Here is a 72089-nt window from a genome sequence, read left to right as displayed (position 1 = left end):
CCTTCTGTAATGGCCTAAATTCAAAGTTATCAGAACAGTGGTTTCGTAACCACAAATCCGATTTAAAGAGAAATTTATTTCAATATTTTTGCATGAAAATTGATATGATAGGAAAATCGTATGAAAATATTGATAGAAAAATTTTACCGATTTAGTGGTTAGTTAGAAAAAGAAATTATTGAAGAAATTGGGTAAAAATAAGGTATCGAGACCTCTATCTCGTAAAACTGAGTCAAAAATAATTTTATAAATATTTATGAAATGTTAGTAATGTGGTATTAAAATTTTGTTAGGAAATTTTAATGTTTGGGTAGTCAATTAAATGAAAAGGACTAAATTGTAATAGGTGTAAAAGTTGCTAGAAGGATTAAATAGCTTAAAAGTCTAATGAGAAAGGATTTAAAAGGCAATTAGACCCAAAATTTATTCGGGATGGACGGAAAGGGTATGAAATCAGCAGAAAAATTGATAATTAAGGGTAAAATTGGAATATTGCAAAATTAACTAAATAAAACTAGGACTAAATAGGAAATATCTATATTTCTCTTCATTTCTCTTCAATTCCAGCAGCTAAAAATGCCATAGGAGGGTTCTCTAAGCTGGTATTTCATAATTTTTGCACCAAGTGAGTTAATCCTTGCCTTTTTCTTGTAATTTTTGTGTTTCTAAGACTTTTACAACTAGGTCCTACTATTAAATTCATTAGTTTTTGATTTCATGGATGAAATGGAAAGTCATCATGGTTGATTTCTGTAATTTTATGATGAAATAGAATGAAATTAAAGCTTTAATTTGTTTATGAGATGATTTTATTAGGTAATTTCAATAGAAATTGATTTTTAGGACCTAATTGTAAAAATGCTTGGAATTAAAGTCTATTGCTGAAATTCTGATTCCTAAATGTTGTAAAATAGTTTAAGGTGATAGAATAAAATGTTAATTGAGAAAAATCAGCTCAATTTAGAAGCTAATTGAGTAGGGACGAAATTATCATTTATTAAAACTTAGAGGAAAAATGGTAATAAACAGCTTGCACAAAAACAGTTTGGACAGCAGCAATAGACTAACTTTGAAAAATCACCATAAATTGTATAAATCGAATTAGAAGATGAAGAAAATATGGAATTAAAGCTTATTGAGTCTAGTTTCTCATAGAAGAAAGAGTGTAAGTAATGGATTTGTAAATTTTGAGATATAATGAATTTTGTAAGACAAGGTCAGAATGATTCGGGTTCCCCTGTTCTGACTTTGAAAAATCATAAAAAATTGAATAAAAATAATTAGGAGCTTAAATTTATATTTATACAATCCTGGATGAGTCCACTTTCAAGAGAAACAAATGAAAACATCATCCAAATTCTGTATGAAGAGATAATTAATTTTTAGTGAAGAAGGGTCAGAACTGTTGGACAGCAGAATAGGGGTGACTTTAAAGAATAAACTGTACTTATTGGCTAAACTAAAAATTCTGAAAATTTTATGGTAATAAGATATATGAGTCTAGTTTCAAGAAAAATTATCGTATCCTAATTTGGAGTTCTGTATCTCAAGATAAAAATAATTTAGTGAATATGACTCAAGTAGACAGCTTTGAATGAACTATAAATAATAGTTGAACTATAGAGAATGTTGCATATGAACATGAAATGTATTAAATTGATAATTAAATTTATTTATTTAGATCCAGAATATTCAAATACGAAGCTAGATCGAGGAAAGGAAAAAGTTCAAGATTAGTAGATTTTTGTACACGAACAAGTATCAAGGTAAGTTCGTGTAACTTGAATTATATTCTTAAATGCTTGAGATTGTATGTTATTTATGTGAATATGATTTGAATGTTCATTATATGGAAATTTATGAAACATTGATATATTTGATAAAAAGGGGAAGAAATCCCGGTTGAATGAAAGGAAAATTCGATGGATCTCTGAAAAGGAATTGACGGTAAAAAGGATCTAGCCCGGACGGGTAATCCTATCCTGATATAGCCCTCCCGAAGAATATATGTAAAATGGATTTAGCCCGAACGGGTAATCCGAATTAGGGTCTGGATTTAGCTTGGATTGGTAATTCAGATCCAAGCTCATTAGAGTAATTGTCGTTGCAGGGGATTTAGCCTGGACTGGTAATCTCGACAATACTCTATGAGTTTATATTGCAGGGGATTTAGCCTGGACTAGTAATCCCTCTGCAAGGTTGAGGTTCGCGGGAGTGTGCTCTCTGAAATGGAAATGTGCGCACATGAATATGAATTGACAGACCCGGGATTGTACACTAAAAGTGTACCTCTGAAAATCCATCGAAATTCCGATAAATTCAACGGGATAAATATGAAAAAATAACAAGGAAATGGAAATCATGGTGTTGATGAGCTCATCAATCATCATATATATTATTGACACATGGAAATTATTGTACTAACTTGAATGTTGAGTTTGTGTATATTAGGGTAATAAATGCATTGAATGGATAGGATATAGGAATGTTTATTGTATTGTATTGAAAATATTAGGTAAGTATAATTCTTGTTACATGAGCTTACTAAGCACAAAGTGCTTACCCTGTTTCCTTTTCCCCTGTTTTGTAGTGTTAAGAGCTCGGAGGTCGAAATTGGTCGGAGACACATCACACTATCAACCTCAGGATTTTGGTATATAAAGAAACTTTATTTTGGAAATCAATGGCATGTATAAGCTAATAAAGTAAATGATTCTGTGAAATGAATGTAAAGTTAGCCATTGGTATGGTTAACAAACTTGGTTTTGGGTATGTGGTGACGTTATTTTATAAATATGCATGAATTTATCTTGAAAATATGTTAAATTGGATTGGTTGATGTTGATTGTTTTTGGTTTAAAATTTCAGGGAAGGTTAGATATCTATAAAGGGGTTATATTGAGTTAAAAAAAATTAATTCGTAAACTTCGGTAATACTTCGTACCCTATTCCGGCAATGAGTACGAGTAGGGGTATTACACCTTCTGCCTGCAGGTAAGGGCATAAGGTCCCAAGTGTGGTTTGAAAGTAAAGCCTTGTATTCAGCTTGTGCAGCTACTGTCCATTCAGGGCTCTGGAATGCTTCTGTTATGGAAGCTGGCTCCCTCTCAATCAAGATAGAAGAGAATAGTTTAGGTTTATAGATACCATTCTTATATCTAGTCTGCATAGGATGACCATTGATAGTGGACTTGATAGGAGGATCAAACTGAGTGGGAGAAGAAGGCACACCAGTTCCAGCAGGAGATCCGAATGGCTGAGGTGCAGAAAAAGGGTGACCAATAGGAGAATTGTTGTTAGGGTGATCCGAGTTGGAGCTGTCCTCAGAAGATGAGCTGGCAAAGCTTGATGAGAGAGCAAAGGAAGAATTCAAGGGAAGTGGTGCTGCAATGAGAGGAATGTGAGACTGCTGATGAGTTTGGCTTGTCAAAGAGAGCTCTAGAATGAAAGCCTTGCTAAAACGGGAATTGAGTCTCATTGAAAACAACATGTCGAGACACAAAAACTCGACCAGTGTTATTGAGACATTTATAGCCTTTGTGATTTGGCCTAAGGCCAAGAAAAATGCACCTCTTGGACCTAAATTGAAGTTTTTGTTGATGGAATGGCCGCAAGTAAGAAAAGCAAGCACAGCCAAAAACTCACAAACGAGAATAGTCAGGTTTGACTTTATACAGTATCTCATAGGGACTGTTGTCTTGGAGAGCAGGTGTAGGTAGCCTATTGATCACATGAACAACATGAGAGAATGTAGAAAGTCGTGAGTGTGAATTGCAATAGTGAAAGGAGGAATTCTGTCCATTGAAGTTGTAACACCCCTTACCCGAGTCCGAGGTCGGGACTAGGCACGAGGTATTACCATAGTTAACCACATGCATACAATCATTTCTAAGTCACCAAGACTTGAATTAAATTTAGAACTCTTTCTAACCTTATTTAAACTCCTTAATATGGGCCTACGAGGCCTCAAACTCTCATTGGAAACTATTCAGAACCAACTCGGGTCCTTAAACTGACTTAATAAAAATGACCCTTGAAACAGGGCACGCGCCCGTGTGTTCATTATAACACGGCCGTGCTGATGGCCCATGTGACACACACGTCCTAAGTATCTAGAGACACGCCCGTGTAAATTAAATTCTAAATTTGAACATATAGGGGTTTTCACATGGCCTAACACACGCCCGTGTCCCTCATATGGCCTAACACACGCCCGTGTCCTAGCCCGTGTCTAAAAATCTTGACATTCTGTTTCTGACGTTAGCAATCCTTAGGGGTCACATGGTCAAGGCATACACCTGTATGCTAGGCCGTGTCCTTCACACGGCTAAGATACACGGTCATGTCTCTACCCGTGTGTCTACTACCATGCATTCTGACTTACAAGTTTTACATGCAAGGGACACATGGCTGAACCACACGCCCATGGGGCTGACCATGTGTCATACATGGCCTAGACACATGCCCGTGTGTCTACCCGTGTGGACAACATTGGACTATTTACCAAGCCCTTTGTCACCCTGAAACACAAAATAATAACATCCATCATGCTAAAGATCATCATAATATGATTCCTCATTCCAACAACCACATCTAATGCCTTTACGCATTTCATATTTACTAAAACAACTAACAAATTACCCATTCATGAAATAACTTCTTGTATTCGTATAACAACTTTCAACTTTAGCCATTTTCGTGGCCTTATACAAAATGAATCAAAATGCTAAAGTAAGCCAACACATTTGGCCAATTAACAATGACACAAAATTCTAAAGTCAAGGTCCTATACATGCCATAATGAAAATAAATAGATCTAACTATACCAAGTGCTCCTATTGATAGTGTGATCGAAGCCTTCGACGTCCGTTGATCCACGAGCTAATTAGGCGGCACTATAAGAAAATGGAAAGAACTAGGGTAAGCATAAAGCTTAGTAAGTTGCATGAAAATAAATATAATGACAACTTTACCATTCATCATCATGCTCATAACACTAAAATAGGTATAAGCACAACTTACTCGTCACTATCCAACACAATTCACATAGCATATACTAGGCTCACATCTCATGCATTTCATTTAGGTACCTGTATCACTCACAACATGGGTATACTTTTCTCGTTTATCTTAAACTATAACTCTCACTGTTGAACCATTTGGAATACTATTGGATAGTCACTAAACCTCAACATAGGGTATAATGCCGATGCCATGTCCTAGACCTGGTCTGACACTAGCTTATCCATCAAGTCGATGCATGTCCCAAACATGGTCTTACACTGACTATCGAAATCAACCCATTCCTCAAGGAAAACAATTTAATACTTTCACTAATGTTTCCTACATAGGCAACTTGGGTTTATACCGGCTGCCATTATCAAGCAGATGTGATAATGATGAGAAAATTCCAGCCAAATTTGATGGAGATGATGATGAGCTGAATTGGAGATTTTCTATACTGATGGGATACGGATGTGGGTTGGTGCTGGGAGTAAGCTTGGGATACATTGTACTCACAACTGGAAAACCATGGTGGTTGATTAGAATAACCAAGAGAGTTCAGCAAAGAATTGCAAAAAGGTAGAGAAGCAAACTCTTTGGCGGCTTACCACATATAATTAAACAATATATTTTAAAATATTTTAATAATTAAACGATATTAGCGACGTTGGAGGTGCATCCATGTGTGGTGGTGGCGACTCTTCATCATCAAATATTATTTGTTGTCCTTGCCCCGCCCACGCTTACCACTGATGTTGAAGTGGTGGTAGTGGTAGCCTATAAATCTTATATAATTCGTAGGATTCGTATACTTTTTACTTTTTTATTTTTTCTAAAATCTGTATGTATTATATAAAGAATCCCATCTTTGAATTCAATTCGGGCTTTGGAGAAATAATAATAATTCGATAGGACCCAAAAATTTTATAATTTACATATACTAAAGCCGTAGTATCCGACTCAAAAGTTTTTTATACAACCCATGAAAACATGACTCAATTAATTGCCCAACACTCAAATATGCCCTTTCTTAATTTCTTTTTTTTTTTAATGACAAAAATACGGCCGATTGGGTCTGCCTTTTGGGTATTTTCGTTCGTTCGGCCTAGCAAATATTCGGCCATTTTGTTGCTCATTGTCCATTGTTGTGTAAATTTAAGCTATTTGTTTCATATATTAAAAGCATTTAATCATTAAATATGTATTGATATATGTTATTATCAATAGACATCTTTTATCAATTTGAATATTATGTATATCTAACGCGGGACCGTAATACTCATATCAGAAAAACATGGCTCACTTGTATGAATTTTTGTAGTGATTTGTGCATTATATGTAGCAGTTGGCCTCATACTTGGAAGCTTCAGCAATGGTGCTTCAAAATTAAGAACCTGAATTGTTTGCCTTATCGACGGTCTTAAATGCTGGTCTGGATGGACGCACCACAGTCCAACCATTAGCAAGCATTTCATTTGTTTAGCATCGAAGTTCATACATAGTTTTGGGTCAGCTACATCAGGCAACCGTTGGCTTCCATATGCATTCCACACCCAGGCAACCAACGATGCTTGAGATTCTTCATATTTGGGCTCTATTGATCTTCTGCCACATGCAATCTCCAATGCCACAACTCCAAAACTGTAGACATCCGATTCCTTGCTAGCCTTTCCCGATGAAACGCATTCAGGTGCCAAATAGCCCATAGTCCCAGCTAAATGGGTGGTTTGTGACGCTTTTCCATGATCCACTAGCCTAGCAAGCCCGAAATCCCCAAGTTTAGCATTGAAACTACAATCTAACATAATGTTGCTCGCTTTGATATCTCTGTGTAGTACGCAATGGTCACCTTCTTCATGAAGATAGAATAGTGCTGATGCCAGGTCCTGCACAATTTTAAATCTCACTTCCCAGGTCAATAAGGTCTTACCTTTAAAAAGATGGGAATCTAGGCTGCCATTAGCCATTAACTCATAAACAAGTATAAGTTCTCCTTTTTCATGACACTGGCCAATAAACTTCAAAAGATTCTTGTGCCTTGATTGACTAATAATCTTCACTTCAGATGCATATTTTATTATATATTTTTGTTATTTAAAAATCTTTCACATTTTATATATTATTTAGATTATTTTTTATTGCATGTATATTGTCAATCTCAAATAGATGTATCATCTTTTAAAATATTTTGCACATTATTTGATTCAAATTTCTTCTTTTATAACATTTATTTTAATTATTTATTTTTTATATACATACAAATTATTTTAAATTCTAACATGTGTTATTCATTTGTAAATTTTTCATATAGTTTTGTATTATTTTGTATTGACTTCTAGTTTCCCTATTGTTTAGTATATTATGTGTGGTTTTTGGTTTTCATATTGTTTCATATGTTATTATTTCATATTGCCAATTAGTCTTTGGGTGTTATTTTCTTAATTTTATTTATCTATGTCTAAAGCTTGCTGTAGTTATATTTTGATATGTTTCTTTAATTAGCTATATTTCTAGTTTTCACTATTTTGATTATTAATGTTTGGATGTGATGAGCTCATTGTTATTGTATGTTTATAAATTTGTTCCTTTTTATTTTTATGTTTATACTACTTTCACTCATTAGTAGGATACATTATTCGTGTATATTGGCCCATGTTTATAATTTCACCTTTTGTTCACAAGTGTTGCATTATAATTTTCAACTTTTTGTTCTAAAATTAATTATTCCATTTTATTTCAAGTTAAACCAATGCGTTTTGAGCTAGCTTTACAATTGTTTATTTGAAAATTCCCTAAAAAAAGGCCATATTTGATGTTTGGAAATTCGGGAAATCGTGCCCTAACGTACTGGGTTTCGATTCTCTGTTTGTCCAAAATAATCAAATATTCCTTTAAAATTTCATCCGTGTTTTCTAAATTTTAAAACAAGGCAATGTTCTATGTTTGGAAATCCGAGAAATCGTGCCTTAATGTGTTGGGTTTCGGTTTTTCGTTGGACCAAATAATCGAACATCCTTTTGTAATTTTCAAATGTATGAGCTTTTGGAAGTCAAGAATTGATCATGGTTTCGAGGGTTTAAAGGATCGTGTCCTAACGTGCTGGATATGATACTGTATTCCTTCGAAACAAGAGAATTTTGACGTCCAATTTGAGCCGTTCAAATGTTTTAAAAGAAATCGTATTTCAAAATATTTTTTAAATCTTAGACATAAGGACATTATTTAATCAATTTGGTACCAATTTTAGGCGTAGCGAGGGTGCTAATCCTTCCTCGCACGTAACCGGCTCCCAAACCCGTTTTCTCAAATTTCGTAGGCCAAAATTGATTTAAATAGAATAAGATGTTTTATTAGGTGATCCAATCACACCTAAACAAAAAAGATTGGTGGAGACTCCACACCTCATTTTAAAGTCGATCCCCCTTTTTTTAAAATAAAAAAAATGGTTTCGACATTTACGAATAGGGTCAAATTTTAATTTGAGAAATAATTACATACTCATATTCAATTTGAGTTGAATATTTTTAATATTTGATATAATATTAGAAAAATTAATTTTATAAGAAAGGTTGAAATACTATCTCGTATATAAACAAATTTTCTTTAAAGTATTTTTAAATTGATTTTAAATTGGAGCTTGTTGTTACTTCATGTTGTTTATTTGCTGAAATACAAAACTATAATGAAAGTATTTGATTGTAGTAGTCACTAGGGTTTGGTACTGAGAAAAATTGTGCAAATAAAATAAAAATAACACGGAGGTTTATTTACACAGTTCGGTTTCCCTATGTTTGCGAAGTCTAGTTTAGTGAGTAATTTCGCTATCTTTGAACAGGAATACAACAAATGATTCACACTCCACCACTCTCCAAGTATAGAGATCTCATATTTGTACCCAAAAACTAGAATAATAACCTCCAAATCCCCCTTGAGAACTTGGGCATCAAACACCCTCAATAATGTTTACAATATAATTTGCTCTCTCTCATAAAACTGTTATTTAATGAATAGATTCGAATGCACTCAATAAACTTTCATATAAAATCTATATAAGTCTCTCATCATATATTCAATTCGGCTTGCTAACATTAAATTTTAGTGAATATGAAGTAATTTCTTAAAAATAGCTAATACAATCATAATAATCAAAATACAATCAATCGAAGATACGACTTCTAAAACAACTGCATAATCTTAATCGATTCTCCATATTTTAAGAGTTGATTGGATTCACTTGAATCCAATCCAATTTCTAAAACCCAAAGATTTGTTTCCATAGAGGAATTAGAAAACAAGTATCATGATTAGAAAAATACAACAAACAAGAAGAGTAAGCTGAAATGTGGTTTAACCGGTCTGCCTTCACTACAGGAAAATAGGGCTTTAGCGGCGTTTTTAGTGGCGTTTTATCAAAAAACGCCGCAAAAATTGTAAAACACAGAGCAATAGCGACGTTTTTTGTTAAAATGCTGCTAAAAACAGAGCAATAGCGGCGCTTTTGGTAAAACGCCGCTAAAAACCGGAGCAATAGCGGCGCTTTCGGTAAAACGCCGCTAAAAACCGGAGAAATAGCGGCGCTTTCGGTAAAACGCCGCTAAAAACCGGAGAAATAGCGGCGCTTTCGGTAAAACGCCGCTAAAAACCGGAGCAATAGCGGCGCTTTCGGTAAAACGCCGTTAAAAACCGGAGCAATAGCGGCGCTTTCGATAAAACGCCGCTAAAAGCTGGAGAAATAGCGGCGCTTTCGGTAAAACGCCGCGAAAAACCGGAGCATTAGCGGCGCTTTCGATAAAACGCCGCTAAAAGTCATATAACCCCTAAAACCCTAAACCTTAAAAAAACATAAATACTAATCTATAACCCTTAAAATACTAAACCCCTAAACACTAAAATATAACCTCTAAAACTTTAAACCCCAAAAAACATCACGTAGATGTTGTATGTTAAATATTTTCTTATATAATTGTAAAAGAGATGGTATTAATTTTAAAATATTGAATTAATTATCATTATAGTTTAGGATTTTATGATTTAGGGCATATGGTTAAGGGTTTAAGGTTTATGAGTTACTATTTTAAGTTTTATGAATTATTGGGTTTAGGGATTATGGTTTAAGGGTTGGGGGTTGGGGTTAGGGGTCTAAGATTAAGAGTTTATATTTTAAGATTTAGGGTTTATGGGTTAGGGGTTAAGGGTTAGGAGTTTAGGGTTTAGTTAATTAGTGTTTTAATTTATATGATAAATATTTTCTTATATAATTGTAAAAGAGATAATATTAATTTAAAATATTGAATCAATTAATCATTATAGTTTAGGGTTTACGATTTAAGGTATATGGTTAAGGGTTTAAGGTTTATGAACTACTATTTTAAGGTTTATGTATTATGGTTTAAGGGTTGGGGCTTAAGGTTAAGGGTTATGGGTTATGGGTTTAGGGTTAATGATTTATATTTGAAGATTTTAGGGTTTAGAGTTTAGGGATTAAAGGTTTAGATTAATTAGTGTTTTTAATTTATATATTAAATAATTTCTTATATAATTGTAAAGAGATCATTTTAATTTTAATATCTTAAAATTATGATTATAGTTTAAATTATTTAAGAGATAATAGATATACTTTATATATATTAAATGGTTTAGGATTTAAGGTTTACTTGATATTTGTTAAATGATATATGAAATTTTATACAACCAATTAATGCTTTTATTTTAAAAATATTTAATCTAAACCATTTGATATATTTAAATATTAGATTTAAAAAACATTGATAAATAAATAAAACATTGATAATAAATAAAAACATTGATAACAAATAAAATGAAATACAAAAATAAAAATAAAATATGGGTTTATGGATTATGGGTTTAGGGATTATGATTTATGGTTTAAGGGTTGGGTTTAAGGCTTAGGGTAGGGGTTAAGTGTTAGGTTTTTAGGGTTTATAGATTATGCTTATGATTTAGGGTTTAGATTAATTAGTGTTTTTAATTTATATATTAAATAATTTTTATATAATTGTAAAGATATAATATTAATTTTAATATATTAAAATTATGACTATCGCTTAAATTATTTAAGAGATAATAGATAAATTTTATAAATATTAAATGATTTAGGATTTAAGGTTTACTTAAGATTGATTTGTTAAATGATGAAATTTTAAACAATCAATTAATGCTTTTATATTTTAAAATATTTAATCTAAACCATTTCATATATTGGGTATATGATTGATTATTTTGAATTTTAAAAATATTTAATCAATTAAAATACTATTATTTAAAATAATTATAAAGTTTTTATTATTTAAAATTTAAAATTTTATCTAATTCTTTTAAATATTACTTAAATTTTTAAAAAATATTTATTTAAAATTGAAATGAAAGAGATAATAATTTAATATAAAAATTATAAAAAAGTCAAATATTAGTGGCGTTTATGGTAAAAACGCCGCAAAAAGTAAGCAATAGCGGCGTTTATTATAAAAACGCCACAAAAAAATCAATTTATTATAAAGAAAACGGCGTCGTTTTGATATAAATGCCACTCATTTTTTGTTTTGATTGAAAAGACGCTGTTTTATTTCTCTCTCTCCCCCCTCCCCAATTTTCTCTTCTTTCTCGATTCCCTTTTCTTTCTCAGCCATTCTCAGTTCCTCTATTTCTCTCCCCCGATTCCCTTTTCTTTCCCAATTTCCTTTTTTTTCTCAGTCTTTCTCAATATTTTATACCCGAAAATCCTCTCAACCTGTTGTTTTATTTTATTTCTCAGTCTGTTCTTTAATTTCCCGAAATCCTAAACACCCAGTTTCCCGATGCCTAGCCACTCTACCCAAAGAATGAACCCGGTTTAGCAAGTATGTGAGGTTTTTGATCTTTTTTGTTTGGGTTTGTTGAAATTTACTTCCTTTAATTTTCAATCATCTTAAAATTTTAGAAATTTTAATTTGGGTTTCTTATTTTCTATTATATTAGTTTTCAATCGTCTTAGAAATTTTTGATTTTTTTTGTTTGGGTTTCTTATTTCTATTATATTAGTTTTCTAGTTTCCTGCTATAGCTTCAATTTGTTGGTGCAATTCTATGTGATGCGGTCAGTTGTTTATGTTCCTTTTTTCTTTTTTATCTTGTATGTTCTATGCCTAAAGTAATATCAACTGTTTTCCTGTGAAATGTCTTAATTATTCTAATTTTGCCTTTGTTCTATCTTTCCTGAATCTCTAGGTTTAAAAAGAACAACAACAACAAAATTCTTTCCTTAGTTCATTTAATTGCTCAGTGATACATACAGTAACCAGTCTTTTTTTTCATTAAAGCCATTGTCCTATTCTTTTTTTTTTTCATTGAAGGTTCCCATCTCAGTGTTTTATGCTGCTTATTGTTGCCTGTTGTACAACTTCTTGTTGGAATTAGTCATCCCTCTTGGGCATCTTTACCATTTTTTATTTGTAGTAGTATTGGACTTGTTGATTGGTCTTTAACAAGCAACTTTCTTGGCCTTTTCAAGCAAGCATCTTATAATTCCTATGGCTAGAGATGAGATTACGATTACAGTTTGTTAGCATTTAGTGTTATCTGGTTTACTGATTGATTTATATTTTTGGTCTGGTTTCAAAGATCTTGGCGGTACCTTTTGTTGTATGCTGCTTGAACATTGTCTTACTCTACATATACCAACTTCCTGTCGAGTATTCTGGGATCTTTAAGTGGCTAGCTGATTTTCTTGGACTCTATAGGATATAAGCATTTTGAATTTATGCACAAAAACTTTACAAAAGTGTGTGTCGAGGTAGGGTTGTCCGGGTCGTATGCCACTATGCCAATGGTTAATTGACATACCAGAGTGTGTTAGTACTCTATAGTTCTTGGGTTTCTGGAACCATATTTAATATATAAGACATAGGGGCCATTTTGCTGCATTGATAGTACCTTTAATCAGTGGAGTTAGGCTGCACATGTCCATTTGCATACATGCCCTGGTTCTTTTGATGTAATTTTCTAGGTGTATCCATAATTTTGTGTGTATCATCATTCTTTGGTCTTCAATAAGTTTTTACTTGCATTTTTCAAGCATGAATGTTCATGTCACTATACCATTTCTTTGAAAGGATGATTACCTTGGTGTTCTCGTATTGATTGTGAAGAATTCAATCAATAAGCAAGTAATTGTAGTATTTTTATTTTTATTTTGTATTTGTATTTCTTTACTCTTTCATTACTATTCTTTGAGAAACTTTTAGTCAATCATTTGATGTTGATATTCATTTGCGTTTTCGGTCATATCCACTTCAATCATATACGGTTATTATGCTATGATACTAAAGGTCGATGAAGAAGAATTTGGTGGTCATGCAACCCTTCTCCAAGAAGGGCTTTTTGCTTCAATAACTCTCTTTCGGTACTGAAACAATTTTTGATTATTTCTTTCAGATTCAAATGCCGATGATGTGCAACTTTCCTATGTTTATAGCTAACGAAACCCTCTTCTTTTTTTCATTCGGTTGGCGTGGGTTCTAGTATACGACTTGGCCCACTTTTGATATACTTTTGTATCATCAACTCGCTGTCCGTGTTTCAACAACACATATCAAGGATTCGATTCCATTAGGCGGGAGGAACCATTCATTATTCCCGAAAACAATTAGAAACTTTCTTACTTGGGAAAATGCCAATAGGTATTGCTTTTTACATTTCATTGTGCAAAAGATTCTGATTTTGCAGATCATAAACCTTTTAAATGGTTTATATATGTTTGATTTCAGTGTTACCTTATTGAGCCCACGAATGAAGCGGTTTGTGGTACTTGATGCTAATCTAAAACACTGTTTTGCATTGCTTCAAATAATCTATTTCCAGTGAACTTTCTTGTTGATACCATAGCAATGCTAAATTTGTTTGTGGTTTTGGCAGCTTGAATGTTCTTTTACATGAAAAAAAAGGGTGGATTTCTAGTAGATGTGCCGATTTTTACTGGAGGATGGTAGTGGGTTGGGTATCTGCAATATTCTTGTAAAATATATGAAGTAATATATATGAAGTAAAATTATATTGTATACTAAATATGGTACATATACTTTAATTCCTTGTGTTTTGACTTTTAGGATATAGTTCCATGTGTCTATATTAGTGAATTAATGTTGTATATGTTTCAGTTAATGCTTCCTGCTCCTCCTGCAACTATTGATTCAACTGAAGCTGCCATTTAATCGTCGAATTAATATTTGGTACTGATATAGATAAAGTTTTCATATTTGCTTAAACTGAAATATATTTGGTGCTACTCTTATAATCTTACATGTGTCTGTATTAGTGAATTAATGTTGTATGTATTTCAGTTACTGCTTCCTGCTCCTCCTGCAGCTATTGGTTCAACTGAAGCTGCCATTTAATCTTCGAATTAATATTTGGTACTGATATAGATAAAGTTTTTATATTTGCTTAAACTGAAATATATTTGGTGCTACTCTTATAATCTTACATCTGTTCTAGGTACTATCGAGCACCTGAATTAATATTTGGTGCAACTAAATACACCACAGCCATTGACATTTGTTCTAGGTAACGATAGGTTTCGTTGCTAAATTTTTTCCTTATTTCTATGCATTTTCACTTTAAATTACTTAACAAATATTACTTTTTGACTCCAGCCTCTGCTTTCTTTGGTGAGAGTGGAGTAGACCGTGCACGCTTTTATTAAGGTACGTTTTATTTCAAAATTCTAATCAATTATAGTTTTATCATGATGATTTTGGAAAAATTAATATTTTGGGGTTGCGATTTTGTAAAGATTTAATTGCTGGTTCTGTTTGGAGCAGAACTATTTTGTTACCAAATTAATTTTAAATATTTGGTTCAACTTAATTATTATTTGATTCAGCTTAAGTATGAATAAGTATGAAATAATTTTATTACCGTGTAGCTTGCTTGTCCATTAAAATTACAACAATGGATGACCTTCTCTCCAACCTTATTTTAAATATTTTAAAGATTCAAAGTATATAGGCTAGAAACCTAACGGGTTGCCTTATATCGAGCTGCAAGATATAATGGATCCTCCCTAGGTGTAACAACGTCACGTATGATGAATCTTAAAAAATTCAAAAAGACTTGAAGCAAGTTCTATCGAGCTCATTTACTATTGAATATTTATTTCCAATTTAGTTATAAAAATTAAAATACAATTCTTTTTATATTATTATATTCAAATTACTATTTTTTATATTAATAATGTTTGATTTTAATATTTAAATATTTTAAAGATTCAAAGTATATAGGCTGGAAACCTGACGGGTTGCCTTATATCGAGCTGCAAGATATAATGGATCCTCCCTAGGTGTAACAACGCCACGTATGATGAATCTTAAAAAATTCAAAAAGACTTGAAACAAGTTCTATCGAGCTCATTTACTATTGAATATTTATTTCCAATTTAGTTATAAAAATTAAAATACAATTCTTTTTATATTATTATATTCAAATTACTATTTTTTATATTAATAATGTTTGATTTTAATATTTAAATATTTTAAAGATTCAAAGTATATAGGCTGGAAACCCGACGGGTTGCCTTATATCGAGCTGCAAGATATAATGGATCCTCCTAGGTGTAACAACGCCACGTATGATGAATCTTAAAAATTCAAAAGACTTGAAACAAGTTCTATCGAGCTCATTTACTATTGAATATTTATTTCCAATTTAGTTATAAAAATTAAAATACAATTCTTTTTATATTATTATATTCAAATTACTATTTTTTTATATTAATAATGTTTGATTTTAATATTTAAATATTTTAAAGATTCAAAGTATATAGGCTGGAAACCTGACGGGTTGCCTTATATCGAGCTGCAAGATATAATGGATCCTCCCTAGGTGTAACAACGCCACGTATGATGAATCTTAAAAAATTCAAAAAGACTTGAAACAAGTTCTATCGAGCTCATTTACTATTGAATATTTATTTCCAATTTAGTTATAAAAATTAAAATACAATTCTTTTTTATATTATTATATTCAAATTACTATTTTTTTATATTAATAATGTTTGATTTTAATATTTAAATATTTTAAAGATTCAAAGTATATAGGCTGAAAACTTGACGGGTTGCCTTATATCGAGCTGCAAGATATAATGGATCCTCCCTAGGTGTAACAACGCCACGTATGATGAATCTTAAAAAATTTGTATGTTTCAATTTAATATGTCCCATCTAATATACAAATATTTAATAAAATATTTTATATAGTTTTTAACTTAAATTTAAATTATTATTGAAATATTCTCGTCCGTTTTATCACAAATATTATTCTCCGTTTTATTACAAATATTATCGTCCGTTTTACCGTTTAATTTAAACTTTTTATTCAAACTAAATCATAGCTTTTAAGCTAAATACGGATGTCCACACAGTGCTTTAATATGTACTTAAGAAAAGATGACTTGTAAAACATAAATTAAATTAAGTGTGGACTATTTTAACTGCACATGTGATTTGTCAAATAAAAACGAACGACATGTATATTATTTAATTAAAATAATTTTTATAAATATTATTTAATCCCGCTACTTACTTGTAGATACTTGATATTTGATATGCATTATCCATGTGATTTTCCACATCGTGAAATAAAAAACTTACATAATACATAAATATATTTGATATCATAATTTACATAACTTATATAACATATATAACTTACATAACTTATATAACATACATAACTTATATAGCATACATAACTTATATTGTAACGCCCCAATTTTCGGGAATTCTGTGAATGATTGGCAAAATTTCATGCTTTAATTTTGTCATTTGTGAGTGAAATTATGAAATAGAACCTATGTGAAAATGTTTGAAAATGCTATAGGCTAAATTGAAGTGACCAAATAAATAGGAGTGCAAAATAGGAGGATTTGCATGACAAGCCTCCCATTTTACATGAAGTGGCCAGCCATCATGTTGAATGTAGACAAAATGTACACTTGATATCCATAATTTATGGTACAAATTGATACAAATTGATAATAGGTTAGGTAAATGTTTCATGATAATGTGTTAGGTAAATGTTTCATGATAATGGGTTAGGTAAATGTTTTATGATAATGTATTAGGTAAATGTTTCATGATAATGGGTTAGGTAAATGTTTCATGATAAGAATTTCATGTCTTTTGTATTAAAGAATTAAATGGATGAAATATGAAGTTTTATTAAAGAAAAAGGGGTGAAAAGAACAAAGTTTTGTCCATCTTTGTTCATCATAGCTGAAAGTTAGAGAAGAGAAAGGAGAGGAGAAAGCTCTTGAGTATTTGGTCATTAGGAGGAGGAAAATTGAAGGTAAGTTCTTGATACCTTGCTTCTATTTTGAAGTTCATGAGTTCTTCTTGATTCTACCTTAACTCTTGAAGTATATTTTGATTTTTAGTTGTGTTGTGAGCATTTAGTCATGAATTAAAATGAAGGAAATGGTTGTTGTTTCATGTTTTTTTGATGAAAAATGGAAGATAGGTGAAGTTGAGCCAAACAAATGAGCATGCATGTGCCTTAGATGTTAAAGGGAAAAATCAGCTAACATGTTGTGCTTTAAAATGATGAAATGGAGATTATGCTTAAGTAAAAATCATAGATATGTGATGATTGATTGGTGATATACATGTTTAAATAACATGCATGCAAGATAGGTGTATGAAAGAGTGATTTGGTAATAAATCTGCTTGGGACAGCAGCAGTAACATGACTTTGGAAAATTACCATAAATTGTGGGAGAAGAATTAGAAGCTGAATAAATTATGTAATTAAAGCTTATTGAGTCTAGTTTCTAATGAAATAAACAAGAACATATTTTGAATTCTGTACAATGAGAAATTTGATTCGTAATGAAGGGTGGTCAGATTAGTCAAATAGTGAAACATGGGAAACTTTGAGAAAAATCTGGTATTGATTGGCTAAACCAAAATTCTGAAAATTTTATGGATAGAATATATATGAGTCTATTTTCAGGAAAATTAACGGCACTTGATTTGGAGTTTCGTAGCTCCAGTTATAAATAATTTAGTGACTGTTGCTCAGGAAGACAGCTTGCAGTGAAATTATGATTATGTGGTAAACATTGACAAAAATTTGTTAATGAGTTGCCTATTGTTTTCTTATAAGCTTACTATAATCTGTAGGTGTGGTTGGCCGAATATCGTAAGGGGTTAATACGTAGTTTGTATTTGAATAGTTAGATTAACGTGTTAGTAATCCAATTGTAGGCGGTTCGTGTGTGGATCTCGTCAACATATCGTCGCAAATGTGTGTAACTAACACCCTCTTTCTTAGTCGGATCGGCAAAAGTCGAAAAGTCGAAATGCCGAAAACCGTATTTTGTAGATTTGCGAGTGTGCGAATGTTCGTGAGGTAAATCGATTAATGTTTTTGGTAAGCTGCAAAATTTAGACTGTAAAGTGCATGATTTCTGTGCCCTCGATATTTTTGGGCTTAATGGGCCAAAATTGGAATGATGGGCCAACGGGCCCAATTCGATAAGAACCCTCGGTACGTGATTCTATTAGTACGTGAAAGGTAGGAATATGCATGAAAAACCCTAAAATAGATAAATTATTGAAATACCTTTAAAAGTGGAAAATTTACGCTTTACCCCTAGTAGATAAATTACCAAATACCCCTAGGGTTAAATTGACCTAAATGCATGTTTGATCGTTGTTATTTACTCGCATGCCATGTTATTATCTCGATGCATGGATGGGATATTGACGGAGGAAGTACTGAAAGTGGCTTGTCCACGATCGGAGGCTTTGCCTCAATTTATCGTTAATCGAGCAAAGAAGGCAGAATCTGTGTGGAGTGTTAATGGGTGGGTTGAGCTATTCCCCACATGGAGTGTATGGCTGGTACGGGTGGAGTGTAGTGGTTGGTGGGTTGAGTAGTCTCCCAAATGGGCTTGCATATGTTTCTTGATGTTGCATGTATTTTGAAATGGGCCTATGGGCCATATTGTTATCTGAATAAGGGCTAAGGCCCGCTTTATTGTAATCTGAAAAGGGCTCGCCCAAGACCACTATTACCGAATGGGCTTAGGCCCAATGGGCTTGAGCCGACTTGGACTTTGAATGGGTTTTCCTTACACACCGAGTTTCCCCAAACTCATCCCTTTTATTTTCATCCACGCAGAAATCCCCAACCATAGTGGGCTTGGAGTCGTGAGGGAATTTGAGTGGCCACCCGCTCAAAGTTTGATTTTCTTCCGTGAATGGACATCCTTTTAATTACGTTTGTGGTTTTGAGCTTTTAAATGTAATAAGGCCGCTTATTTATTTTTGGTGGTTTTAATATGTATTAGTAAGATAGGTAATACTTATTTTAACTGTTGAAATTGGATAGCTTTAGGCGCGTTTTCAAAAACAACAGCTTGATTTCAAAATAACACGACAACAAGCAAAGCTTCCGCAATGAAAGTATTTTCCAAAATTAATCACTTTTCCTAAAAATGACTTAATCGAACCGGTTTTCTAGAAATATCTATGACGTTAAGGTGTGGCAATGGCGGTATGCATGTCTAGGATTGGATCCGAAGGAGCTTGGTACTTAAGCAATCCGATGGACTCACCACCTCTTTCCGGTTTCCTACCGGTGCATGACTTCCATTCACTTTAACCCTTAATGAATTAATCTTTTGAACATCAAGTACGATTTTCTGGACTTAGAATGGAAAATTTTTTTTTAACGTTTTTGGTGTGGCATGCCGGATCCGGCCATAACTTCTGGGTCGGGTTTGGGGTGCTACATTTAGTGGTATCAGAGCCCGGTTACAACAACTCGGCTGTGAATCGGGTCCAAAAGAGAGGGTATTTTTGGAAAAAAAAATCTGATTTTTTTAATTTCCTGTTTAAAGGAGATAATCTCCGAACTTGTTTTTTTTTTTTTTTTTACACAAATGTTTGGAAAATGGATTTCAAAAAGTCTAAATCTTTTGAGTTTATCTGAAAACTGATGAGGTAGCACACTGAATCCCCGGCACCAAGGCTGTAAGTACTATTCTGTTTTATATAATAAACTGTACTGTAGTTAGTACTAAACTTTAGAGATAGTACTATAGATAATATAGCGTAAAGGCTACGAAACTGAGACTGTAGGGTAAACTAAACCCTAGAAAACTAAGACATTAGCTAAACTGTGGTTATACGAGAACAACTCTGAAACCTTATCTGTTCATAAGATATTCTGTAATAAACAGTGGAAATAGTAAACTAACTGCATAAAATTCGTAATCAGATAAATCGATATGAGTACGAGAGCTACTCGGGGAAGAGGCCGTGGTCGAGGCCGTGGTCGAGGCCGTGGTCGAGGCCGAGGTAGTACTCAAGCTGGATCTTCGTCTTCTGAACACATACCCGCTGGAGTAGCACGACCACCACCGGTGGATGAGAATGGGCCGTATGATCGGGCCGCGGGGGATAACGCTCTGTCCCAGGCCATGTTAAGAGTTTTGGAAAGGATGGCTGGAGCTAATATCGGGCCCATGAATAGGGGGTCCATTTCTGAGCGACTCCGGGCCAACGGAGCGGAAGTTTTTAGGGGTGTATCTCGAGTAGCCCCAAATGTGGTCGATCATGGTGGAAGCCATAGAGCGGATTATGGATGACTTGGACCGCTTCAAGAGAGCAAAAGTTAAAAGGAGCAAGATCCTTACTACGGATGAGGCGATCGGTGGTGGATCATCGTGAGAGAGGGTACCCCAATTGAGAGGGTAACACAGGAGTTGTTTAAGCAAATCCTTCAAGGCGAAGTATATCGGAGCTAGCTATGTGGATGCGTGAAGGAAGGAATTCCTGAACCTGACCCAGGGTGGTAAGACCGTTGCTGAATATGAGGCAGAGTTTCTGCGATTGAACCGGTATGCTAATGGTATTGTCTCTACCGAATACGAGCGCAGTGTTCGCTTTGAAGATGGCCTCAGGGATGAGCTAAGGGTGCTCATAGCTCCGCAAAGAGAGCGCGATTTTGCTGCATTGATAGAAAAGGCTAAGATAGCTGAAGAGGTGAAGCAAGCTGAACGAGGGAACCGTGACAGGGATCGAAATCGATTCAGGAGAGATGTTGGACCAACTGGTGCTGCAAACCGGAATGTTAAGAGAGCTAGGATGGAAGAACCAGTTCGAGCGGTTCCGGTGAATACTGTTAGACCACAAGCTTGTGGAGATTGTGGTAGAATACATCTGGGGGAATGTTGGAAACGTTCTGGGGCTTGTCTTCGTTGTGGATCAAAGGAACATAAGATCAAGGATTGTCCTAAGAGGCCAGCTCAAGATCAAGTGGTTGAACAAAGGACTGTGCAACCCGTGCAAACAGCGCGAGGTGGACTATCGCCGTCGAGAGGTCATGGCCGAGGTCGTGGTGGCAATAACCATGGACGTGGGGCACCTGGCAAGGGTACTATTAACACTGAGGCTCGTCAGCCAGCTTTAGTATATGCTGCTCGTCGCCGCGAAGAGGGTGATGCACCTGACGTCATAACTGGTACGTTTTTTATTTCTAGCATGTCATATACTGCCTTGGTGGATGTTGGATCTACTCATTCCTATGTTGCATGTGCCATATCTGGGTCGTTGGGTGTGCACTCTGAGGAGATTGTGAGTGGGGTATCTGTACTAAGTCCTTTGGGTCACTCGGTTAGGGTAGACAAACTGTATAGGGATGTACCCTTAGAAACTCAAGGTAGGATTTTCCCTGGAGATTTGATGGAGTTACCATTCGGAGAGTTTGATCTCATTTTGGGAATGGACTGGCTTGTTAAGCATAAAGCGACCCTGGATTGTGCTGCTAAACGAATGGTGTTAAGGACCACAAAGGATGAGGAGGTTATGGTGATAGGTGATCGAAGGGATTATTTGTCCAATGTGGTGTCGGCATTAAGAGCCGAGAAGTGGATTCGGAAAGGTTGTGAGGCTTATTTGGCATTTGTAAGTCAGTTGGAAGAGGAGGGACTGACAGTGGATAAGGTTAGGACTGTAAAAGAGTTCCAAGATGTTTTTCCGGAGGAGCTTCCAGGATTGCCTCCGAACCGAGAAGTGGAATTTAGAATCGACTTATTGCCTGGAACAGCACCTGTGTCTATCGCACCGTATAGAATGGCACCGAAGGAGTTGGTGGAGCTAAAGGCACAAATTCAAGAGTTGTTAGATAGGGGCTTCATTAGGCCAAGCGTGTCTCCATGGGGAGCACCGGTGCTATTCGTGAAAAAGAAGGATGGTATGATGCGGATGTCCATTGATTATCACCAGTTGAACAAACTGACGATTAAGAATAAGTATCCACTGCCAAGGATTGATGATCTGTTCGACCAGCTTAGAGGAGCTTTGGTATTTTCTAAGATTGACCTTCGATCTGGATACCATCAGTTAAGGGTAAAGGAAGTGGATATTCATAAGATAAAGATTCGTGACTCGATATGGTCATTACGAGTTCCTGGTTATGCCGTTTGGGTTGACGAACGCACCTGCTGCTTTCATGGATCTAATGAATCGAGTGTTCCAACCTTACTTGGACCGATTTGTGGTAGTTTTCATCGATGATATTCTAGTATACCAAAACCGAGGAGAAACATGAGGAGCATCTACGACAGTCGCAAGTGCCGAGAGAGAAGGAATTGTATGCAAAGTTTAGTAAGTGTGAATTTTGGTTGCGAGAAGTGGCCTTTCTAGGTCATGTGGTTTCTACTGAAGGAATTAGAGTGGATCCTCGAAAAGTTGAGACAGTTTTGGGATGGAAGCCACCAAAATCAGTATCGGAAATTCAGAGTTTTCTGGGTTTGGCAGGCTATTACCGAAGGTTCGTAGAAGGATTTTCTCTGATTGCTGCACCATTGACGAAACTGTTAAGGAAAGGGTAGCATTTGTCGGACCGAGAATCAAAAAAGCTTTTGACCATTTGAAAAGGTATTGATCAAGCACCAGTGTTGATTCAACCGAGTCTGGAAGGGCTTCACCGTGTACAAATGACGCGTCACATGTGGGGTTAGGATGTGTCTTGATGCAAGAGGGTAAGGTGGTCGCTATGCTTCGCGGCAACTTAAGTCTCATGAAGCGAACTACCCTACGCATGACTTAGAGCTAGCAGCGATGATCTTTGCGTTGAAAATCTGGAGACATTACTTATATGGAGAAAAGTGTATCATATACACGGACCATAAGAGCCTAAAGTATCTGTTAACTCGAAGGAGTTAAACTTTAGGCAACGAAGATGGGTAGAGTTGCTTAAGGATTACGATGTTCGATTGAGTACCACCTGTAAGGCTAACGTGGTGGGCGGCGCGTTGAGTCGAAGGGTTGTTTCTGATTTAAGAGCCTTGTTTGCACGTTTGAGTCTGTTTGATGATGGAAGTCTGTTAGCAGAATTGCAAGTGAGGCCTATTTGGACTGAACAGATTAAAGAAAAACAGTTGAAAGATAACTCGTTGGTTCTTCGATTTCAGCAAGTTGAGAAGGGTGAGAATGAGGATTTTGGACTGAATACTGAAGGAGTTTTATGCTTCCGAGGAAGAATTTGTGTTCCGAAGGACTCTAACTTGAGATACCAATATTGAAGGAAGCTCATGGGGACTTTGTGCCATGCATCCCGGAGGGAATAAGTTGTATCACGACTTTGAGAACTGTCATGGTGGCACTGGCTTAAACGAGAAGTAACGGAGTTCGTGGGGAAATGTCTAACATGCCAGCAAGTGAAAGCTGAACATCAATTTCCTTCTGGATTACTGCAACCGGTGAAAATTCCACTGTGGAAGTGGGAGAAAGTCACTATGGACTTTGTGAGTGGGTTACCTTTGACACCCACCAAGAAAGATTCTGTGGGTAGTGGTGGATAGGTTAACAAAATCGCCCATTTCATACCAACAGATCTGATTACTCCCCCAAAAGTTGGCTAGGTTGTATGTGGCGTAGATAGTGCGACTACATGGAGTGCCAGTGTCGATTATTTCGACCGAGACCCTAGGTTTACATCTCTGTTCGGAAGAAGTTGCAGGAGGCATTGGGTACACGTTTGATTTCAAGATCGCTTTCATCCACGATGATGGACAATGGAGAGGGTTATTCAAATTTTGGAGGATATGTTAAGGGGTTGTATCATCGATTTTGTGGGAGTTGGGAGGACTACTTGCCATTGGCGAGTTTGCATACAATAACAACTACCAAGCAAGTATTCAGATGGCTCCATATGAGGCACTTTATGGGCGGAGATGTCGTGACGCCACGTGTTGGACAGAGTTGGGTGAACGACAAGTGCTTGGATCGGAGTTGGTGGCGATATCTGAAAGTAAGGTTAAGTTGATAAGAGATCGATTAAAGGAGGCATCCGATAGATGTAAGTCGATGCGGATCTAAAGCGCAAAGAGATAGAGTTCAGATTGGGGATATGGTTTTCTTAAAGGTTTCACCTTGGAAGAAGATCTTGAGATTCGCAAGAAAGGTAAATTGAGTCCGCGGTTTATAGGGCCTTATCGGGTTCTTAGGCGGGTAGGGCGATGAGCGTATCGCTTAGAGTTACCACCGAGTTAGACGTAATCCATGACGCCTTTCATGTGTCTATGTTAAGAAGATATCGATCGGATCCCTCACATGTTGTGCCGTGGAGGAGATTGAAGTAAGGACTGATTTGACCTTTGAGGAAGAACCCATACAAATTTTAGATCGAGAGGTTAAAGTTCTAAGAAGGAAGTCGGTTCCGTTGGTAAAAGTAATGTGGGCGTAATCATGGAAGGAAGAAGCTACTTGGGAATCAAGAGACTATGCGTCATCAATACCCTCAACTATTTGGATCGTAAATTTCGAGGCGAAATTTCTTTAAGGGGGGTAGAGTTGTAACGCCCCAATTTTCGGGAATTCTGTGAATGATTGGCAAAATTTCATGCTTTAATTTTGTCATTTGTGAGTGAAATTATGAAATAGGACCTATGTGAAAATGTTTGAAAATGCTATAGGCTAAATTGAAGTGACCAAATAAATAGGAGTGCAAAATAGGAGGATTTGCATGACAAGCCTCCCATTTTACATGAAGTGGCCACCATCATGTTGAATGTAGACAAAATGTACACTTGATATCCATAATTTATGGTACAAATTGATACAAATTGATAATAGGTTAGGTAAATGTTTCATGATAATGTGTTAGGTAAATGTTTCATGATAATGGGTTAGGTAAATGTTTTATGATAATGTATTAGGTAAATGTTTCATGATAATGGGTTAGGTAAATGTTTCATGATAAGAATTTCATGTCTTTTGTATTAAAGAATTAAATGGATGAAATATGAAGTTTTATTAAAGAAAAAGGGGTGAAAAGAACAAAGTTTTGTCCATCTTTGTTCATCATAGCTGAAAGTTAGAGAAGAGAAAGGAGAGGAGAAAGCTCTTGAGTATTTGGTCATTAGGAGGAGGAAAATTGAAGGTAAGTTCTTGATACCTTGCTTCTATTTTGAAGTTCATGAGTTCTTCTTGATTCTACCTTAACTCTTGAAGTATATTTTGATTTTTAGTTGTGTTGTGAGCATTTAGTCATGAATTAAAATGAAGGAAATGGTTGTTGTTTCATGTTTTTTGATGAAAAATGGAAGATAGGTGAAGTTGAGCCAAACAAATGAGCATGCATGTGCCTTAGATGTTAAAGGAAAAATCAGCTAACATGTTGTGCTTTAAAATGATGAAATGGAGATTATGCTTAAGTAAAAATCATAGATATGTGATGATTGATTGGTGATATACATGTTTAAATAACATGCATGCAAGATAGGTGTATGAAAGAGTGATTTGGTAATAAATCTGCTTGGGACAGCAGCAGTAACATGACTTTGGAAAATTACCATAAATTGTGGGAGAAGAATTAGAAGCTGAATAAATTATGTAATTAAAGCTTATTGAGTCTAGTTTCTAATGAAATAAACAAGAACATATTTTGAATTCTGTACAATGAGAAATTTGATTCGTAATGAAGGGTGGTCAGATTAGTCAAATAGTGAAACATGGGAAACTTTGAGAAAAATCTGGTATTGATTGGCTAAACCAAAATTCTGAAAATTTTATGGATAGAATATATATGAGTCTATTTTCAGGAAAATTAACGGCACTTGATTTGGAGTTTCGTAGCTCCAGTTATAAATAATTTAGTGACTGTTGCTCAGGAAGACAGCTTGCAGTGAAATTATGATTATGTGGTAAACATTGACAAAAATTTGTTAATGAGTTGCCTATTGTTTTCTTATAAGCTTACTATAATCAGAGGTGTGGTTGGCGAATATCGTAAGGGGTTAATACGTAGTTTGTATTTGAATAGTTAGATTAACGTGTTAGTAATCCAATTGTAGGCGGTTCGTGTGTGGATCTCGTCAACATATCGTCGCAAATGTGTGTAACTAACACCCTCTTTCTTAGTCTGGATCGGCAAAAGTCGAAAAGTCGAAATGCCAAAATCGGTATTTTGTAGATTTGCGAAAAGCGAATGTTCGTGAGGTAAATCGATTAATGTTTTTGGTAAGCTGCAAAATTTAGACCGTAAAGTGCATGATTTACGTGCCTCGATATTTTTGGGCTTAATGGGCCAAAATTGGAATAATGGGCCAACTGGGCCCAATTCGTAAGAACCCTCGAGACGTGATTCTATTAGTACGTGAAAGGTAGGAATATGCATGAAAAACCCTAAAATAGATAAATTATTGAAATACCTTTAAAAGTGGAAAATTTACGCTTTACCCCTAGTAGATAAATTATCAAATACCCCTAGGTTAAATTGACCTAAATGCATGTTTGATCGTTGTTATTTATCGCATGCCATGTTATTATCGATGCATGGACCTGGGATATTGACGGAGGAAGTACTGAAAGTGGCTTGTCCACGTCTTGGAGGCTTTGCCTCAATTTATCATAATTGAGCAAAGCAAGGTCAAGAATCGTGGAGTGTTAAATTTGGGTGGGTTGAGCTATTCCCACATGGAGTGTATGGCTGGTACGAGTGGAGTGTAGTGGTTGGTGGGTTGAGTAGTCTCCCAAATGGGCTTGCATATGTTTCTTGATGTTGCATGTATTTTGAAATGGGCCTATGGGCCATCATTATCTCAATAAGGGCTAAGGCCCGTTTATTGTAATCTGAAAAGGGCTCGCCCAGACCATCATTACTGAATGGGCTTAGGCCCAATGGGCTTGAGCTGACTTAGACTTTGAATGGGTTTTCCACACCGAGTTTCCCCAAACTCATCCCTTTTATTTTCATCCACGCAGAAATCCCCAACCATAGTGGGCTTGAGTCGTGAGGGAATTCGAGTGGCCACCCATTCGAAAGTTTGATTTTCTTCCGTGAACTGGACATCCTTTTAATTACGTTTGTGGTTTTGGGCTTTTAAATGTAATAAGACCGCTTATTTATTTTTGGTGGTTTTAATATGTATTAGTAAGATAGGTAATACTTATTTTAACTGTTGAAATTGGATAGCTTTAGGGCGTTTTCAAAAACAACAGCTTGATTTCAAAATAACACGACAACAAGCAAAGCTTCCGAATGAAAGTATTTTCCAAAATTAATCACTTTTCCTAAAATGACTTAATCGAACCGGTTTTCTAGAAATATCCATGACGTTAAGGTGTGGCAATGGCGGTATGCATGTCAGGATTGGATCCAAGGGAGCTTGGTACTTAAGCAATCCGATGGACTCACCACCTCTTTTCCGGTTTCCTACCGGTGCATGACTTCCATTCACTTTAACCCTTAATGAATTAATCTTTCAACATCAAGTACGATTTTCGGACTTAGAATGGAAAAAATTTTTTTAACGTTTTTGGTGTGGCATGCCGGATCCGGCCATAACTTTTGGGCCGGGTTTGGGGTGCTACATATATAACTTAGATAAATATATAACTTACATAACTTACATAATACTTAAATATATATCATATCATACATAACTAGTTTACGAAATTTACTTAACTTACATAATACATAAATCTATAGTCGAAAATCCTGCACCTTGCCTAAATTAGTTTATACCCATTAGAGACTTGATATTTAGTATAATGATATGATTTAAATCAATTGAGAACATTTAAGTAACTGTAATATGTTGTCAACTTTAGATTTCAAGAACTACAAAATGGATAGGAGTTGGATGAAATTGTCAAGGGTAAGCAATGCCTATCAAAATGGAGTACAAACTTTTCTAAATTTCAGATTTCAAAATGCAAGCCAAGAGAATATGATTCTTTGCCCGTGTAAGTAGTGTGGCAACATCTACGGCATTTTCGTGAAGTTGTCTCACGAACATCTAATTGTTGATGGCTTTATTCGGGGTATAAAAATGGATTTTCCATGGAGAGTGTACATCTAGTGGAACTTCTTCAACGATTAATCCGACTTATCCCGATCATCGATTACCATCAAGATGTTAGACAAGATGACATGGAAGATATGTTGCGGGATGCATTTAATATGCGTACTCATGGTGAGCAATCGCTTCCACCGACTTTATTATATCCGAGGATTGTAATATTAGTGGAAATGTTTTTTTGAAACGGAACAAGTGCACCTAATGAGGAGCCAAATGAAGAAGCGGCTAAGTTTTACAATTTACTTAATGAAATGAATGAAGAACTTTACGAGGATCAAAATATTCAAATTGTCCTTCGCATTCGTCTATTTCATTTAAAATGTTTGGGAGGGTGGACCGAAACTCTTTTACAATGTCGCTAGAGTTTCTAAGAGAGATGTTTCGCTTGCAAAAATTCCCGCCTTGTCAAGACATGAAGAGACTAATAAAAGATTTGGGCCTTGGGTACGATAAAATTCATAGTTGCCCAAATGACCGCATGTTGTCTTGGGGTGATAAAAAAACAACAATCTTGTCATGTTTGCGAGAAGTCTCGTTGGATGAATAGTAATAAAGAAGATGTGAATACGGATGAAGGTGGGGCACGATTAAGAAAGAAGCCACCAAGGTCTTGCGATATTTTCCCCGATACCAAGACTTCAAAGGCTTTTCATGTCCTCAAAGACAGTAGAATCTATGACGTGGCATAATGATCAATGATCGATGATGGATTATTAAGACATCCTGCGGATTCTTTAGCTTGGAAATCATTTGACGGTAAATTTCAAAGCTTTGCAAGCGATCCTGAATGTGAGGCTTGGGCTAGCAAATGATGGCTTTAATCCATTTAAAATCATGAGTACTTCAGACAAGATTTTGGCCCTGTAGTGCTTGTTCCTTACAATTTGCCTCCATGGATTTGCAGGAAGCAATCTTCATTTATTTTATCAATGATTATCCCTAGAGAGAAAGGTCCCGGAAATGATATTGACATCTATTTGCAGCCACTTATTGAAGAGTTAAAACAATTATGGTCGGGTGTTGAGACATATGATGTATTGAGAAAGGAGAACTTTAATTTACATGCAGCTTTATTGTGGACAATTAATGATTTTCCGGCTTATGCTAATTTATCGGGTTGGAGTACTAAAGGACGTTATGCCTGTCCTTGTTGTCGCGTAAACTTGTTCAAGTGGTTGTATAATGGGAAGAAGTTCTCTTACATGGGCCATCGTCGGTGGTTAGATGAAAATCATAAATTTAGATTTCAGAGGACTCTATTTGACCAGATCAAGAGTTCGGAGGAGCTCTGAGCGCACCGTTGGATCTGAAATCTTGTTTATGTTAAAAGATATCAACTTTAGTTACGGAAGATGAATCAACCACCTATCACGCAAACAAGGAGAAGATCGAGGGATGAATCTGATGATGAATCTGACGAAGATGATGATCCTAATGAGGCGGAGTTGTGGAAGAAAAGGAGTATTTTTTTTTAGTTGCCTTATTGGGAGCACAACATTTTACGCCACAATCTTGATGTCATGCATATTGAGAAGAATGTCTGTGAGAACATAATTGGGACAATTTTAAATGTCGATGGAAAATCAAAAGACAATCTTCAGAGCCGACTTGATTTAGTTGACATGAGAATCCGGCGTGATCTTCATTCTCAAGTACTTCCGAATGGGAAATATCGGTTGCCGCCTTCTATTTTTTTAATGTCAAAGAAAGAGAAAGAAGTTTTCTGCATGGTGTTGAAGGATATGAAGGTCCCAGATGCGTATGCATCAAATATATCTCGATGTGTGAGTTTCAAAGATAGAAGATTATATTCATTAAAATCACATGATTACCACATCTTGATGCAAGATTTACTCCTAATTGCTTTACGGTGCTGTATGTCAAAAAATGTAACGTCCTATATAATTGAACTATCCAATATAATGAAAGCTATCTGTGGCAAAGTTTTGAATGTCGAAGAACTTGAGAAAGTACAGGATCGAGCGGCTTTGACTTTATGCAATTTAGAGAAGATCTTTCCACCTTCCTTCTTCACTATTATGGTGCACTTGGTAATCCATCTCCCTCACGAAGCAATCCTTGGTGGACCGGTTTTTTATCGATGGATGTATCCTATAGAAAGGTGCTAATTTATTTCTCAAGTATTCAACCATAAACCTCTATACATTTAGTTACAGCTTTTGATAAATATTGTATATCGTGTTTAGGTTCCTAAGCAAATTGAAGTCATATTGTCGTAATAAGCGTATCCAGAAGGATCAATTGCTGAAGGCTACTTGGCAGAAGAGTGCATGACCTTCTGTTCTAGATATTTAGAAGATGCTGAAACACGATTGAATAGACCAAGTAGAAATGCTGGGCTCAATGATAATGACTTGGCCGAAACTTATTTATTTCAAAGTTATGGAGAACCAATCGGTAAAGTTGAAATTGTAGAATTAGATGATATATCGTGGATATAGGCACATCGATATGTACTTTTTAACCACGATTCAATTGAACCGTTGCGCAAGTAAGTTATAAAATTGTCTTACATATTCGTCGTTTTGATTTGTTTATCTTCTAACCAATTAAACGAACTTGTTTTTAATATAGTGAGTACAAACAAATTTTGAGATCTCGTGCACGCTCTCGGAGATTACAACATCGAGAGATTAATAAGTTATTCACAGAATCTTTTCATGAATGGTTAAGTCAAATGGTATGTAACTAAAGTTAATAAGTTATATATAATAGCGAAATTTAGTTAATCAAATAAGAATGTTTTTACATAATACATTTTTAATTATTTAATTTACTTTCAATTCAATAGGTTTGGAGTGGGAAGGACGTCAATGACGAAGTTAATTGGCTTTCCCAAGGTCCGAACAGAGTAATAAAAAGATATAGTGCCTTCCTCATCAATGGATACAGATTTCATACAAAGTATCGCGAGAGAATGAGGAGAACTCAAAATTGTGGAGTTGTTGTTAATTCTTCAATTACAAGTTATGCTAGTGCTAGGATAGTAATCCGGTTGAGGGTAATGTGGAGTATTACGGACTTCTTACCGACATTATTGAGTTGGATTACTATGGCAGATGGAAAGTTATCTTATTTCGGTGTGATTGGGCAGATGTTAATACTGCTCGAGGAATTAAAAAAGATCAATTTGGTTTTACAATGGTGAATTTCTCTCGCTTGATTCACATCGACAACAATTGATGGACGAGCCATATGTATTTTCCTCTCAAGTGAAACAAGTTTTTATTCGAAAGATCCAACTGATGAGGGTTGGTATGTTGTACTCCTAACACCCCTAGAGACTTGTTTGACATGGGTAATGGAAGTAGAGATGACATCGTCGAAAGATCAGAAACATTACCTTTTCCAGAACAAAACTTAGATGAAAATATCCCTAGTACTAATACACAACATCAATGGGTTCGACATGATGTGGATGAAGATATTTACAAATAATGATGTAGTAAGATTTTACAATTTTTTAATTATATGTAATATTATAATTTTAATCTTTGTCATGTTATATAATTTAACTATTTTATATGTACTACTATTGTTGTAATTTGTTACTAAAACTTTAATTATTTTATGTGTATTGCAGGAAAAATGCGTAGAAGAAGAGTACGAGATTTAAGTATTGTCCAGAATACTCCAAATTCGGAAGAAAGAAATAGTGAACAATGCAGCAGCTTGTTGGATCTTGAATGTGCCGGAGACACTTGATGAGCTGAAGAATTTCAAAGTAATATTATGTTCATTTTACATGTGTTGACTTTTATTATTGAATTATTTGTCAATTTTACTATAATAATAGTATATCATTTTTCAGCTGAAAGTGGTGGGACGGGCAGAGTTCGAGGACGACGCTACTTAGAGATTTATACGACTTAGATCCCGTCGAACGTGTTAAAGTAAGTAGAAATACTCATGGTCACTGTTGGATCTGAAGCTCGACTTTTAGCAAAGCTATTTGGGCATTTTAGCACGAAATGCAAATATGTTGCCTATCAACTACGAATCATGGCATCACATGCCCGATAGCAACAAAACCAGTGCTCTCGCTAATATTAAGGTAACAAAATGTGAATGCAATTTATAATACTTTGGTTTAAGTTTCATTTATATTTACATTCTAAACTTATGTTTTTTAGGAGAGATTTGCTTTAGAAGTCTCCGATGATTATATCAAGAAGGCATTAGGTAAAAGATGGAGAGACAATAAAAGCACTTTAAAGAAACAATATTTTAAGAAAGACATAAGCCTCGAGGAAAAACTGAGAAATGTTCCGCCAGGAATGCTGAGGTATCAATGGGAAGATGCGGTTAGATTTTGGAATTCAAAGAAAGGAGAGGTATTGCGTATTTCCAAACTCTTATATATAGTGTTTACTATATACGTAATAATAATTTTATTATGTAGGACCGTGAGCGAGTTGGAACAAGCAGCAGGCAAAAACAAAAATTCACGCACACGTCGTGGAATTAGAAGTTTTGCTTCAGAATGAGGCCGAGGTATTATGAATTTATTAATTCTTTCAAATATTAATAACTTTCTGTTATTAAATAATATTCTTACTACTATATTGTAGGAAGTCAAATCCGGACAAAAAGTTGGATGCCTTCAGCTTTTTGAGATTACACATAGGAAGAAAGATGGATCTCCTATGACATCCGAAGCTGGAGAAATTATGGTATATTCACTTAATAATATTTGATTTATTTTAAATATTTATAATCTTTAATTATAATTGTTTAATTCAATTCATCATTAGTAGTTTTAAAAAATGTTAAGTTATGTTGCATTTCTTTTTATTATATATTTCGTTTCTAACTCTTTAATTGATTTTTTAGGAGAAACTAAAGGAGAAGAAGGCGGAATATGAAGCGATTGCTTCGAGTGATAGTTCTGTTAATCTTGAGAACATTGATAATGAATTATCACTGAAGTTTTGGGTCCTGAAAGGTAGTCGGGTTCGATTTCAAGGATCCGTGTTACCCGACCCAATATTTTGGATCCGGCTCCCAGCAATACATGCCTTCCGTAAGTCAAGCTCAAGCTGAAGTTCAGAGGTTAAGAGACCAGATAGCTCAGATGCAAGCGAACACGGTTGAACAAATTGCCGAGGTTCAACGAAAATATGAAGAACTCCAAGAACAACTTAGAGCAGAGGCAGAGAGGGAGGCAGCTGCAGCAGAGAGAGGCAGAGGCACGAGCGATGGTAGCAAAACAGAGCAAAAAGTACGATGACCTCCAGCTACAGCTTCAGCAGATGATGCATATGTTTCAACAATCACAAAAGCCATTGTCTTAGACATTAGTTTTCTTATTGTAAGAATGTTTTAAGTTTTGTCACGCTTAACATTATTGTAAAAATATTTTAAATTATACTTTATTATTAATTATATCATATATATTTAGTTAAATTTGAAGTATCATTTAGAATTAATATTTTGGTTGTATTTTTATGTTAAATTTTTGCTTTTGGTGCATTTTATATTATATTTGTTGTATTTGGTTGGATTTTAATGCAGAAGGGCTGGATATTGGTGAAAAATACTACAAATCTGCCAAATTTAGCGGCGTTGAAAAGCGCCGCTAAAAGCCTTGACCTTTAGCGGCGCTTTTCCCACAAATGCCGCTAAAAGCCTTGACCTTTAGCGGCGATTTTCCCACAAACGCCGCTAAAAGCCTTGACCTTTAGCGGCGCTTTTTTCCAATAAACGCCACAAATTTTTGTGGCGTTACATATAGCAGCGTTTTTTGCGATGTTTTAGAAAGTGCCGCTAAAAGTTTTAGTGGCGCCTAGAAGTGCCGCTAAAGGCTAAAAAAAGCGCCGCTAAAAATCTGTTTTCCAGTGCTTTTTCAATAGTAGGGGTGGCAGATTTATACATAAATTGGTAATAAAGAGGATAATGTTAGTTAGCTAAAATAACTAATTCTACAGTTAGCTAATTTTACAGCTCAGCAAAAATGATGAGTTATCTTTTCTCAAATCTTATCAGGAACAATTCTAAAATAGGCTAACAAGAGGGACCAAAATATCTTGAATTAAACGGCATTTAACTACGTCAAACGATTTTCAAAGTAAATTAGACAAGCTTTTAACTACCTCAATGGCAATCTATAGTTAATACTATTGAATGCCACTTATAAACTGTCGGCAATTAGCTAAATCAACAGCCACCCCCCTCCCCCCCCCCCAAAAAAAAAAAAAAAACAAAAGCAATTAATTTCATTAAACATTAGCTAAAGCTCTAAGATCTACGATGTCCAAACCACTGTAGAAAATGAATCCAAAATAAAATCAAATTTATTCTAATTAATATCAGGGTGATAGCTTGAGAATGTCTATTGACTTGCAAAAGTTTTACATTCCAACTAGCTATTATACATACATACATATATATGAATAGTAATTGAAAATTTGTTACCTTCAAAAAGAAAAAAAGAAATATTTTTATACTATATTATTTGGTAATACAGAAATAGTTGACTTGTCTTTCGGTTGTGTCTGGAAGAGATTTTTTCCATTTAGGAGAGCTAAGCTCTACTTGAATTATCAATAAATTAATTTCATTTAGTTGGCTTTAAAATATAAATATCATTAAAAATACATTATTTTTAATATTTTAATAATTATAGGACCTTATTTATACTTGAAGGCTTAAGCAGCTTGGTATGCCCGATTTTGAATAAGGAAATTTTAATTTTGTGTAAGCACGATCTGGATTTTATTTTTATTTATTAATTAAAATTATTTTATTTAAATCTAAATCTAACTATATAAAAATTAAACCATATAATAAATATATTCATAAAAATATTATATAAACAATAAATGATGTTTTGATGGAATGGTAACATAAAAATCTAAAAAATTTAGAGAGAAATGATTTTTTAAAAAATTAAAGAGATACTGAGTTTAAATTTTATTGTAAGTATTTATTTTTCTATTTTTCTATAAAATATATAAAATGATAAAAATATTCTCAATATAGTATAATTTATTTTATAAAGTGACATCAATTTAATAAGAAATTTTATAATAAGTATAGATTTGAAAAGGAGGAATTACATACAATAAGAAAAAAAAAATTAGTTCTACAAATTTTTATGTTCTTTTGTAATCGATAATTTAAATTTGTTTAATTCAACCATTAGACGTATTTAAAAGTTGATTAATTGTTGGAACAACAGTCCGAAATTTAGGAGAGTAATAAGCCCAAAACATGACCCAATTAATAGCCCAACACTCAAATATGCCCTATGTTAAATTCTTTTAATTTTTAATGACAAAATTATGGCAGATTGGGTCTGCCTTCTCGGTATTTTCGTTCGTGCTGGCAAGCAAATATTCGGCCATATTTTGTTCATTGTCCATTGTTGTGTAAATTTAAAATTCTAACTCTTTATTTAAAATCAAAAGCGTTTAATCATTAAATATGTACACCATTGTCAATAGGCATCTTTTATCAATTTGAATATGATGTATATGATAATTATATTAGTCTAACGCGGCACTGTAATACTCATACTAGAAAAACATGGCTCACTTGCTTGAATTCCTGAAGTGATTTGTGCATCATATGTGGGAGTTGGCCTCGTACCTGGAAGCTTCGGCAATGGTGCTTCGAAATTAAGAACCTGAATTGTTTGCCTTATAGACGGTCTTAAATGCTGGTCTGGATGGACGCACCACAGTCCAACCATTAGCAAGCATTCCATTTGTTTAGTATCGAAGTTCATACATAGTTTTGGGTCAGCTACATCAGGCAACCGTTGGCTTCCATATGCATTCCACACCCAGGCTACCAACGATGCTTGAGATTCTTCATATTTGGGCTCTATTGATCTTCTGCCACATGCAATCTCCAATGCCACAACTCCAAAACTGTAGACATCCGATTCCTTGCTAGCCTTTCCCGATGAAACGCATTCAGGTGCCAAATAGCCCATAGTCCCAGCTAAATGGGTGGTTTGTGACGCTTTTGCATGATCCACTAGCCTAGCAAGCCCGAAATCCCCAAGTTTAGCATTGAAACTACAATCTAACATAATGTTGCTCGCTTTGATATCTCTGTGTAGTACGCAATGGTCACCTTCTTCATGTAGATAGAATAGTGCTGATGCCAGGTCCTGCACAATTTTAAATCTCACTTCCCAAGTCAATAAGGTTTTACCTTTAAAAAGATGGGAATCTACGCTGCCATTAGCCATCAACTCATAAACAAGTATAAGTTCTCCTTTTTCATGACACTGACCAATAAGCTTCACAAGATTCTTGTGCCTTGATCGGCTAATAATCTTCACTTCAGATGCATATTCCTTAATTCCTTGCTTAGAGGCCTTTGAAATCCGTTTAACAGCAACATAAGTATCTAAGTCCTTTAAGTACCCTTTATAAACTACACCAAACCCTCCTTCTCCTAGTTTTTCACCGTTGAAATTATTGGTCATTTTAGCTATTTGTACCAAGGAAAACTTTCTAAGTTCCATCCCATTTTGGAATTCATCGCCAAAGAGAACATCAGATATTTCATCATCTAATTTGTAACAGCAATTCCACCAACAGATGCCTACAATCAACAAAGTAGCAAACGCTGCTCCGGCCACGATACCAGCCATTGCAGCTGTCGAGATACGATCAACCTTTTTCGATGGAGGACCGCTGCCGCTTTTTGATGGAGGTTTATAACCTGGTTTAAAAACTTTACATATAAGAGTCAGTTCCAAAGATGACATGAAAATCTTGGTTCAAATCATTATATACAAGTGTTATTAAGATATCAAAAAACCATGCTTGGATATGTAATTTAAATTTCTAGATTATGTACGCAAATTTACTTAGATGTGTTCATATGTTATTAATTATTTGGTTTATCTTATCAAAGTGAACCTAATTATTAAGTTAATGAATTAAAAGTTATATTAGCACATCCTCACTGCTAACATTTTATTAAAAAATTAAATTTTATTCTAGGTAACATTTATATCCTCTATTCTTATGTCTTATGTTTTCAGAATCAAAAAATTTATTTTATTTTGTTCTAACCAAATCAACACCAAATTCAATCCATTCAAAAATAGAGTTTCGTTCTCTAAATTTCCGGATCAATGAGATTAATTGGAGACATTAAGAATCCATGGAAGTTGAAAATCTACCAGGATCAAAAACAGATATTCTTTGAGATAAGAGGACCGTAAATGCTTCTCTCCGCATAGAAGTTGTCCCTTTCCGCCCATCGAAACGGATCTCCAAAGTGCCATCGGTTACATTTACAGTAAAATTTTTACTTTGGGTATGCTGCCCTCCATTTGCTTCTTCAATATTGAAATCCTTCACTCCGCTTTCCTCGCAATTATTATCCATTCCATTTAACTCTACTTTCCATGCAAGCACATGTTGTAAATCAATATTTGTGAAAAATAAAATAGAATAAAATAAATAAAAATAAAGAACACATAAATTTTACGTGAAACCCTTTCGAAAAAAACCACGGCAGAGGAGAAGAAAATTCACTATGTCGAAAAATTTTTACTCAAATACAAGAGGAATAGACTATGTCTATTTATAGGCTTGCAAAGCCATATTCTAGTAGGATTGAAACACCTTATCCTAATCAATATAAAATAGATGGAGTTTAATAAGGTTTAAAACCTTATTCTAAAATAAAATAAAAGAAGTCTAGTTCTATATGGATTTTACTTTTATTTTATTTTCCATCGTATTTTATTTAAATAAGAATTTGGGTCACTTAATTCTAACAATCTCCACCTTGACACAAATTCTCAATGAACAAGTTCTTCATCGCGAACTTTCAATAAACAAGTTCTTCACCTCTTCCAAAAACCCTTAAGGGTTTAACTTCAACAATGAACACCAACCAAGTCTAAGCAATGCTCAAACTTGGTTATAGGAAGTGACTTAGTCATCATATCTGCAGGATTTTCATGAGTGCTAATTTTGCTCACAACAATATCACCACAAGCAATAATATCACGAACAAAATGATACCGAATATCAATGTGTTTTGTTCTCTCATGAAACATTTGATCTTTTGTAAGAAAGATGGCACTGATCGTCACAAAATATCGTGCTGATTTGAAGGTCTTCATTGAGTTCACTAAATAGTCCCTTCAACCAAATAGCTTCTTTACAAGCCTCAAGAATCGCCATGTACTCGGCTTCAGTGGTAGACAAAGCGATCGTAGTTTGCAAAGTGGCTTTCCAACTAATTGCACAACCTCCGATTGTAAAGACGTAACTCTGTGAGAGATCTTCTTCTATCAAGGTCTCCAGAAAATCAGCATCAACATACCCTATAACTCCATCTTTAGTTCTTCCAAACTGTAAGCAAACATTAGTAGTGCCTCGTAAGTATCTTAAAATCCATCGAATCGCTTTCCAGTGTTCTTTACCAGATTCGCCATGTATCTCGCTAACCGCACCGATCGCATATGATAAATCGGACGTGAACAAACCATAGCATACATGAAAGATCCTATCGCACTAGAGTATGGAACATGTGACATGTACTCAATCTCATTATCGATTGAGGAGATAAGGCCGATGAAAGTCGAAATGGGTGCTAAAGGAGTACTAACAGCTTAGCACTCTGCATATTGAACTGCAAAGAACTTTCTCAATGTACCCTTCCGACTTAGGTACAATTTACTTGCTTTTCTATCTCGAGAATCTCCATACCAAGTATCTTCTTTGCTGGTCCTAAATCTTTCATCTCAAATTCTTCACTTAGTTGGGCTTTAACCTTTCTTATCTCTCTTTATCTTTTGTCTGCTATCAACATGTCATCAACATAAAGAAGTAGATACACAAAAGAACCATCACTGCTTTTTCTTAAAGTAGACACAACTGTCAAAACTACTTCTTTTGAAATCATGAGAAGTCATAAAGGAATCAAACCTCTTATACCCTTGTCTTGGTGATCGTTTCAAACCGTAAAGGGACTTTTTCACAAGCAAACATAGTCCTCTTTTTCGAGACTATAAAACCTTCGTTGTTGCATGTAAATATCTTCCTCAAGTTCTCCATGCAAAATGCGCTTTTACATCTAACCGCTCAAGCTCCAAATCATGCATGGCCACAATACCAAGCAAAGCTCGAATCGAACTATGCTTAACAACCGGAGAGAACACATCGTGAAGTCCACTCCAAATTTGATCAGTAACCCTTTGCAACAAGCCTTGCTTTATATCCGGGTTCTTCAACTCGGAGTCCCTTCTTTCTTTTTAAACACCCATTTACAACGAATGACCTTTTTACCTTTAGGAAGTTTTACAAGATCCCATGTTTCATTTTTGTGGAGTGATTCCATCTCCTCTTGCATAGCAAACATCCACTTTTCTCGAGTCTTCACACTAATCGCCTCGTAATAATTAAATGGCTCTTGATTCGCATCTATATCTTCAGCCACATTTAAAGCATAAGCAACTAGATCAACCTCGGCATACTTCTTTGGAGGTTTAATTTCTCTTCTTGTCCTGTTTTTGGCGATAGAGTATTGCGGTGAAGAAGCAACTTTATTCTCAATTTTGTATTGGCTTGAGGAGTTGATTCGTATTAATCGATGCTCCACCGCTTTTGGTTTTCTTTATTGGAAGAGTCTTTAAGAGATAAGTTAGGTAGCATAGCGCTTCATCAAAAACAACATCTCTGCTAATCACAACTTTTCTATTTTCAGGACACCATAACTTATAGCCTTTTACACCAGTTTATAACCAAGAAAACGCATTTAATGGATCTCGGTTCCAATTTTCCATTATCAACATGAGCATACGCAGACACCCAAAAATCTTTAAATCGAATAATTAGCGGGATTACGCACCATACCTCTTGTGGAGTCTTTTCTCAATGGCAACGGATGGAGATCGGTTGATCAAAAACATGCAGAGAGGTCGCTTCGCCCAAAATGACTTCGGTAAGTTGGCATTTGACAACATACATCGAACCTTCTCCATGATCGTTCGTTCATTCGCTCGCAACGCCGCTTTTGTTTGTGGAGTATGACGAATCGTCAAGTGTCTCATGATCCTTCGACTTGCACAATCTATTAAACTCATCGTAATGTAACTCTAAGCCATTGTCTGCATGCGGAGGTATTTTATCTGCTTTTCCGTCTGCTTTTCAATCATAATTTTCCAAGACTTAAATGTGGAAAACACATCGCTTTTCGCTTCGGAAGAACGCCCAAACTTTTCCGGAAAATCATCAATAAAGGTTAGCATATAATTAGCTCCACCTCTCGAAGGCACTCTGGACGGCCCCACAGATCGTAATGGATATACTCCAACGCTTCCTTCGTGTTATGGATTCCTCTAGTGAATTGAACTCTCTTTGCTTCCCAAAACACGGTGCTCACAGAAATTCGGTTTGCAAATTCCTTGCCCATTAAGAAGTCCTCTTTGCTTAATTCGCCATGCCATTCTCACTCATATGCCCTAGGCGATATGCCAAAGTTTAGTAATATCATCATCGACAAGGAAGAGGAAGCGACAAATGCATCACCAAGAATAAAGAGAACCTCAGAAACATATAACTTGGCAATCTTTCTTTGCCCTTTCATCACAACAAGGACCCTTTGAAATCTTTAAAACCCCACTTTCATTGTGTATCTGCACCCTTTTGAATCAAGAGTACTCAACGAAATTAAATTTCTTTTCAATTCGAACATGCCGCACGTCACTAAGTGTTCGACAACTCCATCAAACATCTTAACTTTAATTGTTCCAACACCGCGATTTTACATGAAGCATTATTTCCCATCAAAACAACACCTTCAGATCATCGTTTCATAAGTTGTAAACCAATCCCGATTGGGACTCATGTGGAAGGTACAACTGAATCAAGTATCCACTCCTCGCTTACTTTAGAATCATTGATGAAGCAACTAGAAGTTCACCATTCTGTAGTCTTCTACAACATCGCCTTCACCGGAATTTTCTGGCTGTTTTCCCTTTTGATTCGCAGCCTCCCTTTTAATCTTATTTTGTAGCTTATAGCACTCAGATTTAATGTGCCCTTTCTTCTTGCAGAAGTTACAAGTTTTACCTCTGTTTGAAGATTTCGATCTACCCTTAGATTTACCACGAGGATTCCGTTCCTGTGTTCTACCACGATCATCATCAACATTCCGGTCTTGTCTCCCACGAACAATGAGACCCTCTCCCTGAGAGTTGGGTTTAACCACAAGATGCTTCATCTTATCATACGAGGTTAAAGAATCATAAACCTCATCAACCGTGAGAGACTCGCGCTATATAAAATCGTGTCTCTAAAGGTTGAATAAGACGGGGCAACGAACAAAGTAGAATCAACCCTAGATCTTCCTTATCATCTCGAACCTCCATGGCCTCCAAGTTTGAGAGAATTTCTTTAAACTGTTAAGTGTTCGTGTACGACGCACCTTCCTCCAAACGATGAGCATAAAGACGCCGCTTCATATGCAACTTGCTTGTTAGAGTTTTCGACATACATATTTGTTCTAGCCTCTTCCATAATGCAATGCGGTTTTCTCTTTCATCACATTCGCAAAATTTCGTTTGACAAATGCAGATGTAATTGTGTTAATGCCTTTCGATCCTTACGCTTCTTCTCTTCATCTCGTTAATGTCGAAGGCATCTTATCTATCCTAGCAGGGGCATCCTCTAGATCCATCTGCAAGAAAGCGCTTGCATCTTAATTTGCCACAACGCAAATCGGTGTTGTGATCCAACAATGAATTTCATACTTCAAAGACGCCATTACCGTGATCGAGATGAATAACCCTAAGCTCGATACCAATTTGTGAAAAATAAAATAGAATAAAATAAATAAAATAAAGAACACATAAATTTTACGTGGAAACCCTTTCGGAAAAAAACCACGGCAGAGGAGAAGAAAATTCACTATGTCGAAAAATTTTTACTCAAATACAAGAGGAATAGACTATGTCTATTTATAGGCTTGCAAAGCCATATTCTAGTAGGATTGAAACACCTTATCCTAATCAATATAAAATAGATGGAGTTTAATAAGGTTTAAAACCTTATTCTAAAATAAAATAAAAGAAGTCTAGTTCTATATGGATTTTACTTTTATTTTATTTTCCATTGTATTTTATTTAAATAAGAATTTGGGTCACTTAATTCTAACAATATTTGTGTATGTATATATATAAAATTCGACACTCACCCGAGTAAGGATAACATACTAACAAGAATGATACTAAAAATATACCTGAATGTAAACATCAAATATGCGTCTCCCCAAGCTTCTATAAGTTCGATCATTAGTGAACTGAATCTCAGCAAAATGGAGGTGTACGGTGTAAGTTGCATTGGCGAGACAAAATGCATAGTAAGTTAAAGAGCTAGGCGCAAGCCTCGCATTTCTGTACAGTAGTACTTCTTCAGCTAAGGAAGTAGTAACTTGGCCATCGTCCAAAAGTAAGATGTCGTCGGGGCGGTCATCGCTTAGAAAAATTCCGGTGCTGCTAAATGCCCAGTTGGTACTTCGGTAAAATGTCGAAGGCCCGGCTTGATCGTCATCGGCTTCGTAAGTGGTGCCATCAACAGTTATTTCTCCCCCTCCACAATTTATATAGAAAAAGTGCAAAGCTGAGGGAAATAACAATCAACATCAGTTTGAATAAAATATTGAGTTATATATATTAGTGCATCAAATATAAATACTTACGTCCTGATGTGCAGTTAATTTGGCTTCTCAAACATGGAACAATTCCCCTTATAAAACAATTATAAAATTAGATGAAAGACAAAGAGTTAGTTTAACGATTGTTGTTTTCTTAAAACAATTGTTGTTGTCTTAATACTTACGTGTTATTGACTCTTGAAATGCTTGAGAACAAGTTCCTACAGGTCGATAATGGAGGAAAAATTATGATAGAAGAATTATAGATATTTATATAATAAAGATCCAGTAATGAAGCTAGATGAGGAAGTTTACACGCTATTTCGTTGGCAGCCTGATACACCAGTGTCTGCGAAGTTGTTATAAGAAAGATCACTGCAAATAGAATAGTTTTAGAATATTAATTGTTTTCGATAAATGGTTATTAATTATCTTTGTGCAATAATTTTGATTTTGGTTAATCAAACTTGTTATTAAGCATATAATCAATGGAATTCAACATTAAACAAGAAGTGAACCTTACATTTTTACGTTTGTATTAAGCATCCATGAAGGGACTGTTCCACTAAAATTGTTTCCATTTAAGAACCTAATGAAAAGAAATCATCAAGTTTTTCTTTTAATTTCCATTTGTTCCAGATGAGTATATAAATAAAAGAAAACCATATACTTACAAATTATTCAAAGCAAGAGAAGAAAGCTCTTCTGGAATTTTTCCACGGAGTCTGTTAAAGCTGAGATCTCTACAAGAAATTTTATAAAAAATAATATTTTATCTCAAACTTTTTTCAATTTATTTATTGAATAATAAAAAATACAAATAAGAAAAGGCAAAAGAAATAATGCATCAAAATTCAGAGTGTATTTTTTTACTATAAAAAAAAAGTGTAATTACTTACAAGATATTTATTGTTGTAAATCTCCCAAAAGAAGCAGGTATCTCTCCAGTGACATTGCAACTCCTCAACATCCTGTAATTCAATCACAAAATAACTCCTCAACATCCTCATAACTCTATAACAAAGCTTTCCCTTATTTTAGAGTTCATGCTTACAGTCTTTTCAATTTAGGCAAACTGGCGTTGATGAGTAGTTGTGGAAAACTTGTTTCAGTTCCATTCAAGTCACTAATTATTCTGTAAACCAATATCAAGAACCATATACAAACATCAATAAGAAATTAAATTGCTCTTATTTTGATATAACGAATATTTTCAAGATCTTTTAAGATTATTGGAGCTTACATGTATTCTAAGTTTTCTAAAGTAGCATTAATGGATGGAATTGGACCACTCAAACCACTTCCCTCCATATATCTGCCATTACAAAAAAAGATGGACTTATTTAATTGATTTTTAAATAAAAATTAAAAATTAAATAAAGAAAATGTTAAATTAAATTCTCACATCTGTTCGAGAGTTGTCCAATTTCGAAATATAAACTCAGGAATCTGTCCTATAAAGTCGTTGTCACTAATCCGACTGTTGAGAATACAATATTATCATAACTTTATCATATAAAATATATTGAAAATTACGAATGATATGTATAAAGAGGAACACTAGAAAATAGAATTGCTTACAATTCCTTCAATGAAGTCAGACTAGCAAAGGTGTCTGGTATTTCACCAGTAAAATAGTTGGAACTAAGATGTCTGAAAAAACCAGACAATAGACCTTAAATCATTTACATGATAAAAATACAGCATATATAATGAAATGAAATCCAGCTAGAATTAAAAAGGAAAAAAAATCTCTCTTACAATCGCTCAATTTTGGATAGATTCCCTAGCGCTGCAAGCAAAAATCCTGAAAGACGATTGTTCTCAAGGATTCTACATAATGATGTTTCAATAAATAAATTTAATTATCCATTAGACATTCATTAAAAAAAATGAAAAAGAGTTATTATCATCTTATATATTTAATTATATAAAAGAAATTGATATAATCTAACTCACAAGGAGGTAAGATTGCTGAGATTTGCTAGCTCTTCTGGGATTTGACCTGTTAATTGATTTCCAAAAAGGGAACTGAAATACAACACATCATTTGCATTTAGCAACATTATTTTTCATAATCAAAAGATGAACTATTTGTATGTTTCTACATATGCATAGACAAGAAGGAAAGAAACATACATGCTGACGAGTCGTGTAGAAGAACCCCATTCCGGAGGAATGGGGCCACTAAGATAGTTTCGAGTTAGGTCACTGTAAGAAAAATAAGATATTATTAGATATATAGTTAATTAATTGATGCAAAGTTGATGAAAAGAATAAGCTTCATTTATATATCATGAAAAAGAAACTTTAGAGATGTCCTTACATTTCTTGCAGGTAAGGGAGACTTGTTAAGTTTGGTGGAAGAGTACCCGAGAGATTTTGTCCCTTGAGTAATCTGATACAACAACAAAGTTAGGGTTATGTTGCTAAAATCTAAAATGAAAAAATCGCAGGCAGATGGTGGAGTAATAAAAATTGGGTAATCAAAAGTCATATATTTTAATGTTTAACATGGATATGATCCTTTTAACTTTGCTTAAAATTATATAATATCTACTAGTTACTAATTTATTACTTTCTTTTTTTTGAAGATTTGAGTCAATAAGTGCTTTTTAAGGTTTGTTGAATCAAAGGAAAGAGTTTAATATTACTTATGTTCGTTTTTGGATTCAAAATTTCTGGATAAAACAATATTAGGAGAATATCTCTTATTTAAAAGTTGAGTAAATTAAAAAAGTCGTCATTTTTGTTTGCCTCAAATTACATTATAGTCACTTATGTTTAAAATATTACGTTTTAGTAACTTATATTATCCTTTTCTTTTTCGAAGTGTGCACCCTATCATTAAACTTTGTTACCTTCTTAGAGACACTCTTACATAGCAATCCAAATGAGTTTTAAATGCCAACTTAGGTGTCCAGTTACTGAGATAAAAATAAGTTTTTAATTAAATAAAATTAATTTAGACTGCCATGTAGGACATTCAAGTTGGTATTTAAAACACATTTAGACTGCCACATAGGACCACCGTAAGGGAATAACGGAGCTTAATAGTAGAATGACCACTTAATAACAAAACAAAAACGTAAGTGACTAAAATGTAACATTTCAAATATAAATGACTAAAATATAATCTGAAACAAATAAAAATGACTATTTTTATAGTTCACCCTTAAAAGTTTGATATGAGTCAAATTTGAATATAATTATTACTTAATGCGGATATTAATAAAGATGAAGTGAAAACTTTTATTTAGGGGTAGATAAAATTTTTTAGAAGACGATTTAAGAAGATTTAAGATTCTTTTGGAAATGAAAAAAAATCCTTTTAATTAAAACTGGGACTTTAATTATTATGGGGAATCAAAAAAATGTAAATAAATAAAGCAATGAAACTAAGCCTACCCAACCAGAAAAACAAAAGCAAAAAAACAAAGTAGCCCCCTTTTCGTTACAAAATCTTAAGGATTTTTTTATAAAATGTTACATTAAATCTTCTAAATTTTGAAAGAAAACGAAAATCCTGCCTGCCTCCACCCCTGCTACCGAACATGGGTCTCACGCAAAAAGGAAAAAAAAACTATAAAATTGTTAGATGTAAATTTCAAATTGAACTATGAATTCAAAAAAAAAAAAAATCAAATTAAACTATTAAAAGAGCATTTACTTAAAAAATCTTATTAATGTTCTCCTAATTGTAAAATATATACAAAATTTGAAATTGAATCTAAAATTTATATAAAAAATTAATTACAATTGAAAAAGACGCTATATTTCTAGTTAAAGATAATGTTGAAAATGAAATTAATTTTAAAATTTAAATTATAAAATACAATAAAATACCACACACACATATATATATATATATATATATATATATATATTCTATAATATATAATATATATAAAAGCACTAACTTGAATAAACTTTTAAATAGACTAATATACCTTATATTACTAAATTTATCATTTAAAATATTTAATTATTTATAAGATTTCTCACTTTTATAAATAAGCGTTTTATTCTACTAAAATATTTAGTTAAACAAAATTAATTGATAAGAAAATTTATGGTACTTATAACTAAAAATTCTAATTGTATTAAAATACTTTGTTAAATACATTTATATAATAATAAATAGAAAAGGTTAAGTTTTATATTTAAATTATTATGTTTTCATTAACCAAAAGTGTAAAAAATATATATTAATTTAGTTTTAAATAAAAATTAATTATTTATATAACACATAAATTATTTTTCATATATAAAATTTTATAAATAAATTTATATAATTTATTCTTATATTAATTATATATTATTTATGATATATTATTATCAATTTATAAACTATTAAGAAAATAAGAAAGTGAAAATTGGATAGCGAACTGTCTAATTTACATATATGCTTTTGTTATGATTTGTACAAATGCTTTAACAATTATTAAGAATTTTTATTAACTCTATATTTGAATTATCAAAATAATTTATATATTTTAATTAATTTTTATTTATTAATTTGAATAAAGCTACTTTGAATTATTAATGAAATAAACCTATATTGTATACAATGAATATGGTACAAATGTTTTAATTATGAATTTATTTTTAATATTATAAAAATTATTGATATAAAATATATCAATTTTAATATGATATTAATGCTCTAACTATGATACGAATTTTTTCTTATTATATTTAAATTGTTAAATAAATTAATATATTTTAGTTATGTTCAATAATTCAATAAATTAATTAAAAATTTAATTGCAATAATTAAAAGTAAATAATTTAAAATTTTAACTAGAAATTAATGTTAAACATATAATATCTTGTGTAAAATACATGATGTTCAAGACTTTTAGAATCGCGTTGCTAGTCAACCTAATTAGGCTATTGGTTCCACTAGTTCATGCAGTTTAATTAAATAACTCATTAAAAATTTAAAACAGAACTAGTTGAATCAGTTTTTACCGAGTCTTGAATCAACTAATTTGATACTACTCTCTGAGCTAATAATCTAATCGATTTTCGATCCAACTAGTCTAACTAATTGTGTGGAGTGTGCTGTACTTTTCAGATGAAACAAGGTTGACGTTAGGACAAGGAAGAACCGATGTCCTGACAACACGACAGCTACATCATGACGAGAAGATTCACCACGTCCTGATGAGGAAATGCCACATCATAATGAGGCGACTTGTTTCCTACTCAACCGAGTTTCTTCTCCTAGTTAAACTCTAAAATTTTCCTAGTCTAACTTATTATTCTCAGAATGTTTTAGTCATATTTGTACACAAAATTCATCCTATAAATAGGCCTCTTAGCAGCCTTAGATAGTTAAGAATAACAACAACAAAATTAAGAGAGAGTTTGTAGGGATTTCGGGGGATCTTTATATTTCAAGTTCAGGATTTATTTGTTTTTCCATCTTATACTCCCTTTTCTGGTTTTGATCGTTTTAGTGAAGTTTTCTTTACCGGTGGTTTTTTATCCTCTCTAGAGGGGTTTTCCACGTAAATATTCGTGTCTAGTTTTTTTCGATTTTCGTTCGTGTTCATTGTATTATTTGGGTTAGACCCAACAAACTGATATCAGAGCTTGATTCAGTTTTTGCATTCAACCGGTTCAAAGATGAAAATAAGGTAAAATATGGAGAAGTTCGATTAATTACAAATTTCAGCTTGTTTCAAGTTCGGATGACACCAATTCTAGTTCAGAACGTTCTGAATAAGGTTATTATAGGGCAAAGGCTCGTGGATGCAAATCAGATAAAGTGGAAGGAGCTTGATGAAAAGGCATTGTCAACAATTTAGTGGTGCATCACTAACAATGTTTTGTAAGAAGTACTTATGGAGAAGACGGTAGTGGCTTTGGGAAGGAAATTGGAAGCCCTTTATATGAAAAAGTCCCCCACAAATCGCTTGGTATTGAAGCAAGGCTTATATATGTCCTGTATGGTAGAAGGTGAATCTATTAGGGCTCACATAAGTGAATTTTTCACTCTCTTAAATGACTTAGAGAATGTCGATGCCAACATAGATGATGAAGATTAGACTATGTTACTACTTTGTTTTTTGCCCCCTTCATACAAAACTTTCAACGAAACCTTAATTTATAGAAGAGAGAAACTCTCGTTTGAGGACGTAAAGGGAAATCTTTTAAGTAAGGATAAGCTAAACAATGAGTTAGGCTCGAAGAATAAGTCAAATAAGCAAGCCTCAATTTTGATTGCTAGAGGAAGGCAACAATATAAGGATTTGAACCAAAGAAGTTTGAAGGTGAGATCAAAATCTAGATGTAATAGCCCGTTTTTTAGTGGTGTTGGAATAGTGGTTTCGGGACCATAAATCTGACGAGTAAGTTCATAAATATTATTATTTAATATTTACGAGTCAAATATAGTTTTAAAAATGTTTTTGATTTGGTAATATAAATGATTAACTAAGTTCAAATGTTAAGACCTTAAAGTCAAGTGGTTTTAGAAAATGAGGTATCGGGACTTCGTTCATATAAATTGAGCCGTAAATATTTTTATAAATATTTAAAGAGTGTTATTACAGTTGTATTAAAGTTTCATTAAGAAATTTTAATATTTAGATAGTTAATTAACTAAAAAGACTAAATTGTAAAATGTACAAAAGATGCTAAATATAGCATTTAGGTGATGAAATAGCTTAATTAATAAAGGAGGAAGGACTTAAGTAACAATTATTCCCTAATTAGTATAATGGGATGGCAATTTAATAGGAAATGATAAAATCATGTGTTTTGGATGGCAATTTTGTAAATTAATGAAAGTTTAAACAAAATTAAATAATGAAAAACAAAATTACTTTCATTTTTCTTCTTCAATGGCCGAAAGCCATAGCCAAGGATGAGAAGCTTCGGTTTTGGGTGTTTTCTTTGCATGGTAAGTAATGCCGACTTGTTTTCTTGTAATTTTTATGTTTTTGAGATCTTTGCAATTAGGTGAATATATGTGATTTTAGTTATTTAATGATGAATTTGAAATGTTGGTTGATATTTAAAAGTATTTTGTTAAGTAATTTTAATGAATTTTTTTATTATGGGCTAAATTGTTAAAATAGTAAAAATACAAGGATTTGTTCTGAAATTGTTCCATAAATGGGCTGTATTGGATGCCATCAATATTCTTCTATTATGAATTTGCAATAAAAATGGTTAATCTGCATGTTTTAGGCTCAGGGACGAAATTGAATAAAAATGAAAAGTTGATGACAATTTTGTAAAAATGTCAAAAATGACTAAATTGCATAAAATAAATTGTTTTACTATCTAAATTAATTAATTGAATGAAATTATTAATTTAGATCAAGACAGAGTGGAAAATTGAGGAGAATGAAAAATTACCACATAATCCTCGTACTTTAATATTTCTGTGATTTGGCTAGGTAAGTTTGTACGGTTAAAATTTAACATTTATATACATAGGTATTTGGTATTACATGATATATATATGTTCCATTGTTGAAAATGAATCATTATCTGAGTTATAATATTGAATTTGATGTTTGGTTTGAATTGAACACGGGATAGAATACATTTGTGTTTTGGTGTGTTATGGGGATTTGGAGTCGAGATGGTATTGGAGGGAGATATCTATATATTACCCAAGTAAACCGAGGTTAAGAATTTGTTGTGAACTCTTGCGTTATACTTTCTATTTGGCGTGATTCAAGTGGATCAGCTCTTATGAGCTTCTGTTTAGCTCTTATGAGCTTCTGTTGGTGTGTTTTGAGTGGACCAACTCTTATGAGCTTCTCTTTGGCATATTTCGATTGGATTAGCTCTTATGATCTTCTGTATAGTGTGTTTGGTTGATCTGACAATGTACTCTTATCCGTAAATCATTCTTCGAATGGAAAATCTCGGTAAGGTAATTTGTTTACTGAATTTGAAAGATCTGTTATTTATTGAATATTGATCTGAACATAAATGAATTCATCAGTTGAGATAGTTGATGATGCTTAAGTTTGTGCTAAGCTTATGATAACATTATATCATGTTTAATATTAATGATATACATTGAAATAGTAAGTGGCCAAATGGAAATATGCTCATGTTCATGAAAATGTGGTAAGATTCAAAAGGTGTATTTTTTTAATAAAATGGTTTATCATGTGATTGACCTCAAATGAGTTATATTTATGGTAATTAGGCTTATGTCAAGCTTGTGATTATGATTGATGTTTATGCTTATGTCTCGTATTATACAAATGAAACAGGTAAGAAAAGGTAATGAAACAGTAAGTTCATTATTGAAATGTGATATGATGAAAAAAGCATTCATGAATTGAATGATGTATTTATATATGAGAAATTAAGTATGATATGGATGAACTTACCTATGATGTGAATAAATATATTAACCAGTGAATTGATGTTGTTATTTAAGTTTATGCTTAGTAAATGAAATGGAAAGTAAGTAAAGGAAGTAATTCATAGTTTTATGAAACAGTTATAATGATGGTGTATAATGATTTATAAAATCTTATGATATTAGGAATGAAAAATATATATGATGTTGACAGACTTACTCATTTATGAGTTGATGGTTATGTAGTTGATAAATTTTGAGGCATTACTATAGGTTTGTATTTAATCTATTAAGTTTATTGTTGAAATGGAATGTTATGTTTAAAGTTTATACGAGCTTACTAAGAATTCATTGTTTATATAGTTATCTTCCTTTACTTTACAGATTATTGGAAGCTCGGTTGGATTGGAAGCTTGTCGGAGATCTATCACACTATCCAGTGATTATATCAGTAGATTTGATATCTTGATCAATGTTATAATGGCATGTATAGGTGAATTATGTTGGATGAGATGTTATGTTTGACTTGTAAATGTGATATTTTGGTTGGTGTGCTTTTGGCATTTGATGCCTTGATAGTTGGTGTTTTTATAGCCAAATTGATGCATAGGTTAAATGGCCAAAGTGGTATGTGTTGGTGTGGTTGAAATGTGGTTAATTAGGTTATGTGTTGATATGGAAATTAGTTAAAGCTGTTTGGATGAAACATGATCATTTTAATACAAATGTAAGTATGAATGCTTGGTTGTGATTGAGGTGCCTAAATGACATATTGGTTGAATGGACTTATGGTATATTGAAATAATCTTTTATGCATATTTTGGCATGTTCTGGTGCCTTGATCACAGGTTCATTTGGCGTGTTGGTACTTGTTGAATTTAGGTGAAAGAAAATCCTTGATTTTGGCCTATTTCTTGTCCATATGGCCTAAGACAGGGGCATGTGTCTCAGCCTTGTGTGACACACAGCCAAGCGACACGGTCATGTCTCACTTGTAGGTTGTTAATGGTTACTTTTTGAAAGTCGCACAGCCTTGCACACGGCCTGACACACGGGCGTGTGAGGCCATTTCGAGAGTTACACGGTTTGACACATGGGTGTGTGGCTTGGCCGTTTGACCCAAGTCAGTAAGTTACACAGACACAGACATGAGCTGGGGCATGACCGTGTGTCCATATTTCGAATGTTACATGACTTGAAACACAGATGTGTGTCTCAGCTGTGTGACCACACGGCCTAGTCACACGGCCGTGTGACCTTAGCAGTGTAAATTTTTTAAACTTTTTCCTAAACTTTCTAAATGTTTCTGATTTAGTCCTGGATCGTTTCTATTTTTTTAATGTCTCGAGGGCTTGATTAAGGGACACTATAAATGTATTTTAATGAAATTAGAATTTGTATTGCATTGACATATGAATTGAATGGTTTACTGTTCCATTTATTCGGTAATTCTCTGTAACCCTGTTCTGAAGATGAATATGAATTAAGGGTGTTACACTAGAACTCACAGTAAGCAATGTAGATATTACAAAAATATAGGCCATATTAAGTCAAAATGTTACAAACTTCACAACAAAAATAAGAGGGCCACCAAAAACGAAAAGAGAGGAAAGTAGAAGGCCGATGTAGCCGATGCTAGTGTAGTTGAGGACAGAGGTAATGATTTGTTGCTGGTATCAATGACTGAAAGGTGTAATTCATATTTGAGTGGATCTTGTTTTCAGAGTGTTTCTACCATAAGTGTCCTAATAGGGATTGGTTCTCCATATACAGTTTGGTAGAAGGTGGAGTTGTACTTATGGGAAATAACTCAACCTACAAAATAATTGACATTGGTACTGTTCAAATTAGGATGCATGAAGGGATAATCAAAACATTGTCAGATCCTAAGTTAAAGAATAATCTCGCCTCATTGGGTATTCTAGATTTGAATGGACGTAAAATCATCATTGATTCAAATAGCTTAAAGGTACCTTATGGAGCCTTTGTTTTCATGAGAGGGTAGAAATTTGATAGCTTATACATTTTACAAGTTCAATGGTATCTGGTTTGGTAGCAGTTACAGAACAAGGGACAAATCACCACCACGTCCTGACGAGGATCCTTTTGGCATTACGACAACACGTGAAAATCTACTATTTTTGGATTCTAAATCAACCTAGTTGTGGCATATGCAACTTGATCATATGAGTGAAAAAGGTATGACCATTTTAAGCAAAAGAGGTTTTATTACATGAACCAGAGTTGCAAAGTTAGATTTTTGTGAGTATTGCATTTATGGGAAATTGACTCGATTCAGCTTCGATTTGGTGTGCATAGGACCAAAAGAATCGTTGGCTATATTTATTTTGATTTGTGAGCTCTGGCTCCAATCGTCTCCAAATGAGGTAGCAAATATCTTCTAACTTTTATTGACGACCACTTCAGAAAATTTTAGGTATACTTCCTAAAGCAAAAAAATGAAGTCTTTGGGATCTCTAAGCAATGGAAGATCTTATTAGAAAAATATACTAGGAAGTCGGTTCAAAACAAATAATGTGCCTAAGTTTTGTTCAACAGAATTTAATAATTTTTGGAAATGAGAAGGAATTGAAATACACTGCATAGTTGTTGGTAACTGCAACAGAATGGTATCGCTGAATAGATGAACAAAACATTACTTAAGAAAGCTCAATATATGCCTTCCAATATAGGTTTAGAAAAGGAGTTTTGGATTGAAGCAGATAATCTCACAAGATATTTGGTGAACCAGTCTCCACATCGAGCTTTGGATAGAAAGGTTTCCGAAGAGATTTGGTTAGGTAATTGTAACATCCCGAAATAGGGCCTAAATAGAATAGTGGTTGCGAAACCACAAATCCGAGGTAGAAAAATTTATTTTATTATTATTTTGAGGCTCATGGTATGATTGCATGATTGTGTGAAAATTTCGTGATGAAATTCTATGCATAAAGTGCTTAAGTTGAGGTTAGGGACTAAATCGAATAATTTGCAATACTTGCATTCTAGAAGTTTTTAGTATGAAATTACTTTGGAATATTAATTAGGAGGGTTTAAATAACAATTTGACCAATTTTAAGTTCATGGACAAAATTAGGACATGGAAGGAATTTTTGAAAGTTTAGTAAGGAGGGTAATTTGGTCATTTGGATATTAAATGAATTAAAAAGGGAAAAATAACACAAAAATGGTCATCTTCTCAATTAGTTTCTACCGATTTTTGTTCTCCTCCATAGCTGGGGTTTCTTCAACTTTCAAGCTTCATAGTAAGTGATTCCAAGCCCCGTTTTTAATGATCTTTACGTTTTTGGAGTCCCGGTAACTTGATTAAGCTTATTCTAGCAATAATTCAACCTAGGGTTCATATTTGGAAAAATACCCATGGCTGAAATTTGTGTATTTTGGTGTTTTATGATAGAATATGAGGTTTTAAATTATGTTAAACAACTTATGCTACTCGGTTTTAAGTGAAAACGAGTAAAATGGCTTAAATTGGAAAAAAATACCAATAGTCATAAGTATATGTTAGAGTGTGATTTTGATATTGCCATAGAAGGGAAAAATGATCAGCATGTCATAAAACATAAGAAAATAGGATGAAGTTTAATTTACGAGCCTTGGGGCAAAAGTGCAAATATGTGAAAGTTTAGGGGTAAAAATATAATTTTGCAAAATTTGGGTCAAGGACTGTTTTAACAAATGTGAATATTAAATAAGTTAAATTTGCTATTATAGATCAAGAAGAACGAAATTCGGGAGTAGATCGGGGAAAAGAAAAAGTAAAGGACTAAATTGTAAAGTTTAGTCACATTTTGTACCAAGGTAAGTTACAGTAAATAAATGCAATATTCTTTTATTTTACATTATTATTGTCAATTTCCAGCATTTATATATTATGTTATGAAAATATTTAAAGTCGAATTTAAGGTGAATTGACAGAGAAAAAGTGTTAGAAAGCCGGTTGAACCCTAGGAATGTTAGGATATTAGGGTTGACAGACGAAACGAAATGAGCCATGTAAGTCCATATTAGAAATATGGCTTTGGAGACAGGATTGAGCCATGTAAGTCCATATTATATATGGCATTGGAGACAGGAATAATTCATGTAAGTCCATGTCAAAGATATGGCATTGGCGGGATATTGATAGCAGAACGACCTAGTATCCTTAGTATTCCGAGTGGTTCAACGGGTCAGGATCTGAGTTAAATTACAGTGAATTAACAGCAATGGAAAAGTAGATTATACTTATGAAAAGGAAAGGTCGGTAAGAAAGAAGGTAAGGGAATAAAGAAGAAGATAGAAATTGAGAAGTAAAGAAATTTATGATGTTAGATGATATTATGCATAATTATCCATTATGTTGAATGTTGTGATTTATTTGCTTGTAAGCTTACTAAGCCTAGTGCTTAATCTCTTTATTTTCTTCTTCTTATAGTACTTATCTAGTCACTCGGGGATCGAAGGAAACGTCGGAGGCCGATCACACTATCAAAGAAATAACTCTATCGGTATAACTAGACGTTTTGTTTTGGGTATGGCATGTATAGAAACTTAGCTACTTTTGGTATAATATGAACAATGAATGATGTGTAAATACTTGCTAGTGATTAGCTAATAAAATAGCCGATGATATACATGTTTATTAATATGTATGATTGAATGATGATTATCACATGAAAATTATGAAAAATGTGAAAGTAACCTAAAAGCAGATTCAAGTAACAGAAATGACATAACTTTAAAAAAATCACTAAAAATTGTAGAAACATAGTTTGAAGATGAATAATATATGACATTAAATCTTATTATGTGTATATTCTTATGGAATAAGCAAAACAGGTAAAGGTATTAAATTTTATGAGATATCGGAGTTTTAGTGAAACAGGGTCAGAGCAATTTCTGGATCCCCAATTTCAAATTTGGAAATTCACCATAAATTGTACAAAACTAATGATAAGTTTTAATTTATATGGTTAGAATCCTTGTTGAATCTAGTTTTGAGAGAAACAAACGGCTTAGTCATATGAATTTTTTACAGGAAGAAACATGGTTCGTAGTAAGAAGAGGTCAGTGCAGTCGAGTTTTGAACCGGGGAAACTTTAACTAATAAACTGTACTAATTGGCCAAGTAAAAAATTCTAGAAAAACATTAGTAGATAGATATATAAGTCTAGTTTTAGGAAAAATTAACGGATCTAAATTTTGAGTTATGAAACTTGAGAAATGGATTTTTAAGAAACCATGACACAGAAAAACAGTTTATTCCAAAAATTAAAATAAGTGGTTTAGAGTTGTTTAAAAGGTAAGATAAGTTTAGTAACACCTCAAGCTTGACTCCAGTGACGGTTTCGGGCGTGGGGGTGTTACATTTATTGGTATCAGAGCAGGTTTAGTGGGTTCTCGGAACAGTTAGTGTGAGAAAAAGTCTAGCTATACATGCCATACTTGTATTTTGATAGTGTGACGATTCCTGACGATTTTTAAATATTTTGTTTTATAGTAATGGATCCCGGACGAGCTGGTGATGATGATGTAGAAAGTAATACGCCTGCTCCCACAGAAGGGGCAGCGCCATCTGAGAATATGCCAGTAATAGTTGATCAGGGAGGAGTGACTCGAGAAGCTCTCTTCCGAGCTTTGAATGATTTGTTTGCCGAGTTCGTTCGTACGAATCTGGGAGTTAGACCTCCAACCCCTCATGATTCTCAGGCTACCCATGTAGCTCAAGCTTCCCCAATCACAGGTACAGTGGTAAGAGAAAAGCCACCAATTGATAGAATCAGGAAACAAGGGGCAGAAGAGTTCCGAGCAACAAAAGATGATGATGCAGAAAGAGTAGAATTTTGGTTAGAAAATACTATCAGAGTCTTTGACGAATTATCTTGTACACCCGAGGAATGTATGAAATGTGTAGTATCACTTCTTAGAGACTCAGCCTACTATTGGTGGAAGAAACTTGTATCAGTTGTACCAAAGGAGATGGTCACTTGGGATTTCTTTCAGGAGGAATTTCGTAAAAAGTACATCAGTCAGAGGTTTATTGACCAGAAGAGAAAGGAATTCCTGGAATTGAAACAAGGTACTATGACAGTGACCGATTATGAGCGCGAATTTGTCAGGCTTAGTAAATATGCTCGAGAATGTGTGTCCACAGAGGCTATCATGTGTAAAAGGTTTGAGGATGGATTAAATGATGATATCCGACTGTTAGTGGGTGTCCTAGAAATAAAAGAGTTCATTATTTTAGTTGAGAGAGCCTGTAAGGCAGAGGAGCTGTTAAAAAGAAAAGTCAAAGTTGAGACAGAGACACAAGATACAAAGAAGAGACAGATGAACAGATCATTTCAGGCTACATCCAAGAGGCCCAAAGAGTTTTCTACCAGATCTAGCTTTTCGGCAGGACAATCTAGTCAGAATAGAGGTAGCAGATTTAAGGATACGAAGGCTCAGACCACCTCGACTACGAGTGTAGGTAATGTCAGACAGGGTAGATCAGGGTGTCCACGGTGTGGTAGACTTCATTATGGTCCTTGTCGGGCAGGCGAAAATGTTTGCTATAAATGTGGTTCTCCAGATCATTTTGTACAAGAATGTCCAGAAATGGCTAGCCAAGAAGTAACACAGAGTGCTAGATCCGGAAATGCTCCTACTAGAGGCAGATCACCGAGGCAACCAGGAGTAGGAGCAAGTAACAGAGGTACCTCTAGTGATTCGGCAGTGAGACCAGATGTTAGAGCCCCTGCAAGGACTTATGCTATTCGTGCACGCGAAGAGGCATCCTCCTCCGATGTGATTACGGGTACATTTTCTTTACATGATATTAATGTCATTGCTCTGATTGATCCGGGTTCGACTCATTCTTATGTTTGTATGAAATGGATGCCTAGTATAAGTATGCCTATAGAATCTACAAAATTTGTGATTAAAGTATCGAATCCATTAGGCAAGCATGTATTAGTAGATAAAGTATGTAGAAATTGTCCTTTAATGATTAGAGGCTACTGTTTTCCAGCTGATCTCATGCTATTGCCATTTGATGAGTATGATGTGATTCTTGGTATGGATTGGTTGACTACACATGATGTGATAGTGAATTATGGAAAGAAATTCATTGAGTTGAAGTGTGAAAATGGTGAAATTCTTCGAGTTAATTCAAAAGAGTCAGATAGTTTATTTCCCATAATTTCTGTTATGTCTGCTCAAAAATGTTTGAGAAAAGGGTATGAAGCTTATCTTGCTTTTGTGTTGAACACTAAAGATCCAGAATTGAAAATTGAATCAGTGCTTGTGGTATGTGAGTTTCCCGATGTGTTTCCGGAAGAACTACCAGGTTTTCCTCCTGTTAGAGAAGTTGAGTTTGGTATTGAGCTGATTCTAGGTACCACGCCCATTTCTATTGCTCCTTATAGAATGGCTCCATTGGAATTGAAAGAATTGAAAGCTCAGTTGCAGGAATTAACAGATAAAGGCTTGGTAAGACCCAGTAGTTCACCATGGGGTGCACCAGTGCTATTTGTGAAAAAAAAAAGACGAATCGATGAGATTGTGCATAGATTATCGGCAACTTAACAAGGTAACAGTAAAGAACAAGTATCCATTACCTAGAATTGATGATTTGTTTGATCAATTGAAGGGAGCTACTGTGTTTTCCAAGATAGATTTGAGATCCAGATACTATCAGTTGCAAGTTAAAGAGTCAGATGTCTTGAAGACTGCTTTCTGAACTAGGTATGATCATTATGAATTCCTTGTGATGCCATTTGGCTTGACTAATGCTCCTGCCATTTTTATGGACTTAATGAACCGAATTTTCAGATCGTACTTAGATAAGTTTGTAGTTGTGTTCATTGATGCTATTTTGATTTATTCTCATAATGAGACTGAGCATGCAGAGCATTTGAGAGCAGTTTTACAAATTCTGAGAGATAATCAGTTGTATGCCAAGTTCAGCAAAAGTGAGTTCTGGTTACGAGAAGTTGGTTTTCTTGGACATATTGTCTCAGGTGAAGGTATTAAGGTTGATACGAGCAAGATTTTAGCCATTGTTGATTGGAAGCCTCCTAGAAATGTATCAGAAGTTAGAAGTTTTCTTGGTCTTGCCGGATATTATAGACGATTTGTGGAGGGATTTTCCATGATAGCTACTCCGCTGACGAGACCTGCCATGAAGGATGTTAAGTTTAAATGGATGAGAAGTGCCAACAAAGTTTTGACAAGTTAAAGGCATTGTTGACTAAGCTCCTATCTTAGTACAGTAGGAACCGAGTAAAGAATTTGTGATTTACTGATGATGCATCCTTGAATGGGCTCGGTTGTGTACTCATGCAGGAAGGAAAGGTAATTGCTTATGCCTCTAGACAATTGAAGCCACATGAGAAAAATTATCCGACACATGATTTAGAGCTAGTTGCTATTGTATTTGCATTGAAGATTTGGAGACATTATTTGTATGGTGAAAGGTGCTGGGATATTTACCGATCATAAAAGCTTGAAATACTTGATGACTCAAAAGATTTGAATTTGAGGCAAAGAAGATGGTTGGAATTGCTTAAAGATTATGAGTTAGTGATTGATTATCACCCAGGTAAGGAAAATGTAGTTGCTGACGCTTTAAGTAGGAAACTTTTATTTACATTGCGAGCTCTGAATACCAATTTAGCCATGCCAGATGATGGTTCTATTTTACCTGAATTGAGAGCTAAATCGGTATTTCTTGAAGAGATTTGTGAAGCTCAGAAAGATGATAATGAGTTACAAGCTAAAAGACTTCAATGTGAGTCGGGCATAGAATCAGATTTCTGGATTGGTTCTGATGGTTGTTTGATGTTTAGAGACAGAATATATGTACCAAAGAATGATGAGCTTATTCGAAGATTTTACAAGAAGCACATAGCGTCCTTTATCTATTCATCCAGCAAGACAAAATGTATAATGATTTGAAGAAATTGTATTGGTGGGTAGGAATGAAAAGAGATATTTCAGAGTTTGTTTCTAGATGCTTGATTTGTCAACAGGTAAAGGCCGAACATCAGGTACCCTCAGGATTATTGCAGCCTGTGCTAGTTCCGGAATGGAAATGGGATCGAGTTACTATGGATTTTGTGACAGGATTACCGTTTACACCGAGAAAGAAAGATGCAGTATGGGTTGTGATTGATAAGTTAACGAAGTCGGCTCATTTTATCCCAGTTCGTATGGATTATTCACTTGACAAGTTGGCCGAGTTGTGTATTTCAGAGATAGTTAGGCTACATGGGGTACCATTATCGATCATTTCAGACAGAAATCCAAGATTTACTTCAAGGTTTTGGAAGAAATTACAAGAGGCTTTGGGCAAAAAGTTGAGTTTTAGTACAGCTTTCCATCCTCAAACCGACGGTCAGTCAGAGAGAGTTATTCAGGTATTTGAAGATATGCTTAGATGTTGTGTATTAGAATTTCAAGGTAGTTGGGAAAAATACTTACCATTGGTAGAATTTGCCAATAATAATAGTTACTAGTCAAGTTTGAAGATGACACCTTATGAAGCTTTGTATAGACGTAAATGCCGTACACCTTTATATTGGACAAAGCTTAAAGAAAGCCAGATTTACGGGGTTGATTTAGTTAAAGAAACAGAAGAAAAAGTGAAAGTTATCAGAAATTGTTTAAAAGCGACTTCAGACGGTGTAAGTCGTATGATTTAAAAGAAAAGAGATCGAATATCAAGTTGGTGACAAAGTTTTTGAAAGTATCCCCGTGGAAGAAAGTTCTCAGATTTGGCAAGAAAGGCAAACTAAGTCCACGTTTTATTGGACCGTTTGAAGTAATTGAGAGAGTCGGACCATTAGCATATCGGTTAGCTTTGCCGATTGAGTTAGAGAAGATTCATAATGTATTTCATGTGTATATGCTACGTCGTTATCGTTCAGATCCGTCACATGTGATTTCTCAGACAGAGGTTGAGATTCAGCCAGACATGACTTACGGTGAAGAACCGGTAAATATTCTAGCTCGAGAGGTAAAGCAATTAAGGAATAAAAGTATTGCACTTGTGAAAGTACTATGGAATAGACACGGGTAGATGAAGCTACATGGGAACTCGAAGAGGCTATGCGAAAACAGTACCCAAATCTCTTCACAGGTAAGATTTTCGGGACGAAAATCCCTAAAAGGGGGAAGAAATGTAACATCCCGAAATAGGGCCTAAACGGAATAGTGGTTGCGAAACCACAAATTCGAGGTAGAAAAATTTATTTTATTATTATTTTGAGGTTCATGGTATGATTGCATGATTGTGTGAAAATTTCGTGATGAAATTCTATGCATAAAGTGCTTAAGTTGAGGTTAGGGACTAAATCGAATAATTTGCAATACTTGCATTCTAGAAGTTTTTAGTATGAAATTACTTTGGAATATTAATTAGGAGGGTTTAAATAACAATTTGACCAATTTTAAGTTCATGGACAAAAATTAGGACATGGAAGGAATTTTTGAAAGTTTAGTAAGGAGGGGTAATTTGGTCATTTGGATATTAAATGAATTAAAAAGGGAAAAATAACACAAAAATGGTCATCTTCTCAATTAGTTTCTGCCGATTTTTCTCTCCTCCATAGCTGGGGTTTCTTCAACTTTCAAGCTTCATAGTAAGTGATTCCAAGCCCGCTTTTAATGATCTTTACGTTTTGGAGTCCCGTAACTTGATTAAGCTTATTCTAGCAATAATTCAACCTAGGGTTCATATTTGGAAAAATACCCATGGCTGAAATTTGTGTATTTTGGTGTTTTATGATAGAATATGAGGTTTTAAATTATGTTAAACAACTTATGCTACTCGGTTTTAAGTGAAAACGAGTAAAATGACTTAAATTGGAAAAAAATACCAATAGTCATAAGTATATGTTAGAGTGTGATTTTGATATTGCCATAGAAGGGAAAAATGATCAGCATGTCATAAAACATAAGAAAATAGGATGAAGTTTAATTTACGAGCCTTGGGGCAAAAGTGCAAATATGTGAAAGTTTAAGGGTAAAAATATAATTTTGCAAAAGTTGGGTCAAGGACTGCTTTAACAAATGTGAATATTAAATAAGTTAAATTTGCTATTATAGATCAAGAAGAACGAAATTCGGGAGTAGATCGGGGAAAAGAAAAAGTAAAGGACTAAATTGTAAAGTTTAGTCACATTTTGTATCAAGGTAAGTTACAGTAAATAAATGCAATATTCTTTTATTTTACATCATTATTGTCAATTTCCAGCATTTATATATTATGTTATGAAAATATTTAAAGTCGAATTTAAGGTGAAGTGACAGAGGAGAAGTGTTAGAAAGCCCCGGTTGAACCCTAGGAATGTTAGGATATTAGGGTTGACAGATGTAATGTAAATAAGCCATGTAAGTCCATATTAGAAATATGGCTTTGGAGACAGGATTGAGCCATGTAAGTCCATATTATATATGGCATTAGAGACAGAATAATTCATGTAAGTCCATGTCAAAGATATGGCATTGGCGGGATATTGATGAGCAGAACGACCCTAGTATCCTTAGTATTCCGAGTGGTTCAACGGGTCGGATACGAGTTAAATTACAGTGAATTAACAGCAATGGAAAAGTAGATTATACTTATGAAAAAGGAAAGGTCAGGTAAGAAAGAAGGTAAGGGAATAAAGAAGAAGATAGAAATTGAGAAGTAAAGAAATTTATGATGTTAGATGATATTATGCATAATTATCCATTATGTTGAATGTTGTGATTTATTTGCTTGTAAGCTTACTAAGCCTAGTGCTTAATCTCTTTATTTTCTTCTTCTTATAGTACTTATCTAGTCACTCGGGGATCGAAGGAAACGTCGGAGGCCGATTACACTATCAAAGAAATAACTCGGGATAACTAGACGTTTTGTTTTGGGTATGGCATGTATAGAAACTTAGCTACTTTTGGTATAATATGAACAATGAATGATGTGTAAATACTTGCTAGTGATTAGCTAATAAAATAGCCGATGATATACATGTTTATTAATATGTATGATTGAATGATGATTATCACATGAAAATTATGAAAAATGTGAAAGTAACCTAAAAGCAGATTCAAGTAACAGAAATGACGTAACTTTAAAAAAATAGCTAAAAATTGTAGAAACTATAACGCCCCAATTTTCGGGAATCCTGTGAATGTTGGCATAGGTTTAATTATGTTAATGGGCCTCTAGAAGGCCCAAGCTTAAGATAGAACCCGGTAATTTTAGTTAATTTTTGTTCCATAAGAAAAAGGGAGTGAAATTATGAAATAGTACCTATGTGAAAATGTTTGAAAATGCTATAGGCTAAATTGAAGTGGCCAAATAAATAGGAGTGCAAAATAGGAGGATTTGCATGACAAACCTCCTATTTTACATGAAGTGGCCAGCCATCATGTTGTTGTAGATAAAATGTGCACTTGATATCCATAATTTATGGTACAAATTGATACAAATTGATAATAGGTTAGGTAAATGTTCCATGATAATGGGTTAGGTAAATGTTTCATGATAATGGGTTAGGTAAATGTTTCATGATAAGAATTTCATGTCTTTTGTATTAAAGAATTAAATGGATGAAATATGAAGTTTTATTAAAAGAAAAAGGGGTGAAAAGAACAAAGTTTTGTCCATCTTTGTTCATCATAGCTGAAAGTTAGAGAAGAGAAAGGAGAGGAGAAAGCTCTTGAGTATTCGGTCATTAGGAGGAGGAAAATTGAAGGTAAGTTCTTGGTACCTTGCTTTTATTTTGAGGTTCATGAGTTCTTCTTGATTCTACCTTAACTCTTGAAGTATATTTTGATTTTTAGTTGTGTTGTGAGCATTTAGTCATGAATTAAAATAAAGGAAATGGTTGTTGTTTCATGTTCTTTTGATGAAAAATAGAAGATAGGTGAAGTTGAGCCAAACAAATGAGCATGCATGTGCCTTAGATGTTAAAGGGAAAAACCAGCTAACATGTTGTGCTTTAAAATGATGAAATGGAGATTATACTTAAGCAAAATCATAGATATGTGATGATTGATTGGTGATATACATGTTTAAATAACATGCATGCAAGGTATGTGTGAAAGAGTGATTTGGTAATAAATCTGCTTGGGATAGCAGCAGTAATGTGACTTTGGAAAATCACCATAAATTGTGGGAGATGAATTAGAAGCTGAATAAATTATGTAATTAAAGCTTGCTGAGTCTAGTTTCAAATGAAATAAAGGAAAACATATTTTGAATTCTGTACAATGAGAAATTTGATTCGTAATGAAGAGTGGTCAGATTAGTCAAACAGTGAAACATGCGAAACTTTGAGAAAAATCTGGTATTGATTGGACAAACCAAAAATTCTGAAAATTTTATAGATAGAAGATATATGAGTCTATTTTCAAGGAAAATTGACGAAACTTGATTTGGAGTTTCGTAGCTCCAGTTATAAATGATTTAGTGACTGTTGCTCAGGAAGACAACTTGCAGTGAAATTATGATTATGTGGTAAACATTGACAAAAATTTGTTAATGAGTTACTTATTGTTTTCTTATAAGCTTACTATGATCTGTAGGTGTGGTTGGCCGAATATTGTAAGGGGTTAATACGTAGTTTGTATTTGAATAGTTAGATTAACGTGTTAGTAATCCAATTGTAGGCGGTTCGTATGTGGATCTCGTCAGCATATCGTCGCAAACAGGTGTGTAACTAACACCCTCTTTCTTAGTCTAGATCGGCAAAAGCCGAAAAGCCGAAATGCCGAAAACCGGTATTTTGTAGATTTGTGAGTGTGCGAATGCTCGTGAGGTAAATCGATTAATGTTTTTGGTAAGCTGCAATGTTTGGACTGCAAAGTGCATGATTTCTGTGCCCTCGATATTTTTGGGCTTAATGGGCCAAAATTGGAATGATGGGCCAACGGGCCCAATTCGGTAAGAACCCTCGGTACGTGATTCTGTAGTACGTGAAAGGTAGGAATATGCATGAAAAACCCTAAAATAGATAAATTACTGAAATACCTTTAAAAGTGAAAAATTTACAGTTTTACCCCTAGGAGATAAATTACCGAAATACCCCTAGGGTTAAATTGACTTAAATGCATGTTTGACTGTTGTTATTTACTGCATGCCATGTTGTTATTATCTGATGCATGGGACTGGGATATTGACGGAGGAAGTACTGAAAGTGGCTTGTCCACGATTGGAGGCTTTGTCTCAATTCTATCGTTAATCGAAAGCAAAGAATGCTACAACGTGGAGTGTTGTTTGGGTGGGTTGAGCTATCCCACATGGAGTGTATGGCTGGTACGAGTGGAGTGTAGTGGTTGGTGGGTTGAGTAGTCTCCCAAATGGGCTTGCATATGTTATTGATGTTGCATGTATTTTGAAATGGGCCTATGGGCCATATCATTATCTGAATAAGGGCTAAGGCCCGGTTTATTGTAATCTGAAAAGGGCTTTGGCCCAAGACCATCATTACCCAAATGGGCTTGCATATGTTATTGATGTTGCATGTATTTTGAAATGGGCCTATGGGCCATACTGTTATCTGAATAAGGGCTAAGACCCGCTTTATTGTAATCTGAAAAGGGCTCGCCCAAGACCATTATTACTGAATGGGCTTAGGCCCAATGGGCTTGAGTGACTTGGACTTTGAATGGGTTTTCCTTACACACCGAGTTTCCCCAAACTCACCCATTTTATTTTCATCCACGCAGAAATCCCCAACCATAGTGGGCTTGGAGTCGTAAGGGAATTGAGTGGCCACCGTTCGAAAGTTTGATTTTCTTCCGTGAACTGGACATCCTTTATTTACGTTTGAAGTTTTAGGTTTTAAATGTAATAAGGCCGCTTAATTATTTTGATGGTTTTAATATGTATTACTAAGATAGGTATTACTTATTTTAACTGTTGAAATTGGATAGCTTTAGGGCGCGTTTTCAAAAACAACAATTGATTTCAAAATAACTCGACAACAAGCAAAGCTTCCGCAATGAAAGTATTTTCCAAAATTAATCATTTTTCCTAAAAATGACTTAATCAAATCGGTTTCCTAGAAATATCTATGACGTTAAGGTGTGGCAATGGCGGTATGCATGTCTAGGATTGGATCCGAAGGGAGCTTGGTACTTAAGCAGTCCGATGGACTCACCACCTCTTTTCCGGTTTCCTACCTGGTGCACAGCTTCCATTCACTTTAATCCTTAATGAATTAATCTTTTGAACATCAAGTACGATTTTCTGGACTTAGAATGGAAATTTTTTTTAACGTTTTTGATGTGGCATGCTGAATCCGGCCATAACTTCTGGGCCGGGTTTGGGGTGCTACAGAAACATAGTTTGAAGATGAATAATATATGAAATTAAAGCTTATTATGTATGTTTTCTTATGGAATAAGCAAAACAGGTAAAGGTATTATATTTTATGAGATATCGGAGTTTTAGTGAAACAGGGTCAGAGCGATTTCTAGATCCCCTATTTCAACTTTGGAAATTCACCATAAATTGTACAAAACTAATTATAAGGTGTAATTTATATGGTTAGAATCCTTGTTGAATCTAGTTTTGGGAGAAACAAATGGCTTAGTCATATGAATTTTGTACAGGAAGAAACATGGTTCATAGTAAGAAGAGGTCAGTGTAGTCATGTTTTGAAACAGGGGAAACTTTAACTAATAAACTGTACTAATTGGCCAAGTCAAAAATTCTAGGAAAAAATTAGTAGATAGATATATGAGTCTAGTTTCAAGAAAAATTTACGGATCTAAATTTTGAGTTTTGAAACTCGAGAAATGGATTTTTAAGCAACCATGACGCAGAAAAATAGTTTATTCCAAAAATTAAAATAAGTGGTTTAGAGTTGTTTAAAAGGTAAGATAAGTTTAGTAACACCTCAAGCTTGACTCCGGTGACGGTTTCGGGCGTAGGGGTGTTACAGTAATCCTCCTAATTACTCTAACCTCAGAGTATTTGGTTTCTTGGATATGCTTGAGTTAGCCATAGAAAGCTTGAACCAAGGGCGATGAAGTGTATTTTTCTGGGTTTTACTACTAAGATAAAAGGTTAAAAGTTATGGTGCCCAGAACAGAGTAAGATCATAGTTAGTAGAGTTGTTACATTTGATGAAACATCTATGATTCTGTCCAAAAGAGGGTCACCAGGTTAAAACAACACCGAAAAGTCCAGTGTTTGAGCAAGGTGGAGCCAAAAAAAGTGAGATGGTGACGTCACGATGTCACCAAGCATGATGTCGCAACATTATGACAAACAAGGGTGATGCCTCAAAAAAGAGAATTGTCATGTCACGACATTACACAAAAATTTTGAAATCGATGTTTCTTCGAGGCAATAAAAGGTTTCCAAAGCTGCTTCATCCCAACTAGAAACCCTTCAAAATTATAAGATAGCTTGGGACAGAAAAAAGGCAAAAGATCAAACCATCACAAAAATACTGTGAATTGGAAATCTCATGGCATATACATTAAGTGTTGTGGAGAATATCAATCCAGCCGACCCTTCGAATTATTCAAAGGCAGTTTGAACTTCTGATTCCAACAAGTGGCTTGATGCCGTGAAAGAAGAGATAGAGTCTCTTCAAAAGAACGATACATGGCAGGTTGTTAAGCCACATGCAAGAAAGAAAATAGTTGGTTAAGGAATGTTTGGATCAAGTTGACACAAGATATGGAGGTAGGTTGGTCACAAAGGGCTACAGTCAAGTGAAGGGAGTTGATTTAATGATGTTTTCTCTCTAGTCATGAAGCATACATCCATTCAGGAACTGTTAACTCTTGTTGCATCAAAAAATCTCAAGTTAGAGCACTTAGATGTGAAAATTGCATTCCTTCACGAGGATTTGGATGAGGACATTTACATGCAGCAATCTGAAGGCTTCAAGATCGAAGGCAAGGAAGATCATGTTTGCTTTCTTCAGAAATTATTATACGATTTGGATCAATCTCCTTGGTAGTAGTACAAAAAGTTTGAATCACTCATGTTACGTATTGGTTTCACTCAAAGTAAGTATGACAGTTGTGTTTATTTACAACGTTTAGATGGTGAATCATTTATTTATTTGCTACTTTTATGTTGATGATATGTTAATTGTGACTAAGGATCTATTTGAAATTGAATGACTTAAAACCATACTTAACTCTAAATTTGAGATAAAGGATCTTGGTGTAGACAAAAAAATTTTAGGGATGGAAATTTCGAGAGATTGACACTCCGAAAAACTTTACATAATATATAAATTAATTAAGTAATTATTAAACATTTATATATGTTTTTAATTTTTTAATGGCTATAATTAGATATGTTGATGGTCAAGTGGGGTTCAGATGGAACCTAACAAAATTTTAGGCCCGTTCATAGCTTGAAAAATGGGCCTAAATTTTTGTCTAAGTCTGTTTAGATAAAAGTGCTAAAACTCAATCCGACCCATCGTATTAAAATCTTTTATATTAGTTTTTATATAAAAATTAAAAATATAGTACATCAAAAACACAAAAATAAATGTTAAAATAAATGTTTCCCATAAATTAAAAATAAAATTTAAAAATCCTTATACTTAAATAACATTAAGATAAGTGTAACTTAACAAACAAATACATCTAAAATAGTTTCAAATTAACAATGAAACAAAAGTTATACAATATCTAAACAAGTAACAATAAAATAGTAACAATATAATAGCGAAATGGTAGCAAAACAATGGGAAAACAACAACAAAACAGTAGAAAAATAGCAAATAATAATAATATTTTTATTTTTACAAATTCGGGCCATCTTGAAACCCGACCCATTTTCTAAACGAATTTTATTTTTTGTTGAAACCTATTTTTCAAACCTAATTTTTTTTAAAGCCTCCCACTTTTAGAATGGACTTTTGAACCGAGCCAAGCCATCAAGTCTAGCCATGCATAACCCATCAAAAAAGGAAATCTTGAACAAAGGCAGATTTAATTGAAGTTGCTAACCAAAATTATACATATTCTTACAGCCCTTTAACTCTAAAACATATTAACAAGGTTAAAATATGCAATGAGTCACTGTACTTTTATCAAATTTAAGATTTAATCCTTACATTTTAAAAGTTAAAAGTTTAATCTTTTTTTAATTTGAAACTTGTAGTCTAGTCATTATCATTTTTATAGTTTTGTTAGAATTTCTCAACTAAACATTTTTTTTGTAAATCATATACATCATATGAGGATAATTTAATTAATATGTTAAATTGACAAAATTTGACAAAAACATTAACGAAATTATAATGATTGGATTAAAAATTTTGAATTAGAAAATTAGGACTCAATTTTTTAACTTTTTAATTATAAGAACTAAATTTTAAATTTTATTAGAGTATAAGAATTAAATATTTATTTTAACCTATTAATAAATCTAAAATTTATGTTGTTGGTGGTGGGTATAGGGTATACATAATTAAAGTTCAATGTAGCAAGGATAATAAAACTATTTATGAGAGAAGCATTTTCTTATAATGCATTAATTTATGTGATATTTTTCTTAAAATCCACATTTTGTGTAAATGTTGTTTTGGACACAGTTTTGTTTGGACCCTAACTTAGAAGTTTTTTTTTTTAAATTAACTTGTATATTTTTAATCCATCAACACCTATAAACTAAATTTTGAAAACAAAAACATTTTATCCTAACCAATAAGAAATAATAGTGTAATGCATGTAGTAGGTTGTTACAAAACAAAAACGTAGATAATAACCTTAAGTAGCATATTATCACATATCATTTAAAGTTTTTATTTTACATGATGTGTCAAGTAGCATATTATCATATATCATCTTTTAGTTCTAAGTTGGAATTTTAACATATAAGATCAAATCTTAAGCTAATGATAATTACGTCTATACATAATGGAGCCGGTTCATATGATGTCACATATTTGTAAAATCTCAAGCCTCTCTCACTTCTAATGAACCTTATCTATGCTATAAAACCATATATGATTCATGAACAAATCTAATAAGTTTGGTAGTGGTGGATACTTACATGTGGGTAACATGACAAATAGTGTTATTGTTGAAGGAGCAATCACAAGTAACATTATTAGCAGGTGTGGATTCATCCAACCAATTATCGCCTCCACTGCATGGATCAATAGAAAAGTTCCAGTCTGTCTTCCTCAATTCCTGACTAATGCTTATCAAAGCTTCCACTACAAAAAAAGTGAAATTTACTAATAGAAATAATTAAGCAAATTAAGCTTCTTTCTAGAGTAATATTATGAATCACCTTCATCATCTGGAAGTGTAGCTCCATTTGTAAGCGTTGTGAGGCAATAAACTATGAATATTGAAGCAAAAAGGAGTCGATGAATGAACATGTTGGAAGATTTTTGGAGAGGGATTCAATATCTCCTTTTTGCTTGATTTGAATGAACAAGAAATGGGTTGAAATATTGGGTTTTTAATAAAGATAGACTATGAAATTTTCGGAAGTTTCTTTGAAAATGAATCAAAAAGCAAGAGGAAGAAAATTATTAGGCCGCCAATGGAGAAAAATGGAAAAAGAGAGGTAGAGTGAACACTTTAGTTTGAGATATGAGAAATGCCCAATTATTGTAGTGTGACTGGATGTTTTGTATGACTTTGCAAATGAAAATACTTCACTTAAAATATCTTGTATGGGAGGTCCGACATATATATACATACATTTAAGCCAAAAATGTTTATTAAAAATAAATAAATGTGCAGTTTATATGAATAGGGTCCAAATTTAAATTGAGAAATAATTACTTATTCCTTGATTTATTTATTTTAATATTTGATATATTATAAGACAAAAAGTGTTAATTTCATAACAAAGGTTGAAATTAGAATATAAACAAATTTCCTTAAAAGCATGGTTAAACTGATTTTAAATTAGAGTTTGTTGTTAACTCAAGTTACTTATTTGTTGAAATTCAAAATGTAATAGAAGTGTCTGATTATCTTTACAAGTGATATTAAAATTTATCACATATTTTATTTTTTATTTATTTTAATTTTTAAAGTATAATTTAAAGATATGTGTTAATTTCTCAATCTATTCGTGTCTGTTAAAAATTTCGCCACAAATACCTCAAATAATTATCTTTTATTTAATACAAAATTTGTTATTTATTGAATGTAAAATTATAAACCCTAACAACATGTTTGGTTGGTCAGTAATGGAATATGGCTGTAATTGAATAGAGCTGTAATGGAATAGAACTGTAGTCAGTAATTCTGGAATAGAATTGTAATTGTATTCTTGTGTTTAGTTGAATGGAATGATGTTGTAATAGCATAAGAAAAAAAACTGAAATGACCGAATACCCTTAGTAGAATTTTTTAGGTAGATGATTATTGTTATTGTTATTAAATATTAATAAGATTATTGTTAAAAAATTAATAAAAATAAATATTTTAACCATATTTTAACATAATTATTATTAAATATAATTTAATAAAATAATATATAATTTAATAAAATTCTTAATATAATTATTATTATATGAATTAAAAATCATAATATATAATACTATAAAAATAATATATAATCTACTTTCTTATTTTTAAATTGCAATACATATTTAATATGCTAAAATATCATTAGTGAAACAAATAATTTAATTATTCTACAATAAAAAAAACAAAGTATTAGAAGTAATAAATAGCTTGTGATTAAAAAATTAGACACTCAAATAGAAATAATGATAGAATTTAAATGCTAATTTAT

General features: G+C 33.8%; 1 protein-coding gene and 1 long non-coding RNA gene across 2 annotated transcripts; one reads left to right on the top strand and one right to left on the bottom strand.

The window, feature by feature from the left end:
• Window positions 1-35755: 35755 nt before the first annotated feature.
• On the bottom strand, window positions 35756-70995 carry LOC108472289 (probable leucine-rich repeat receptor-like serine/threonine-protein kinase At3g14840). Its single transcript, XM_053021408.1, has 18 exons — window positions 70623-70995; window positions 70380-70545; window positions 45353-45424; window positions 45166-45237; window positions 44986-45057; window positions 44788-44859; window positions 44608-44679; window positions 44432-44506; window positions 44270-44341; window positions 44081-44161; window positions 43926-43997; window positions 43701-43769; window positions 43342-43401; window positions 43212-43247; window positions 43072-43118; window positions 42613-42992; window positions 37538-37727; window positions 35756-37083 (listed from the first exon to the last, which is right to left on the bottom strand). The coding sequence occupies exons 1-18, from the start codon at window positions 70711-70713 to the stop codon at window positions 35885-35887; spliced, it is 2898 nt and encodes a 965-aa protein (XP_052877368.1). The 5' UTR covers window positions 70714-70995; the 3' UTR covers window positions 35756-35884.
• LOC128283684 (uncharacterized) lies at window positions 63783-65529 on the top strand. Its single transcript, XR_008274089.1, has 2 exons — window positions 63783-64095; window positions 65012-65529. It is a non-coding gene; the product is annotated as an uncharacterized LOC128283684 (long non-coding RNA).
• Window positions 70996-72089: the final 1094 nt, after the last annotated feature.

The sequence above is a fragment of the Gossypium arboreum genome, chromosome 11, assembly GCF_025698485.1.
Source record: "Gossypium arboreum isolate Shixiya-1 chromosome 11, ASM2569848v2, whole genome shotgun sequence".
Classification (NCBI taxonomy): Eukaryota; Viridiplantae; Streptophyta; class Magnoliopsida; order Malvales; family Malvaceae; genus Gossypium; species Gossypium arboreum.
This window is presented reverse-complemented; position numbering and strand designations above follow the sequence as displayed.

Excerpts from the sequence above, each read along its gene's own strand:
- LOC108472289 (XM_053021408.1), bottom strand. The coding sequence starts at position 70,713 with ATGTTCATTCATCGACTCCTTTTTGCTTCAATATTCATAGTTTATTGC. Across the intron at positions 45,238-45,352 it reads CTCCCTTACCTGCAAGAAAT|TGACCTAACTCGAAACTATC; the intron begins GTAAGGACATCT and ends TTTTTCTTACAG. Across the intron at positions 44,162-44,269 it reads TTAGAAAACTTAGAATACAT|AATAATTAGTGACTTGAATG; the intron begins GTAAGCTCCAAT and ends ATTGGTTTACAG.